This window comes from Phocoena phocoena, chromosome 4, assembly GCF_963924675.1.
Source record: "Phocoena phocoena chromosome 4, mPhoPho1.1, whole genome shotgun sequence".
Lineage (NCBI taxonomy): Eukaryota > Metazoa > Chordata > Mammalia > Artiodactyla > Phocoenidae > Phocoena > Phocoena phocoena.
Genome location: NC_089222.1, coordinates 132,385,169 through 132,457,257, shown reverse-complemented (window position 1 = coordinate 132,457,257; position 72,089 = coordinate 132,385,169). Strand labels below are relative to the sequence as shown.

Below are 72,089 nucleotides of genomic sequence, written 5' to 3'. Positions count from 1 at the left end.
GAACACTATCTAACAGCATACACAAAAATAAACTCCAAATGGATTAAAGATCTAAATGTAAGACCAGACAAAATAAAACTCCTAGAGGAAAACATAGGAAAAACACTCTTTAACATAAACCACAGCAAGATCTTTTTTGACCCACCTCCGAGAGTAATGGAAAAAAAACCAAAAAATAAACAAATGGCACCTAATTGAACTTCAAAGCTTTTGCACAGCAAAGGAAACCATAAACAAGACGAAAAGAAAACCCTAAGAATGGGAAAAAAATGTTTGCAAATGAAACAATAGACAAAGGATTAATCTCCAAAATATACAAACAGCTCATGGAGCTCAATATCAAAAAAAAAAAAGCAATTCAATTAAAAAAATGGGTGGAAGACTTAAATAGACATTTTACCAAAGAAGATATATAGATGGCCAAGAGGCACATGAAAACATGCTCAACATCACAAATTATTAGAGAAATGCAAATCAAAACTACAATGAGGTATCAGCTCATGCTGGTCAAAATGGCTATTATAAAAAATCTAGAAACAATAAATGATGAAAAGGGTGTGGTGAAAAGGGAACCCTCCTGCACTGTTGGTGGGAATGTAAATTGATACAATCAATATGGAGAACAGTATAGAGATTCCTTAAAAAACTAAAAATGGAACTACCATATGACCCAGCAATCCCACTACTGGGCATATACCATGAGAAAACCATAATTCAAAAAGAGTCATGTACCACAATGTTCATTGCAGCTCTATTTACAATAGCCAGGACATGGAACCCACCTAAATGTCTACTGACAGATGAATGGATAAAGAAGATGTGACACATATATACAATGGAATATTACTCAGCCATAAAAAGAAACGAGATTGAGTTATTTGTAGTAAGGTGGATGGATCTAGAGTAGGTCATACAGAGTGAAGTAAGTCAGAAAGAGAAAAACAAATACCGTATGCTAACACATATATCTGGAATCTTAAAAAAAAAAAAGGTACTGATGAACCTAATGGTGGGGCAGGAATAAAGATGTAGACATAGAGAATGGACTTAAGGACATGGGGTGGGGAGGGGGAAGCTAGGACGAAGTGAAAGTAGCATCAACATATATACACTATAGAATGTAAAATAGATAGCTAGTGGGAAGCAGCAGCATAGCACAGGGAGATTGCTTTAGGATGACCTAGAGAGGTGGGAGAGGGAGAGTGGGAGGGAGGCTCAAGAGGGAGGGGATATAGGGATATATGTATACATAGGGCTGATTCACTTTGTTGTACAACAGAAACTAACACAGTATTATGAAGCAATTATACTCCAATAAAGATCTATTTAAAAAAAGAATCTATTCATTCATCCATCCATTCATCCATCAATTCATTCAGCAAATATTTAAGTATCTACTATGTGTCAGACAACCTGTGAGACAATGGGGTAGAGGGATGGGTAATACAGGGTCTGTTCCCTGAAGTAGCTCATAGTTTCTCATGTGAGCCAAGAAACTAAGTAAATAGTCATAATAGGGTATTGTCATCTTAGGATGTCAGGATGATACAATGTGGACATGCTGAACTCCTTAAAGGAAGGAAATCTAAAAAAAAGAGGGGATATATGTATATGTATAACTGATTCACTTTGCTGTACAGCAGAAACTAACACAGCATTGTAAAGCAACTATACTCCTATAAAAATCAATAAAAAAGAAAGATGTCTTAATATAAACTGTGGTGGAAAGTAAGCAAAAGCTTTGTAACCAACATATACATTTTTCAGTAAAGGTACATAATATAAGAGCAAAGTAATCTTAATTTTAATGAGCATGCAGACCTCATCTTGCCTAAGGAAATATATTAATGATATTTTTTCCCATTCATTGTCTGTAGAATATAAAAGTGTTCTTGCTTTATATCCCCTTTATGAATGAATGTAAAAGGTCTTGTGTAGGTAGTTCTTAGAGGAACCTTATACTCTTGAAACCATGAGCTACTATAGCAACTACTATGGTGTTCTGAGCTGTGGCTATGCATGTGGATGTGACTATGGCTACAGTGGGTTTAGGTACAGCTGCTCTGAGTCATGCAACTTTGGAACATATTTGTCCTATGAATTCTACTTAACATCTTATAGTTTAGCTTATACCTTTGGACTCATCACTGAACCTATGATTTTACTTTTAAGTTATTTTATACCTTCTGATTTATGTTTAGTTTAAACAATGGTAAACTTATTCTCATCTACAACATGCAAAACTTCAGAATGTCAACTTCATCCACTAGATTGGACAAGCTCAATGGATAACTTCCATTATATTTAGAATTCAGCATTTTACTCTTATGTAACCTTCATATATTGAAGTAATTTTATATTAATAGCCAATGTAGAAAATTTTCGATCTTATTTTTCATCAAATATAATCTGATTTTGATATCAAGACAAGTTTCTTTCATTGATATTTACATCTGTGGTTTTGTGATTGGGTGAAAAATGTTTTCTCTTAATAGTAAATTTTATAAATGATGAGGATAGCCTAAACAAGAAATCTGTATCTGACTTTTTTTTTCTTTTGTGCCTAGTACTTAGGTACTTGGTCTTTACTATAAGTTGTTCAATTGTTGTTTATTGGAGACTTTAGAGCATATAATCACTCACTTCAGAATGTCAAATATGATTATTGATTGATTGGTAAATAGATGCAAGGAAGTTAATATAATAAACTCTAAGTTTATCAGTGAGAAAGATGGTTTAAAGAGAAAACTAAGGATTCCTTCCTCCCTTTATTCCTTCACCAAATACTGGGGACTTTCAAAATTCTTATTCTGTACTAATTTGAAGCAATGAAAGTAGAAAGAAAAGATCATGGCCCACCATGTCAGAGCAGATATTAGGTTAAGTGCTCCAAGTGCCTGAGCAGAAGCAGGTCCAAGAGGGAATTCAAGAGCCAGCACTTTCTAATTGCTAGGAACCAATCAGAACAACTGTTCCTGAATCTCATCAAACGGTATTAACTTCCCTTCCTTTGGGTAATTTCTTAATCTGAGTAATCTGATATAACAAAGCACCCCACATCTCAGTGATCTCATTCATCCTAACTATACTAAATACCATCTTCATACCCTTGAATTTGTTTTTTTCTTCCCAGCCCAGATCTCTCACTTGAAACCCAGACTCAGACTCATATGTCAAATTATCTATATAAATCTTGCATGTCTCATAGTCATCCGAATATGTCTAAAATTAATCTTCTCATCTTCCTCTGCCTCAGAAAAAATTTGATCTACTCACAACTTTTCCCATATCAATTAACGACATTCCCATATTTTCAGGGCAAATGCTTTTGAGTTCCTTGACTCTCTCTCTCCCTCTCAAAGCCTGCATCCAATCTATCAAAAACCTCTGTTGACTCTACTTTCAGTGCATACCAAGAATCTAACCATTTCTTGACACCTCTCCACTATAACCTGAGTCTTTTTTTAAGTCATACATAGTAGATGCTTTTAGTGTTCCGCCCTTATTTCCTTGGATCTCTTTGACAATTGCCATGCAAAAAGCTGCCTGGAATGCTTTCACCCCTCAACAGTCAACTCCTGTTTATTTGTTGGAGGCTGCTGAAATCTACTGGCTCCCTACTCACATGGAGAGCTAGACCTGCCTGGGAATTTATGCACTCTTCTTAACCCCTACAGGAAGCCTTGACTAATTACTGGTGATGAAAGAGATATAAATCATGCAGGATCATGCACTCCTTGATTCTAAATACTCAACTAGCTACTCATCTCATTCAGGGTAAAAGCCAGATTCCTCCAATGGCCTCTAAAACGCCTCCATTTTTTGACTCTCAACACCCTTCTCCCCTGTGGTATTTCTCTGAATTTTTCCCCTTCAGTGCCTTAGTGCTTGCTGTGCCTTCTAACTGGAGTGTTCTTTTCTCAAATATCAGCATAGTTTGCTTCCTCACCTTCTCCGACAGTTGTCTCAAAATTTCCTTCTCTGTGAGACTTCCCTGACTACTCTACTGAAAACTTCAACTTCCTTGCTGCACTCTCTAAGCCCCTTCTGTACAATTTTTTCCTATATAAAATTCATCATCGTCTGGTATATTTGTTCTCACCTAGAAGAATGTATGCTCCTTGAGGACAGGAACTTTTGTCTCCTGATTTCTTTTCCATAAAATGATCCCCCAAGCTTCAAGCAAGACCTTACAGTTTATGCACAATATATATTTGTTGAATGAATAAATGTGAGAAAGAATGAAGTTAAAGCTACCATAATTTACTAATTTTGTATTATTACATGTTGGAGGGCTGAGCTCAGTTCTCATTGGAATAATTTTGACATCTTCATCTAACTGCTACAACTCTTTGCTCTGTTCACATTTACATATCTGGGTGGCCCAGGACCCTGGTATGGTTTGTCTTTTAGTTGTGTGCTCTCAATCTATTTATTTATTTTTATTTTTATCTTTTGTGATATTTATTTATTTATTTATTTACTTATTATTATTTTTAAAACATCTTTATTGGAGTATAATTGCTTTAAAATGCTGTGTTAGCTTCTGCTTTATAACAAAATGAATCAGTTATACATATACATATATCCCCATATCTCTTCCCTCTTGCATCTCCCTCCCTCTCACCCTCCCTATCCCACCCCTCTAGGTGGTCACAAAGCACCGAGCTGATCTCCCTGTGCTATGCAGCTGCTTCCCACTAGCTATCTATTTTACATTTAGTAGTGTATGTATGTCCATGCCACTCTCTCACTTTGTCCCAGCTTACCCTTCCCCCTCCCTGTGTCCTCAAGTCCATTCTCTAGTAGGTCTGCATCTTTATTCCCATCTTGCCCCTAGGTTCTTCATGACCATTTTTTTTTTTTTTTTTTAGATTCCATATATATGTGTTAGCATACGGTATGTTTTTTTTCTCTTTCTGATTTACTTCACTCTGTATGATAGTCTCTAGGTCATCCACCTCACTACAAATAACTCAATTTTGTTTCTTTTTATGGCTGAGTAATATTCCATTGTATATATGTGTCACATCTTCTTTATCCATTCATCTATTGATGGACACTTAGGTTGATCCATGTCCTGGCCATTGTAAATAGAGCTGCAATGAACATTTTGGTACATGAGTCTTTTTGAATTATGGTTTACTCAGGGTATATGCCCAGTCATGGGATTGCTGAGTCGTATGGTAGCTCTATTTTTAGTTTCTGAAGGAACCTCCATACTGTTCTCCATAGTGGCTGTATCAATTTCATTCTCACCAACGGTGCAAGAGGGTTCCCTTTTCTCCACACCCTCTCCAGCATTTATAGTCTGTAGATTTTTTGATGATGGCCATTCTGACCAGTGTGAGATGATATCTCATTGTAGTTTTGATTTGCATTTTTCTAATGATTAATGATGTTTAGCATTCCTTCACATGTTTGTTGGCAATCTGTATATCTTCTTTGGAGAAATGTCTATTTAGGTCTTCTGCCCATTTTTAGATAGGGTTCTTTGGATATTAAGCTGCATGTGTTGTTTGCATGTTTTGGAGATTAATCCTTTGTCAGTTGCTTCATTTGTAAATATTTTATCCCATTCTGAAGGCTGTCTTTCCGTCTTGTTTATGGTTTCTTTTGCTGTGCAAAAGTTTTAAGTTTCATTAGGTCCCATTTGTTTATTTTTGTTTTTATTTCCATTTCTCTAGGAGTTGGGTCAAAAAGGTTCTTGCTGTGATTTATGTCATAGAATGTTCTGCCTATGTTTTCCTCTAAGAGTTTGATAGTGTCTGCCCTTACATTTACATCTTTAATCCATTTTGAGTTTATTTTTGTGTATGGTGTTGGGGAGTGTTCTAATTTCATTCATTTACATGTAGCTGTCCAGTTTTCCCAGCACCACTTATTGAAGAGGCTGTCTTTTCTCCATTGTATATTCTTGCCTCCTTTATCAAAGATAAGTTGACCATATGTGTGTAGGTTTATCTCTGGGCTTTCTATCCTGTTCCATTGATCTATATTTCTGTTGTTGTGTCAGTACCATACTGTCTTAATTACTGTAGCTTTGTAGTGTATTCTGAAGTCAGGAAGCCTGAATCGATCTATTTAATGAAATTTTTTTAAAGTATAGTTAACTTACAATATTATATTAGTTTCATGTGTACAACATAGTGCTTCAATAGTTTTACAGATTATACTCCATTTAAAGTTATTATAAAATATTGGCTGTATTTCCTGTGCTGTACAATGTATGGTTGTAGCTTATTTACTTTATACACAGTTGTTTTTATCTCTTAATCTCCTACCCCTATCTTGCCCCTACCCCATTCCCCTCCTCCCTGGTAACAAGTAGTTTGTTCTCTAAGCAAATATTCCATCTGAACTCATCATATGCCAGCTGCTTAAATAGCATCCTCACATGCTGTGCATACATCCAGCTGAGAGAATTATCTCAGAGAACATTACCATTACCTTGGTAAATGAACATCTTGTTCTCTTCTGTCAATTAAGACTTTTAGGTGAATACTTTCTATATGCACCAACCTTACTAATGATATGTATGTTTTGTATGTTTTAAGAGAAGCATTCCTGTACATTTTACACAATAGAGCCAACACTTAATGAGTGCTTATGCGGTCAGAACTACTGTACTAATTTCCTTACTCTTTCTTTTTGTTCTCATAACAATCCTGTAAGGTAGGTACTATTATTAACCCTTGTCCCATTTTTTAAATTTATGATATTTTACATAATTTAGATCATTGAAATCATATAGTGATTTTTTATACTCCTTTGGTTAATTAGCATTTTACTACTAGGGATTTCTTTTGGCATTAAAATGCCTTATAAATATTGTTTTTAATTATGACATAGTGGTCCATAACATTAATATACTTTTCCCTTATTGTAATTTTCCTCTATCTTACTATTTCTCTATTATTGAACATTTAAGTGGTTTCCCTTTTTTTTCTTATTATAAATACAACTGTGATAAAAGTCTTTGTGCATATGCTGTTATCATTGTTTTGTATCTTATCCTTAGGCTGAAATCTTATGATTATTACATGTACTGTACAGCTTTTGGAGTCTTTTGCTTGCTTTGTTTTCTAGGAATGATCCATGACTGGTTCTATGTTTTCTGGTAGCTTTCATAGAAATTAATCATATGATTTCTTATCTATAGGATAAAAGTAAATCTGCTTCTCAAATGATATTGTGTCTGGTCCTGAGTTCTGAGAAAACATACTGCCGTGAGAGTTCATAATATACAGTACAATGAAGTAAATGATATCTACACAATAAAGAGAATGTCATGTGAGAATGCAAAGTCCTTGAAGTCAGGTTTTATTTTTTCCCATAATTATAATAATAAACTTCAGAAAACTGGTTCTTACCAGAATTCTCAACAATGGCAGATGGCATAACTACAAAGAACACATCAGTAAGTTAATCCTATTGCGGTTGGAGAAAATGTCATAGTCCAGATATTTTAAGGCTGCTACTTTGAATTTATCCCAGGATATATGTTAGAGAGTTCTACATAAAAAATGAGCATAACACTGAAGGATCCTATATGAATTTTGTTTCTCTCACTAAGTTCAGACAACTATTTTATCCCACTGATTCTAGGTGCAATTTCTGGAAGAGTTCCAGAAATTCTATTTATGCTCTTGTTGAGTGGAAAGCCATGTGGTTCAACAGTTATCTATATTAACAGTAGAATTTTATGAAAGTCACTGTCACCTGTTATAGGTTTTTTTTCCCTTTATTTAAGAATATGAGGATTGCATTCATGATACTTCAATACTGTAGACTTTGGATCAATCTGTTTTTTGATCTTTTAGGAAAGATCTAAAGGAAAATCAAAATTGACAACTGCACCCATGTTGCCAATTCAATTTATATTTTACTTTTATATTACTGTTTATCTGAGAACCATCTCAGGCTGCCAGGATACTGACTTGGGAGAAATTGTCTTGGTTACAGTGTAAACATCATCTAAGTAATAGGATATAAGGAGAAATTTCAAACATTTAAAATAAAAGGTGAGGTAGTCCTGACGGATAGTTTATGGGGTTAAAAAATGGTAAAGAGAGACAAAATAAACTTCATCAATTAAATTAAGAAAGCAGTTACAAAGCTAAATACAATATTTTCCTACTAACACATCAAAGGAAAAACCTGTAATAATAAGAGCAGAAACAATCTGTAGTTACCAAGAAGATGAGGTAGTGGGCTGCCTCCCTGAGGCATGCACAAGGGCCATTGCAGTAATGGATCATACATGTCTTCATGCTCATCTTTCTAGGGCAGCCCAGAATATTGCTTAATAAGTTCATTAAAAATGGGCTAGGTCAATATGTTTCCAGAGTACAAGAGGTAAGGGGTCTATCCTCAGGTATATGTTAAAAAAAATAATTTCATTATGTAATTGATTCTTCTTAGCTCACAGAAGACAGAGAGAAGTATCTAGAATCTCCCAAAGAAAAAAAGTCAAATCACCAGAAATCTCCTAGGAAAACATTAATTGTCCTGATAAATTTATCTCTCTTCGAAATCTAGCTCTTCAGCTTATAGGCTCAGTTAGATGGTTTGGTGCAGTTACTATATTGAGAATAAAACCATTTCTCAGGGGCCAATGAACATTAACAAGTTCAGGTGGGTCATCTATAAAACCTATAGCCAACTCATTCCTATATGAAAAGAAATAATTGTTGCTGGAAATGTAATACTTAAGTGTGCTTGATTTGAGAATTCTCCTCATATTTAACCTACATGGAAATCTGAATTATAATCTGATCATTTTATTAATTTACAGAGACCAATTACTGTTACAGGGAAATGGAAATACCAAAAGCCCATTTTATCTCCACATCACCTCTATTTTATATGGGGAATGGAGTCATAATGAGAAGACAATTTATTAATTTACCCTGAGAAATCACTGTTAGAATGGCCAAAAGACTTAAACCCAGTATAATCAGCTTACTCTTTTCTTGTAAGGAATGGCAAGACTGAACATAATCAAAAAGTTGTTTCCTGGGTCAAGAATCATAACACAGGGAGTTACATAAACTGAATGTTTAATGACATAAAATTAAGATAACTTAATAAATTCATTATACAGTGTATTTAATCATCCTAATGTGACTAGAAGTACTTGAAGTCCCATATTAAGGTCACCTTTGCCTTGAAGAATACTTGTGTCCCTCAATGTAACTCTGACATACCAGAGAACCTCACTAAAGTTTTGATAGCCCGTATCAAATCATATCAAAGTAAATACTTTGACTCTGCTAGGTGAACTGTTTGCACTCTATGCCTAGGAAACTAGTCAAGACTTTCCTTTATTATTATAGTAAGACCCCAGTACGAAGCTTGTCAAAAAATGGGATAAATTTCCCTTCCAATAATCATGACTTTGGTTTTCAAATGGTTGATCTACTTACCCCTTTCTGTAAGTAATTACGTAACTCAAAAAAATGACTGCTACAATATGTAGGAGAATTACTATTTTCCTTTTTTTTCTATGGGTGAAGGGAAATTGGAAATAGTAAGATTAATGTTTTTACTAGTTAAAGAAATTCTTCAATATCTCAATAATTTAGAAATTTGACTGTCCCACACTAGGCCATAAGATGTGTGGCCTATGAAATCATCTAACTCAGCTTTTATTAACTTCATGTGCCTCGAGTTTGTTACTGGCTGTCTGTCCATACATCTCTTACAACTATATTTAAAATGCTGTGTTCATATACTTTTTTTTGTGACAATAATATTCACAATTTTCAGTGGTTTGGTACATTGAAGGATACATAACCTCCAGAACTTTATGACATTATCTAAGCTATTATTACTTTATTGTTCCAAACATAGTATTTATCAAATCGGTAATATTTCTAGCAAATTTGGAGTATACTGCCACTAGGTGGCAGTAGTGATCATCTGTTTTAAACACAAAAAAGGTAACTATATATTAAAGAAAAGATAGCCAGAACTATAAAAGGCAAAACAGAATGAAAACAAGTGCAGCAAAAGTCTTATGAAATAAAGTATAAATGAAAAGTATTACATAGTCCAAATGTATTACTACACATTGATAAGATTGCAATTGGTAATAAAGTTACAACAGCTATAGTCAACAGTGAGCCAAATAATAGAGCTTGAAATAATAGGAAGGGAAGTATTAGAAATAAGCAAATTTAAGAGAAACATAACTGGTGTTAGATAATTTATCATAAAATTATACATTTAGGCGAGATTATGTATAGGAAAATAATTGACATAGATGAAATGAAAAATACAACTGATGCTATAGAAAAATAGTAATGTTCTTAACTATAGGTTTTTAACATATTTGTTGAATATTTAGAAAAACAGTAAGCATATTCTATGTTTCAGAAAAAGCTCAATAATTTACAAAAATAATAAATTGTGCTTGTATTGTCAATTCATGATGCTAGAAAACTAGAGATTAACTTAACAAAAACCTTACTGAAATATGCACTTTAATTAAATAATGTGTTAAAAAAGTAAGAATAAAAAATTTAGAAAATGAGACCTGCATATGAAAATCTAAATTTGTATCTCAACATATAAAATGAAACATATGCAGAGCTTTAAATGTTTAGGATTTAGCAAGACATATTTGTGTACTTCAAAAGTTAGGGACTTCCCTGGTAGCGCAGTGGTTGGGAGTCTGCCTGCCGATGCAGGGGACGCGGGTTCGTGCTCTGGTCTGGGAGGATCCTACATGCCGCGGAGTGGCTGGGCCCATGAGCCATGGCCACTGAGCCTGAGCCTCTGGAGCCTGTGCTCCGCAACAGGAGAGGCCACAACAGTGAGAGGCCCACATATTGCCAAACAAAACAAAAAAAGTTAGGAAAAGACTAAAAAGGCAATTACAAAATATGTAAGAAGAAATAATAAAAATCAAAGCAAATGCTAAAAAATTAGAGTATAGAAGATTTGTAGGGGTAATAAATTGATCGGTAGTTTGGAAAAAATCAAGAAAATAGGAAAAAAACTCGTGATGTAAATGTTGTGTCTGTGTGTGTTTCTTGTGTAATGAAATTAAACATGAGCAAGAAGATATAACATAGCCACAGAAGGGTTTTTTTCCCTTCAAATAACAGTACAACAGCATTCAGGTTGCATTCTAAGAAATGGAAAATATCTGAATAACAGTCATGTTTTATTCCATAAATACTTCAAAAAGGAATGGACAATTTAATTTGATCAATAATTATGAAAGCAAGTAAAAATATTCCCAATAAATCTTTTCAAAGTATTTTTTTCCAGATGTTCAAAGATCAGATAGACCAACATGAAAATACATTTTGTAAAGTTAACATTATTTTTGTACTTAAAAAGTATACCATAAAAGGTGACCAAAATTCATTTATATGAATAATACTTTATATTTGTAAAATTCCTAAATAAAACACTAAGAAATAAGCATAATGATAAATTGGACTTTTTATTGTATTCTCATAAACTATTAATTCTAATGATGGTGCCATGTTGTTTTCTTTTCCATATTTTTATATCTACTGAAAAAGTTCTAATGTGGAAAACTATCTTCTTTATTCAGATAAATATTAAGATAATTTTGGAAAGTTCACCAAATATCACTCTGTGATATTGATTAGGAACCTATTATTTTTATTAATTAAACTGGAAAGATAGTGATCATTTCTGTATTTTATATTCTCTTACAATGGATGGCATAAATCTTCATTCATTCAAGTCTTCTATATCCTTCCATAAAGTTTTTCAGCAGTGTTATGCATATTTTATGAAAAATGCTTTTCTCTATTTGACATTGTTATTGAAATTGGAATAAGCTATCATCCAATTATACTTTCTAAAAGGCTCTGTTCATATGCATGAAAGTCTTTGAGTAATGTTTAGTTTATAACTTTCCACATAATTTTTACTCTCAAAAGTAGCTGATTTGATTTTCTTGTGTTTTCCAAATGTGTCCATATGATAAATTTTATAATGATATTGACATTCCACTATATCATCTCTCAGTTTATTTTCTTTTCCATGTGCATTGACATCCTCTACATAAAGATGATCAATAACAGTGGTAATTGTGGAAATCCTTGCCTTATTCCAATGTTCATTCACAATGTATAAACATGGTTTTAATACTGATAATGCAATTTAATAGTACATTAAACTGAAGCAATCTTCTTGGACAACAAAAAAATAAAGAAGGATTAGCTTTCTTTTAGCAATATGTTCATAGAGTTATTTAATAAAAAAAGATATATCTTTACCTTTTTCAATTATTATCACTATTGGAATTGTGTCAAGAAAAGGATCTAGATTTTTAATATCAGATGTTTTTAAAAATATCAATCCATAGAAAATTAATGTGTTTTGCCTCTAATAATTCTCTCATAAAGACCCTGATCCTTTCCATGGTAAATAGAGCCTTCCTGCCATATTTATACCATTAGTCTTTATACCATCATCATTCTTTATACCATCAGCAACAACTAGATAGAAATGGAAACATTTTATTAACAGAAATAGTACAGTAATTGGATATTGTATATGGCTATAAAGGAACAAACAAACCAAAAAAAAACCCCCCAAAAACTATTGGACTATTTTGCCAGGCAGGACTCAATGAGAATGTAGCATTATTTATTTTTATACTTTTACAATCCCTTGTCTAGAACTTAAAATATCATTGACTCTTCACATTGTATTGTTTATGTTTTATGTGATCTTCACAGTAAGGGATAAATACTTCTTAATGTATCTTTTCCTGAACATAGGATTTGACTAAGAGCTATTGAGGAAATCAGTTAAATCAGTATGTGATTAATTAACAAAGGAGAAGTGTATTTTAGATATCACTATACTAAAAATACCCCTCAATATACACACTTTATTCTATAGACATCAAATAATGCATGTGTTACACTAACTATAACACACAGAGGTGCTGTACACACACAAAAATTATATACATACTTACTTTTTACTGGAAAACATGTTGTTGATATCTCATGTTTAAGAAATGTTGATGCTCATAAAAATGAACTCCATATAACCACATAAAAACATACAAACCAGTAAGAATGACAGTGCTATAAATTAGCCTAAAAACATTATTTATAACCAAATGTCAAAATCAATCCCGTCAAAAAAATAAAACAAAGCAAAATCAATATTTATCTAAACATTTGGTTTCTCTGCCAAAACAAATGTCATGAAAATGTTGGTGATTAAATGATAGGATCTCATGGCGACCTGGAGTCTCTGTGCATCTGTGCTTCAAGTCTGCAGAGGGGTGATGTTCTTATTTCAAGGTAAGCTTAAATAATATGTGTGGCTTTCAAGCTACGCAAACTCATGATGCTTGGTTACAGAGATGAATTATGGCAATTTTTTTTTATTGCTAAAAGTACATGATATACCTTCAGGAATTTATGAGGCAGCAGTAAATGAATTCCAGCATTAATGGGTGTGGGCCTCCCCTCTAAATGAACACAATGTTAATGACATGGTCTTCATGCAAATTAGCTGATGAAATGCAGGGCATGGTGGCTTGTGGTTTGTCACACCTACTACAAGGGTGTATAAAAGGCCCCAAGGAAGCAGAGAAGTTCATATTCTGCAAGCAAAAGCTTTGCTCTCACCTACATCTTCAACTATTGACAAGATGAGCTATTACTACAGCAACTACTATGGCAGTCTGGGTTATGGCCTTGATGGCTTGGGCTATGGCTGTGGCTATGGCTGTGGCTTTGGTGGCTATGGATACGTCTGCTACCGCCCGTGTTACTATGGAAGATATTTCTCCTCTGACTTTTACTGAGAAACCTTGCATTCAACCTCACACGTGACTGAGAACTTTCAGCCAATTTTCCTCTTCTTGATTCTACCATCTGGACACTTCATTCCATTGGTGCCTCTCTCAGATGAAATTATCATGAGCCAATCCTAGGTCGCTTTGATAGATGTTCAGATTTCAACATACCAGGACTGACTTGATAAAAATCATCTGAACTTGCAATTCTAATTTGGGGCAGTGGAGTGGATTTATAGTTTGGGTAATAATTCTCCTTTTGGATACATACTTTGGCAGAACTCTCATTCCAAATTGTCCATGTGAGATCTGTGAAAATTTACTTTCATTAAACTTACTTTGGTTGGCCTTTTAAATGTGTCCTAGTTGTCTGTCCTTCATAAATGGGATTTCTATACATACGGGCATTGAGCATGAGTTTATGCGTGTGTCTGTCTGCAATCTGTGTATGCGTTCTTCATGAAAGCTCCGACAGTGGTGTCGTACCTGTAATTCTATGTAACCATGAGGGTAGAGAGACTGTTCAGCAATTCTTTTCACATTTTGTTAAAAGTATATCAACGAAGCAGCTGCAGCTGCTCTTAAACCGCCTCATATCTTCACTGTGGGATCGTTATGCAACATTATTGCATCCTTTGCCAGTGTTGTATTCTACGTCCTGCTGTCTTTTGCTGTTTCCAAGCAGGACCTAACTCTATTGTATTGTTGGAAGCTGTGTTCTTAATGGATTTCTTCTACTGAGGTTGTTTCTTTGGCTTCCCTTAAACAACAGTTGAAGGAGCTCAAACAACCTTCAGAATCACAGAGTAATTGGTTTGCTAAGTTGCCATTCTTGCTTTCAGGTACACAGGGCTGTAAGTTATATTTGGATACATGTCTCAGCAAGTCCTTGCATGGAGTGCCCAAAGGGACACTTGTCATACTGTAGAACTTTGCTCCTCAAAATGTCCTACCTTGATTAGGTTTACTCCCTTGATAATCAAACTAATTATACTTAGGTAATTCGGTTTGTGATTCTATTTAAAGGGCCAGAAGTCCCAGTGTATGGTGTGTGCGTGTGTTAATAATCATTTCTGTTTCTAGGCTTCCAGAACTGCTTGCATTGTCCTTGGCTGTTCTGTTTACCTATTCTTTGTATCTCCAGATGGTATCTTCACCTTTTATTCAACTTGCTTCACTGGTAATAAAACCCTGCAAAAACGGAGATTGTATGGAACTCTATTGCCTCTCTAAAGTACTTTTTTTTTTTCAGTTATCAGGAAGAAAGTTCTTTTAAGATGTCTTTGAATGAATGACAGCTTTCGAAAGACAACTGCATTCAAGCTATAACCACAAAATCGGTCAACCATTGACCTACTTGTATATTAATAAATGACAGTGACATCCTTAGCTTTGGAGTCTATAAACCAAACCAACCAAAGACAGAATACATGAAATCCAGAAAAAAGGGGGAGAAATCCTGAAAGATGTTATATTTAATTTCTTTCAAGAACACAGGATGATCATGAAAAACGAAGCAGTCTCTGCTTATGAAAAAGATATTGATAATGCATGCCTTCAGCTGTTGACTCATAAAATAGTAGGAACAGACACTAGTAACAAATTTTAGACATGAGATAGAGCATGTCACATGCAGTACAAGTTCAAGGGGCCAATACCAAAGTTTTTATGAACTGTACAAAATAATTATACATTAACCCACATTTCATAATATTATTAGATGAACTAGTGTTAGATATCTAAGGAAAAGGCTGCTAATTGTCAACAAGAGCTTTAACTTATTAATTTTTGCTGTGCTTGGTGATGCCACGCTGGCACTTCCCATGACAGATGTAATCATGCATTTATTCAACCATCCACACAAGAGTAATTATTATCACATTGTGCCCAATCTGTACTAAGTCTAAGTGGTAGAACGACATAAAAAAGTTTCCAGGGATATTGATGAACTCACTGGTCAGATGGAAATTCAGATAATAAATATATGATTGCAATTCTCTGTATTGACCTTTAAGAAAGATTTATGTATTGGGAGCAATTGGACTCCATAGGTGAGGCATTCAATCAAGTCTGTGTTGTCAGTGAAAGTTCCCCCCAAAAAGATAGTGCCCGAGCTTAGTATTAAAAAAATATACCAGAAGGGAGGATTTAGAATGTGTTGGGCATAGTGCCTGTGTTAGCCTGATTCTTTCAGCAGTTTGTTTCCCCATAATCAATAACTAGATGTAGTTTTCTCTAGTAGACATGTATTTATTCAACACTTTTAGGAGAGTTTCATTTAGAAACTAGAAATTGGAAGGTGGAGTTAGATGCCTGGGAAGCTCTTCCAACTTCATAGGTGATAACCATCATCAGAAATAACGGTAGCAGGGCTTCCCTGGTGGTGCAGTGGTTGGGAGTCCGCCTGCTGATGCAGGGGACACGGGTTCGTGCCCCGCTCTGGGAAGATCCCACGTGCCACAGAGCGGCTGGGCCCGTGAGCCATGGCCGCTGAGCCTGCACGTCAGGAGCCTGTGCTCCGCAACGGGAGAGGCCACAACAGTGAGAGGCCCGCGTACCGCAAAGAAACAAAACCAAAAAAAAAAAAAAAAACGGTTAAAAATAATGGTAGCTGTTATCTAGGAATTGTTGCAAGTGGGAATATGAAATCCAAGAGAGATAACTTAGACGAATCAGTGCCCTGGTTTGTAACCATTATAAGTCGAAAGAAGATTAAAGTTCTAGAAGCAATTGTATCAGAAAGGCGTTAGTTTGATGGTCATAGATTTTAGTCAGGAATATACTGCTTTAGGCTTTCATTGGATTCTCTTTAAGTGAAATATCACTTAAGGATATTCTTACTTAGTAAAGAATATTGTATTTTCCGGGCTTCCCTGGTGGCACAGTGGTTGAGAATCTGTCTGTCAATGCAGGGGACACGGGTTCGAGCCCTGGTCTGTGAAGATCCCACATGCCGTGGAGCAGCTAAGCCCGTGTGCCACAACTACTGAGCCTGCACGTCTGGAGCCTGTGCTCTGCAACAAGAGAGGCTGCGATAGTGAGAGGCCCGTGCACCGTGATGAAGAGTGGCCCCCACTTGCCACAACTAGAGAAAGCCCTCGCACAGAAACGAAGACCCAACACAGCAAAAACAAAATACATTAAAAAAAAGAATATTTTATTTTCAAAGCACTTTCCTATGTTTTCTTCAGTAATATTTACAACAGGTTTTTGATTTACACAGCCATTTTGATCCCAGTTTTCAAAATAAATTTTAACAAACTATCCAATGTCACATTAAATGACATAACCAGACCAAAAGCTAAATTGTTTAACTTTGGTTTACTGATCTGTACAGAGGAGAAAACTTTCTTTGGGTGAAGAACAATGTACTCATTTGAAGTTTGACAGATGGAATGTGGCATTAAAGCAGTACTGATTTTGTAGCTATGCTAAAAGTCAGAAACCAGGTCCTTAGAAGCTCAACCTCTAATACATTTACTTTTGAAATTAATAATAATAATATTCCAAATTTACCATGATATTATTTTCTCAATTCTTCTTGAACACCTTCTGAATTGTAACTGTGTGACAAAACTTAGATGATGAAGTTTAGGACTATTGTTATGACTTAATTTCGGGAATTTGAGTGTTAAAAACATTCAGGATAGAAAGGTTAAGATACTATATTAGTTTTCTATGGTTGCTTAACAATAACCATATATTTATCAAGTTAAAACAGCATCCATTTCTTTGCTCTCACTTCTGCGGATGGGAACTTGGTCAAGGTGTCCCTGGGCTCTCTGCACAGAGTATCCTAAAGCTGAAATAAGGTGATCAACTGGGCTGAGTTCTTGTCTGGAGGCTCTGGGGAAGAGTCTGTTCCCAAGCTCATACTGGTGTGGACAGAATCCAGTTCCTAGGTTTGTAGGATTGGGTCCCCATTTCTATACTGACTATCAGCTAAAGGGTACTCTGAATAAGTAGAGGTCACTTACATGCCTGGCCACATGGGCCCCTCCACCTTCAAGCCAGCAAAGCATGTCAAATCCTCATGCTCTGAGCCTATGACTTCTTATACTGCTACCAGCCAGAGCAAACTCTACTCTTACAGGGATCTTATGATTAGGTTAGGCCCAACCAGATTATCTCCCTTTCTTAACTGTGTCGTATGAAATAGCCTGATCACAGGAGTAAAACTCATTATATTCACAGTGCTGGGAGCAGTGCAGGGTGTGTACACCAGGAAAGGGGATGGTTTGGGGAGCCAGCTTAACATGCTGCCTATCCAAGAGACATGTTCTCATACTACCCTGAACAGCCACCTCCCACCCGATTCAGAGCAACCCCAAAACCCTGCTATGACCTCCTTAGCTATTTGTGTAAAATTATTTCTTAAATGGTGCTGCTAAGAGTGCTTTCAGTACCATCTGCCTGCCATGCTCTTCCCTCAGGTAGCCTTACATGGCTCATGGTCTCACCTTTCCAGTCTTCACTTAGAAGACACTTATTTAGAATGGGCCTTCCCTAACAATCTATCTACAACTTCAGTTCCCCCGTTAGTCATTGCCTATCTCCCACCTCTGCTTTATAATTTGTCCTTAGCAGTTACCACTATCACTCCGTAACATACTCTTTTGATTGATTGCCTGATTGCTGGGTCATTTGCCCTACTCCCCACTAGAATGTAAGCTTCTGGAATAGAGGGCTCTTGTCAGCTTTGTTTACTACTGTGAAATATCTTTTCCAGTGTCTAAAAAAAATATTGAGCACAAAGTAGCCATTCAGTAAATATTTGGCGAATGACTAAATTAAATCTGTATCTGTTGATGTTCTATCTCCCCCAGTAAACTGTTAGCCCCCTGGAGATGGGGGATTTGTTTTTCTTTTTACTACTTTGTTTCCAAGATAAGTAGGTAAATGTTCTCTATTATTTGTTGAAGGAATGACAATTAATTTGAATTTGGAGGAAGCAGAAAAAGAAGCTGGACTCAGGTATAAATCCAGGTTCCTGGCTTTGATAGCTGGCGAGTTTTGAAGTTGTGAGCCAACATAGAAACAGTAAGGAAGAGAGAAACAAAACAAAACCATTGACCACATGGTGTGTGAAAGGGAAGCTGATTGGTGTTTTTGTCTTTAAAAAATTTTTCACATATTGGATTTGAGGTAAGTTTCAAAGAGAGTAAGTGTGCAGATGAGAGAGAGAAGGTGGGGAGTTGCCAGTTACTGTCTGATGGTGACTGCTCTGTGAAATGAAGAGGTGGTAGGCAAGAGTGAGAGAATAGGAGAGTGAGAAGGTGTTCTAAAAGACAGACAGATCTTGGCATGACTGTAGGTATGGGGGAAGGTCCAATAAACAGGTTTATGGGCAGAGTTGAGTATTCAGTTGGGATGAGAGGAAACATATTTGTGATGTAGCTAATCTTCAGAGTTTTACGAGGTGATTTTTTTTTCAGCTATGCAGAGTAAATGCAAAGTAATTAATTTGCTAATATATTTCATTACTTATGTTTATTAATATAATTTTTTAACTTTAAATATAAGGTGTGCATGTATGTGATAAACGATATTTTTCAGCCAGTACTAAGACATGAAACTCCCTGTACTATTATTCTAGTCATAGACATAGAAGTTCCTAAAAATACTGTGGATTGTATGAAGGGAAAAAGGATAACCAAAGAGGTGACATTTGGAAAGTTATACTACTGGTATTCTTTGAAGCAGGGAGTAAGAAGGTGCATTATTCAGTGATGTATACTCAAGGTATAGTCTGTGTCTGAACCATACTGGGCACTCAGTAAATGTTTCTTGAGGGACAATTTACAATTTCATGAGATGCAACACAAACCCGAGGAGAGAAGTATGTTTTTAATATAAGTCCCACTGACATTTTGAAGAGAAAGATCAATAAAGAAATAGGAAAATAATGAAAACTATTAAAAATATCATATTAAAATAGAACACACAGATAAAAGAGAAAACACAGTTTTCAAGTGCAGAAGGATGAAGCAGCAGGAGAAGTTTCTGATTAACAGAAGCAAATCATTTTGTTTGTGTCAAATCACTTGAAAATATCAAGAGCTAACAATGAAAAAGCAAGATGGTCTTGATGTAGAGAGGTAGAACCACAAATCTGGAATCACACAGTGCTCTGTAGACATTTAGCTAAAGGACAATAACCCAGTCTTCCAACAAGTCAATATCCCATGATTATGTTCCAGACCATACCACAGGCAAGACAATTGCCCAGACCTCCAAAGAGAGCTCCTTGTTTATTTCATTTTCCATTCATTTTTTTCCCTGCAAAGTCCACTAGTTATATAATACTTGTATATCAATGCTTTAATATCTCATCCTATGCTAGAATGTAGCCTCCATGAAGTTCATGGACTAGTTTTCCTTTTTTACCCTGAGTAAATTAATGCCTGAGAAATAGTGATCATTAGGTAAATATTTGTTGAATGGATTAACCCCAAAGGGGTGGGCAGGCTGCCTTCAGCAGGCTAACGACTCCCTTAGATATTTCTAAATGCCAGTATTACATTAATCAGTACTCATGATGGGGTTTCTATAGAATTAAGAAAAGGTAAGCTATGAGTCGCGTGCTTTGTTTTATTAAGTCAACTAAAGTAGATTTAGAACAAAATATTTAAAACATTTATTTTTAATTTCTTTTTAAAAGCAATTATATTTTGCTTAAATAGTTTAAATGTTTCTTGTTTAAACGTTTAAGAGTTTTCTCTGAAGTTGTGCTCCTTCTGAATGTCAAGCACCTTTACCCTCACCTGACAATAGAGACAGTATCCTGTATGAACCACATAGTGAGCTCAAAAACACAGGTTCTTGAGCCAGAAAACTGGTTTTGAAGCTCCTCTCAGCCACTGATTAGCTGTGTGACCTTGTGCAGATAATTAAGCAAGATAGTAATAGTACTACAAAGGATTGTTTTGAGTTTGAGTTCAATACATGTAAAGAACTTCAGATAGTAGGGGACTTCCCTGGGAGTCCAGTGGTTAGGACTGGACATAGGAAGAATTCCTAGGTTGAATCGCATGAGAACCTCTGTTATTGAGGATAAAGCAAAATGACTGGTCTTATCGGGTTATGACCAGGACCAAAGACAATAGTTTTTTTTAAAAATTTACCTTAAATTTCATTGAAACTAAATTCTTCCAGCTAAAGTAGATTCAAATAGAGCAGTTCTTTACCACTAATAATTCCCTTCAATCTGTAGTTTGAAAGTTCCATCAATATAGAAATATAGAAACACCTAATCACACTGCACTCTTAATTACCTGGTAGGGGAAACCTGTGTAGTAAGTGTAAAGGAAGTTCAAAAATCATCAATACTCTTTTTGATATTCAATTATTTTGAGCTTTTTTTTTTTTTTAAGTGGGACAAGCTGAATATACTGGCTTCAGGTTACTTGCATCCATATCTAAGGATAGTGGGAATAAACAGGGGAATAAACAAAAATATAAGGCAGCTGTGCACTATGGGAAAATAAACTCGCTAACCTGCAGTGCGGAAATTTCAAGTTTACCTGATGAACTAAGGTTTTAGTCCTCAACTGTCACTAAAGATCATCGTTGTATAATTGTTTGTCTGAGATGCAGGTTTCTCACTTGTTTATAAAATAATAAAGGACACAAATAAACTGTACGTCAAGTTTCTCTGAATCCTGAAATTTTATGATCTTATCATAATATGGAATTTAGTATCTGGAATAAGAATATAGTTGGGGGTAGGGAACTAAGCTACTTATAGTGATGAGGAAGAACTCTTTTTATGCAATCTTCAATGGTATATACCAAGCATGCTTACTGTACCTGAAATGTGATGATTGAGAAATTCCTTTGCCTTCAGTTTGTGGCTCTTTTAAAAATTAAATGACATCACTGCACTACTAAATGGGGTTCTCAGCTGACTTTAAAAGCACTTTGTTTTAAGACATACATCATAGTTGACTGTCATTTTTCATAGGGCTAGTACTTTGGAGAAAATTATGGTTCAATTTATGTGAATTCTTCGGAGAAGAAAGATAACACCCATAATTTAGAAAAGAGTCAACAGCCATGGAACAGCAAAGGGAAGGGTATAATTAGAGGGTAAATGTAATCTCATGCGATGCAATTTGAAGAATGGAAGTTTATAGAAATTTGTTTATGGAGCTTGAAACTCAGACACGCAAACACGTTTGGGGATTATAAACACAATAGTGTCTTATTAGCAGTAAAATAATTTTCTAGGAATTCAAATAAAACAGAAAATAAAATGTGTCACATAACTTTTAAATAAGCAGTCACGAAACAAGTGGAAGGCATGGTTTGAAGTTAGGAAACAAGATAGTTGACATAGTTTTCAAATAATGTGTTCTATGGGGTGATATTTAGAGGTGTGGTTTTCCACACCCACCAGCATATATAAATGCTCTTGTGCAGTCACAGTCCCAAAGCTGGCCTACAATACCAAGTCAGACTCACCACTCCTGACACCATGAGCTACTACGGCAACTACTGCCAAGGCCTGGGCTACAGCTGTGGAGACTTTAGTGGCCTGGGCTATGGTTACAGCTGCAGATGTGGTAGCTTCCGCAGGTTGGGCTATGGCTGTGGTTATGGAGGCTATGGATATGGCTGCTACCATCCATATTACTATAGAAGATACTGGTGTTCTGGCTTCTACTGAATAATTATATGAAGATTTACAATTTGTGGACTTCGTCTTCTGTGAGACTCTGATTCATCTAGAAAACTTTATTCCATAACCTGCTTGCTTCATTTATCCTGTCTTGATAATGAAACTGTTATTTGGGCCACCTGGTTTCTGACATTAATGTGAAGACAAGTTGATGAACTAGATGTTGGTGTTTGATTAGTGATGCTCTCAGGGATCCTCCTTCTATATAGGATGGAGAGTCACTATACTCTAGCAAGTCTTTGCCTTTTAGCATCCAATGTCTAATAATAAACTTTTTCTGACATAGTAAATGTGTTTTAAACTTCAATTTTTTAATCACATTAAACTTGCTGTGATGTATTAATACAATCATCAACCATGGCAACGTTTTCTTCTTACGTTTTCTTCTTATAGCTAAGAAATTTACCAATATGTCTTATTTCATAATTATCTCTTCCTCCTTCTTCTTTTTCCTTTCTTCTTCCCCTTACCTCTTCCTTCTCCTTTTCCTCATTTTCTTCTCCTTTATTTTATCATTCTCCTCTTCCTCCTCACTATCAATATCTATCTTTTTCTTTGCTGGCCAAACACAAGAATTCTATGTCTAAAGGTTGAAGAGGCTCTGTGATGATAATCAAATTTTAGTGTATTTTTTAAAATTCATTATTCCTTGGAAATTATCTTGTTAATTTCAAAACAAAATGATAAGGAAAAACTTTAGCTTGCAGTAAATTATTTTAGAACACTTGAGAAAATAAACATGAAAGAATTATATCAAAATATTAACAATTGTTAAGTAGATAATATTTGCTGTAATATTTATTCTTTCTCCTTTTTGATATATTTAAAATATTTTATAAAATAAAAAATCTAAAATAGAAGCAAAAACCATTTATCTTGAACTCAAATGTATATTATTATAATAAATTAAATTTATGAAAACTGACCCAAGAGGAAAAAAACCCTGAATAGTTCTCTCATATAAAAATTAAATCTATGATTAAAACTCTTCCCAAAATACTAATTTAAGGCCAGAGGTATCTGAGGCAAGTTTGTCCTTTGGTGAGTGATGGAATTTACTGACTAAAAGTGAAAATGAATCATGAGGATTTTGAATGGGTTATTCTATCCAACAGTTGACTATTCTAGGAATGCTAAAAGTATAAATGCTTTTAGCATTCCTAGAATGCTGGATATGGTTTATCTAGATTGTTCACTGTAAATGAATCTGAAATTTATGGACCACAGTTCTGTTTAAGATTGGAAATTAGTAATGTAGCCAGATGAAGGCTATGTGAATGTCAAACTTTAGATGCTGACATATCTGAAACCTTCTCTTGCCTATTAGCTTTCCTCACTTGGAAATAAAAGTGTGTCTTTTGTGGAAAAGTGGATTCTGAAAACCATATCTGGTAGTTTAAGGTCTATCATATGTTGATGCAGAGAATACTGTTGCTCCACTTTTGAGTCCTTTGCTCTCCATTAGTAATGTTGATGTTGTGTCAGACTTGTGTACCATGAGAATATGACAAGTCAAACCTTTGTGGTTGCACACCTATTAATAAATCTAACAGAAGTGTGTAATTCTTCTTAATAGTAAATATTAAAACATACTAATAGAAGTTAAAGAAGGTCTAAATATAAGGAAAATATATCATGACTGGATCAGAAGAATCATTATCTGTCAAATTTGATTTATAGATTCAGTGCAATTATAATAAAAAATATCTGAACAGAATTATTTTTTACTACTTTTGTCTTTTAACCTTCTTACTAGCCTTATACGCAGTTGATCTACTACATTAACATTACAACCTTATGATACTGAATCATCCATTCAACAAACAGAGAATTAAAAAAATATTCTAGTCTACTTTTAAATCTTTCAGGAATTAAAACACTGAATATACATTTTGCAATTTTTGTTGAGTGTATTCTGAAATATTTTATATACTTTTTACTTTTGTTAATAGGTATTTCTCTATCATGATATCTTTTACTTCCTTGTGTATATGAAAACTATTCATTTTCTTTGACAATTTTATATTGTTATTGATGAATCACTTTAGTTTTTGAGTTAGTTTCATCATTGATTCGCAAGGGTTTTTTCCAGATATGCTACTGTGTTGCCTGCAAGTAGAGATAGTTTTACTTTTTAAAATCTTTTTCTAGTTCTTACTCATCTATCGATATTTTTTGCCCAACTGCATTTTCTAATATCTCCAGGACAAAGTTTAATACTAGTGCATAGGGTAGGCATCTTTGTCTTTCTCCTAAATTTTGTGGAAATGCCTCTAGGGTTTCACAGTTACCTAAAATGCTAACTTTGTCAATTTTATTATGTTAGAAAATTAACCATCAATTCTTATTTTCTTGAATGCTTTTATAAGGAATGAATGTTGAAAGTTGCCAAAAGTTATTAAGCATTTATGGAAATAGTAATATGATTTTTCTCCTTGAATCAATTAATGTGATGCATTATATTAATGAGTGTCCTTATATCGACATCACTTATATTCTCCAAGTAAATTCCATTTCCTCATGATGTATTGTTTTTATGATGGTATTAGATTCTGTTTGCTAATATTTTATGCAGAATTTATGCATATGTAGTCAGAAGTAATATTAGTCTGTAATTTTCTTTCATGTGTGCCATTTTCTTCATTGAATTTAGATAAATGTTAGATAAGTGATTCAAAAAACATATTTGGAGACTTCATTCATTTTCAATGCTCTTGAACAGTTTATGTTGCATAAGGATTATGTCTTAGAATTTTTGGTAAACCAGCCTTTGAAACTAATGGAACCTCCAGCTTTTTGTGTGTGGAGCAGTTCTTTCTTTTTCTTCTCAAAAATTAGTCTTTAATATTTCTATCTCTAATGGGCTCAATTCTAGTAAAACTTTTCCCCTAGAAAGTTATGTATCTTATTCAGGGTTTTCAATTTAAAAAAAAATTTTAAACATTAAATTAATTTTTCTTAGAGTACAGTTGATTTACAATGCTGTGTTAGTTTTGCAGTACAGCAAAGTGAATCAGTTATACATGTACATATATCCACTCTCTTTAGGATTCTTTTCCCATATAGGTCATTACAGAGTATTGAGAGGATTTTCAAATTTATTTGAGCAAAAGTCTACAAAGAAGATTTCCCCCTCTCTTTCGCTGTCTGTCTCTCTTTCTCTATGTAATTGTATATGTTTACTTACATTTATGTTATATTATATATATATATTAATTCAATTTATTTATATTTTTCTTCTTCCCTTTTAAAATTAATTTAGCTGGTAGTTTTCTATTTTTTGTTTCCAATGACCATAATTTTGTGTAATTAATTATTCTATTGTTTTTCTACAAATTTCTGTGCTTTATCTGATCAATAGCTGTTTTGATCTTTTTTATAACTTCCTTCTGCTTTCTTTTAGTTTACTTGTTTGTACTTTTATTGCATACTTGTGTTTTACTTATATATGTGCTTAAAACTAAATTCTTTTCTGCTATCTTTGTAATGTATACCCCATATTATAATATGTAGCATTTTCACTATCATTATCACCATTTAAAAATTCTGTGACTTTTTTGTATTTTTTTCACTCAAGATTTCATAGTTTTGTGTTGGTTTTAATTTCTGGGTTTTTATTGATTTATATTTATTAGTTTCTACTTGTATTACATTATTATTAGAGAATATCTTTATAATATTTCTTTCATGGAACTTTTTAATGCTTTCTTTGTGATATACATTTTTGTAATGTTTCATATGTGCTTGAGAATAACTTTTATTTTCTATTATCAAAATGTAAAGTTATATATAATTTTAAAGTCAGTCACTATTGTTTATATTATTTGGGTCCTCCATATTATTACTTATGCTTTTCCATTTTATCTGTCTTGTTCTGTCGTTGCTGTGTTGTTTGTGTCTCCATGCATCTCTAGTATATTTTGCTCTATAAAGGTGGTTGCCGTGTTGTTTTTCCATATACAATTGTAACCATTATTTCTTTATTTTAAAGTGTCTTTAACTTTATAAGATGGCTTCCATTGTTGTGTTTTATCATCTGGTTAGATTCTACTTTGATAACAGTTACAAACAACTGCTTTTTCATTCTCTTTTGATTGATATACATTTGCCTATACATTTTAAAAAGATAATTTTGTAGAACAGTTGTAGATTTGCAGAAAATGTTATGCAGATAGCACAGAGAGTTCCCATAAATCCCACACCCAATTTGCCCTATTATTAACATTTTACATTAGTATGGTGCACCTGTTACAACTAATAATAAATCTATATTGATACATAATTACCAACTAAAGTCCATACTTTATTCAGAGTTCTTTAGTTTTTATTTAATATATTTTTTTCTTTTCTAGGATACCATCTAGGGTACCTTATTGCATTTAGTCATTGCTCTTCTTGACAAGACATGTTCTCAGACTTTCCCTAGTCCAATCACCCTGACAATTTTCCAGCAGAACTGGTCAAGTGTTCTGTAGAAAGTCCTTCAAGTGGGATCCATTCAACGTTTTTCTCATGATTGGAGTGGAATTATGGTGTTTGCAAGGAATGTGGCAGAGATAAATTGCTATTTTCATTCCATCATATCAGGAATGCTATCAGCATAAGTTTTCACTGTTGATGTTGATTCTGAACTCTCTGAGACAGTGTTTGTCAAGTTTCTCCACTGTCAGAAACTTACTTAATAAAAGATTCATGTATATCTTTTCATCTTGATAACTCAATGCTTTTTATTGCTGGGTTCATTGTATGGATGTACTGTATTTGTTTACCCATTTACTTCTTGAAGGATATTGCTTCCAGTTGCTGGAAATTATGACAAATCTGCCATAAATATTCACATACAGGTTTCTGAATAGACAAAAATTTTCAAATCATTCGGGTATATATCAGACAGAAAAGTTGTTGGATTATAGGATATTTTGCTTTTTAAAAAACTGCCAAATTGCCTTACATGGTGACTATACCATTTTGCTTTCTCACCAACAGTGAATGAGTGTTCTTTTTGTTTTTCATTCTTGTGAGCAATTGGTATTGTCATTTTCTGGGATTTTATCCTTTTCAATAATTGCCTAGTAGTATCTCATTATTGAATTATTTTGATACTTCTATTATTAGACTTTCTTAATAACGGCTTTAAATGTTTCTCTCAAAAATAGTTGACTCTTTGTGAGTCCAAATAATATTTTAAGAGGTAAATTAAGCTAGTTAATATTTATTAAGTTGCTCTTAGGTTTAGTGTCAGCTCTGAAAAACTATTTTTTTGTTATAATTACTATTGTACTGTTATATTTACTCTGCTTCTTTATATATTTTATTTACTCAATATTTTAAAAATATCTTTAGCTATTTAGAAATGTTTTGATACTTTTTTAGTGGTTGTCAGTGATTAATTATGTATTTTTTATAAAAATGTCCTTAGCTCCTCATTTTCTTTTATTAAACTTTTGCTAATTTTTCAGTTTTGAATAATGAATGTCAACTAGTATCATTTACTTAATCAAATATCAAATAACTTTTTCTACCTTATTATTTTCCTGCTTTTCCTCAATGAAATCATTTGTTTTCATCTGAATCCAAACTTCTTTATGAATCTTGGAACTTGGTCTTCCTTCTGATATGATTTTATCTTTTTATAAATTTCTTTCCTGTTTTTCAACGCATTTTGTTTCTTCTTATCTCTTTTACATTTAATTTTTTTAATATTTAATTTAATATGAAGTATTTCATTAAAGTTTTCTTCTGCTTCTGGAGGGGCAAGCTATTAGTTGAATGCTTCGATAATCATTTTTGTTGTTTTTATTATATACTTTGTATACATGAACACCTCTTGCATCTCTGAATTTGTGAATGAGACTGTTAGAGATATTTGCTATTTGTTTTCTATGGATCTGTTCATTTACTAATTTATTCATTCAACTAACAATATATTGCCTACTCCATTCCATTCACAGAAGTATAAAATATGATTATAATAAGTGTTCTTGACCTGAAGGAGTAAATAATGTAATGGAAAAGGCAGTAAACAAATTGGTATACTAAAATCTGATGAAATGCAAAGACAGACTTTTATCCAGGGCATTTAGCAGCACTCTGAAGGATTTTCTAAATCAGGCAGAGGTAGTAGTAGCTTAGGATGTCCTTGGAGAAGGTGACATTTGACCTATCTTTTGAAGGGCGGGTTGGAATAAGATGGGTAAATAAGTATAAAAGAAGATTCCAGAATGAAGGAGCAGCTCCTGTAAAGTCTCAAAAGCATGCAGTGGGTTAATAATGTCTTTGTTATTTGTGTATGGAATAAAGGGAAATATATGGTAGATTGTTAGAGACCAGGATAGAGAAAAATGTTTGGTGATGAAAGACCTTGTTTGTGAATTTAGGAGTATATTCTTTTCCTTAATGACTTAGGTATAATGGCTGAAAAATGAAATGATCAGATTTGTGTTTCAGAATGTTCATTTAGACTCAGTATGGAGAACAGATCAGATGAGGGCCCTGCCTTGGGGAAGTGTGACTGGTGGGGAGGCTCTTACATTAATCCAGGAAAAAGTGGTGGAGGACTGAGTTAAGTGAAAACAATGAACAGACATGAATATTAATGAATTATCATTTACATGGTTGAGTTGCTGTGGTTCAATATGCACTGAGTAGGGAAGATATTTATAAAATATGAAAGAGAATTAATTCCAAGATCATATTCTGGTATGTGATTTGAATGACTAATACACAGGCAAGAGGCAGTTTTGTGAGAAAAAAAAATGAATTTACTACTAAACATGAAATTTGAATGCAATTCAAATGGGACATATCCAGTAAATAGTCAAATTGATGGAGCTGATATTTAGAGAAGCCTTTTGAAAGTAATTGGTATAAGCACAGTTATTAAACACAATATTTATTGAAATTCCATGGGAAAAGTATATACATTGAAAATGGAGGAAAAGGGACACTTTTAGAGTTAATAAAGGAATAAGAAATTGGGAAGAAGACTCATAAGAAATTGAGAGAGAAAGCTAATTGAACATTTGCCATAGAAAATAAGGGAAGAAAGCTTTAAAAGAAGAATGAATGGGTGAGGAGGGCAAATGTCAAGGAAGGTTCAAACAAACCAAATAACTGACAAAAAACAAAATAAAAAACCAAGAAGGTTTTTCTCAGTTTTGTTTTTGTGTTTTTTAATTTGACTATCTGGAAATCACTAATGACTTTGTGACTATGCCCTGACCACCATGGATAAAAGGTCTTGGGTTCTGGGAATGATCAGTAGCTAAGACAATGGAATAAGAGAAGCAATCTGAGGTTATGTAATTATAGGACCACTGGAAGCTATCAACTAGATTAGACAATTTTATCTAGAATACCAGGGCAGTATGGCCTCTGAAGGGGCTATAATCATTTCTCATCTTGGAAACATTCTGTTTTTAGGAATGCAAACTCATTAAAAAATAATTATTATTACTAAAATTCCTTTAACAAAAATTTGGACCCTTTGGTAAGTAAGAAAATAACAATTTAAAGTAATTTTAAGACTTTACATTATTCTGTTATGTGGAAATAATATCACCTGTCATTGTTTACCAATTGCACTGCTGAGGGTATAAAAACATTCAGGGAAGGTAGAGATGGTCATACTCAGGAAATTCCTCTTCAGCACCAAATCAGATCTCTAATACTTGACACCATGAGCTACTATGCCAACTATTGCAAAGGCCTGGGCTTCAGCTGTGGAGGATTTGGTGGCCTGGGCTATGGTCATGGCTGTGGATGCAGCAGCTTCTCCAGACTGGGCCATGGCTGTAGCCATGGAGGATACAGATATGGCTGCTACTGCCCATCATGCTATGGAGGATATAGTTTTTCTGGCTTATACTAAAAACTTGTAGATCCTCAGACTCTTTCTATTCCCATGCTGTTACTCATATCTTTCAGTGATGTGAACATTTTTCTCAAAGTTTAGAAAATATTAATAATTTTTTGGCTTCCTGCTCCAAAGGAACTAGTTTCTTCCTCTGGAAGAACCTGGAATCTTTCTATTGATTTTTATTTAGTCACTAACATCAGCTGTGACCAAGTGTAACCTGTATTTTAAATTTTTAAATGAACATATTTAACTGGCATAGGGAGCATGGCTGTATCAATTCATTTTAGTACATTTCTAACGGGTATATGGGATTTCAATCAGGATGTTACTCTCCTTTTCTTTGAATTGGTGTTTTGACTCAACAATGTTTGATTCAATAATGAATTTGATTCAACAAATGTTCACTTCATGTCTCCATGTCCTGAGCATTGTTTTGAGTCTTGAGGATATGGGAGAATAAGATGGACTAAACTCCTGTATACTTTCATGTGTCCCATCTTTCATTTGTTTCCAGGGTATTTTGTGTGTGATTTCATTTTTATAAAATCATCTGTACACTATTATTTCTATTACTTAAAGAATGATAACATTGCAAACTTTATTCCAATAGTCATCATTTTTACTCTCAGGTTTATTATGGCATGGTAAATCTATGGTGACCAAAGAAAACGTTTTTAAAATAGAACATTAAGCTGATACAAAATAATATTTATAGTAATATGAAAGGTACAAAGGGTGCATTAAAAACATTCCTGTACACAACAATGAATTTTCAAATTTCTAATGTTCTTTATATATAATCAGGTCAATTTTATCTTGAAAGAAATACATTTTATATATATACATATATATGTATACAAGTCTACTCTGCTTCCTTGAAAAGTTAACTGATTTAATTGGGTTTCCTGTTTCCCTACCTATAGAGTGAGGGTCTTACTTCTCAAAAGGTATTTTTTCTCAAAAGTAAGCATTAGGACTGTCTAAATTTAAAACTCCTGGAGTGCATTTACCAGTTTAGTTTCCTGGGGTATACTCTTAGATAATTTGTTTTAATAGATTTGTTTAGATCCTCAGACTTTCTATTAGTCAAAACTTTCTTGGCAAATCACTGTTTTAGATGGTATCCAAGATCTTTTCAATTTCTTATGCTATAGCAATGCTTGATATCACTTTCTACCCTCATCCTCTTCCCATGAACAACATTTTTGTGGTAGCTTTCAGATGCTTTGCATCTCAAAGAGCATGTTTTGTAAAAGCTAGTACAATGACTTGGTACACATGGAAGAAGATCTGGGGAGATCTGATATGACAATTACATTAAAAGACAAAATAATAAACTGAAGTTTCTCATCATGTTGCTCTGGGTAGTTCATGGAGTGTTTATTTCAAACAATTTCTTCATAAAGATGGAAATAAAACTGTTCAGTTTATATTATGTTTTCTTGTTTAAGTGCCTTTTTCTACAAGATGGTTATTTGATGAGCTTTTGGAGGCATTTGTCTGAAACTTAATTTTAACATTCACATGCTTATTGGGGAAACCGGGCTCCTGGTGAATTTGCAAATCACTTACTTTTTTTTTTTTTTTTTTGGTATGTGGGCCTCTCACTTCTGTGGCCTCTCCCGTTTTGGAGCACAGGCGCTCTGGACGCGCAGGCTCAGCGGCCATGGCTCACGGGCCCAGCCGCTCTGCGGGCATGTGGGATCTTCCCGGACCGGGGCACGAACCCGTGTCCCCTGCATCAGCAGGTGGACTCTCAAACACTGCGCCACCAGGGAAGCCCGCAAATCATTCACTTTTAATCTTTTTAGTAAAGTAAAATTGGAAATAAAACTGGCAAAATAATTTCTCATTATTCAACCAGACTTCATGTTACTGCTGATCATTTTCTTTCAAGTATAAAATTAAGGAAATCACCTTTAATAAAATAAACAAGCATTTTCTCTTGACCTTTAGATGCTGAAAAATGTATGCTGTCTCTTAACTTAATAGTTAAGTGTGTCAAATTGTTGTGAAATAAAATTGTACCTTTTTTATTAAGACAGTGAATTTAGATCTAAAAACAAGCTATTCCATGTTTATTCCCTGGATTGGAGAAATATGGAACATTTTTGTTAGTGCCTTTCATAGTAATTGTGGATTGGTGAGATGGACAATTAATATCTCTATTATAGTGCAGGCTTTGAGGTCAGGGTCTATATGAACCCCTTGTATTAATATACTACCCAACACAGAGAGGTGCTTAATTAATATTTGTTAAAAAATATATATATAATAAAATTTTGTGATCCAAATAATTTACTCAATAAGATCTCGAATGACAGAATTAAAGTACTAGCTGAAGAATGAGCAAGGCATTGACAATTGATTTCCAACATCCTGTTTAGAAACCAAATTGTATTTTTAACTGAATATTTTGATTCTTAAAAGTTGATTTTTGATATATTCCCTTCAGATAATTTGAATCAGGAGTGAAGTGATATAAATCAAACTAAAGCCTCTTTGTTTGTTTATATAACTTTAAGAAAACCTTAAGGCTAAGGCCTTTCATAAATGATTATGAAGTTGCAAAATTCTACTTCCAAAAGCAAAATATATTTATAAAAAGAAGAAAATAATATTTCTCAGCAAAAATCAGAGAGCTATTGTTAGGGTCAGAGGAAGATATGCATGTGAAAGTGTTTTCAAATTACTAATTTTTATAAATAAATTATTTTGCAAAAGCCTTTTTGGTGTAGCTTATTCAGAAAAATACATAAATGTTTAAAAAATTTTGTATTAAGTATATCTTTCAAATGAAATTCTGCTACCTTTAAAAATGAAAATTCTGATCTCTAGATTTCCTAGTAGGTCAAAGAGATTTGCTCTTTATCATATGTGTTTCACCTTGGGTTAATCCTGTGTCTGAGAGTTCCTGCAGGAAGTGATATAATTGGTGCCTTTTTAGGACATTTCACATTAGAAGATCAAAAGGTCAAAGATTTGAGGGCTTACTTACAGATGTCTTAGATAGATGAAGCTTTATAATGTTGACATGTCTACCATTTAAGGAAAAAAGGACATTCATTTCATTTGTGAAATAACTGATGCATAATTTAAATTTACATTTTGTAGTTTGAATGTAAAAATGTTTCCTGTTGACCCATCAGCAATAAAACTGTTGTTTGGTATTATCTTTCTAGTATTAATAATTAATATCTACTAAATAATTCAAATCCTGTCTCCTTGATGTTTTTATTATAAGATGAAATTTGGAGCTGTGGTCCAATAAGTAGACAACTATCAGAGGAAACCTAATTATCCTTAATGACACTGATTTTTTTCACTGATTTGTATTTCCTTTGACACAACATATCCAACAAGTCCCAGACAAATACTACATAAAGGTAAATGGACACACCATTCCATTTCCATTTTCCTAAAGTATCTAAACAAGTGTGTTGTGTTAGGATGATTTTTTTGTCATGTTTCCTTTGCTGATGATTTTGTAAACTGAAGATCAAGTGTTAAAAAAGAAATTGTGCAGAAGATGTTAAAAAAAAAATAAAGTAAGAAAAAACAAAAGAAATTGTGCTGAATTCTCATATGACCCCAACAAATCAAGTAAATTGAATGGACATTCAATGCAAAATTCACTGTCAGGCCTTTGGGAAAATACTATTAAGTGTATTGTCAAAAATAATACCACAATTTCTTTTATAAAAAGAGGAGAAACTTGATTATGGCCGAACTTTTAAGCAACTCAATTTTAGTAGGAAAAAAATAAATTGTTCAAACTCTTAATGGAGTAGAGTGAAGTGGAAAAGTGGTATACTTGGGGATTTTGAACAAGCATCACCAACATTCTTTCAATCTTAAAAACTGGAAAATTTGCTCTAGTTTCCTATGATATTGACTTCATCCAGTGAAGAGTGTACCCATTATTTTGAATAGAAATGAGATATGATACCTGGCTAGAGGTTTTTACAGGTATCAGTCATCTTATGTGTAGTCTTTGATGATACTACATTCATTGTCAGCATAGACACAAAGTATTTCATTGGAATCTGTGTCAACAGTCTTAAATTTAGAAGACAAAAGATTAATGAGATTTTATTCATGTCATTGAGCCATGGAATGAGAATTATGCAAGTCTGGTTTTGTTGTCACATCCTTTTCTGAGGTATATAAGAGTCTATGGGCAGATAATAAAATTCATACCTGAAAAACAACATTCATATTACATATCTATATAGATATATAGATATATATATGTATATATATCTCCAACCCTAGCAACTACTATGGTGGCCTGAGCTATGGCTGTGCCTGTGGTGGCTTTAGAGGCTTAGGGCTTAGGATATGGCCTTGGAGACTATGACTATTGTTCTAGTTAGGGAGGCTATAGATACAGCTGTTGCCACCCCTTGTGTTATGAAGGATATCAATTCTCTGGCTTCTATTGAAAAAGAAAAAAGATTGGTACTTTGGAACTTTAGAATCCTAATACAACCCTACTGTTTGTTCTTCTTTCAAGTCTTTCTCTTTCCATCAAAATTCAGATGCTGGTCTGACCACCTGAGGTAACTCAGAGTTCAGCAAGAAGGGAGAACACTGATTTGACAAAGATTTTCCTAGACTGTTTATAATATGTGACTGTGTTTTATTTTTCTTTCTCATAAGCCATAATAGGATAATGGTGAGAGAGATTATTGGTCTTCATTTACCTGAAGATTTATATGGAATTAGTTGAAAGATGATTGAACTAAAGGAAAACCAAAGACTGAAGGGAAGCCCTTTACAGGTGCTTTTGAGATTAAGCTGCTCTGAACCATAACATGAGCTCGATAAATATCTGTTGCATAAAAGAAATGATTAGTGAGAAAGGGGGAGATAATTAAAATGTCTGACCTACTATGTGTGAGATATTTTGCAAGGTGTTTTATATATTTTTTATTGTTTGATTTTCATAATACTTCAAAAAATAGGAAGTGAAGTATAAAAAGTTTCTTTTTAAAAGTATAAAAAATCTTCAAACAACTTTAAAAAGTAGCTAGAATATTGGGAAAAATACAGATCTGTGAGCAAAGAGACTTGGATTTATATCCTCTCTTTACTACTGACTAATTGTATGATATAAGGCAAGTTTCTTAACTTTTTTGATATATTTTTAATTATTCAAATCTGATGATCATTTTTATTCTAAAATTCTGTTTCAAAATAAACCTACCCTACACTACACACACATGCATGCAAGCAAATTAGTATATTATGGTGCATAAGACACAGTAGGTGATTGTATTAATTTCCTAGGACTGCTGTAAAAAGTACCAGTGCTTGGGTGTCTTAAAACAAGAGAAATTTATTTTTTCACAGTTTTGGAGGCTAGAAATCCAAAATCAAGGTGTCAGCAAGACCACACTCCCTCTGAAACCTGCAGGAGAATCATTTCTTGCCTCTTCCTAGTTTCTGGTGATGTGCTAGCAGCTGTTGGTGTCCCTTGTTTGCATCTGTATAGCTCCAGTCTCTCCCTGCATCATCACATGGTGCTCTCCCTCTGTGTTTCTACATCTTCTTCTATAAATGTCTGTCTCTGTGTCCAAATTTCCCCTTCTAATCGGGACAACAGTCATTACATAATAGCATTGAATTAGGGCCCACCCTAATGATCTTGACTTCATCTCAAGATGGTTAAGTCTGCAAAAGACCCAATTTTCAAATAAAGTCACTTCCACAGGTATGAAGGGACAGGTTACATCTTGAATATATCTTTGGGTGGGGGGCAAAGTTTAACCAAGAATAGTGATCAATATTCTGTTTAACATTATTTTATTTAGATCATGTAATTAATAGGTGATTGAATAGAAACAGATAATTCAACATAAGACTTTTGATTTCAGTCTTAAAATTCTTTCCACAATTCTAAGCATCTCTTCCTATAACTGAAAGACATTTAAGAAGAGAAAATGATGACTTTGATTTAGAATAGGGTGTGTTTAAACTGACAATTAGACAGCCATTTATAACTGCCCATTAGAGAGCTTGTGGTTTAATTTATAGCCTCTCATAAGTATGTACAGTGAAACAGCCTCATCAGCAAAAGCAGAGGTATTAGCCCAAGGCAGCTTATAATTGATTTCAGAGAACGGGTTTGTGATTTTTCACCAGTTGTTCAAATTAATGATGTAAATCAAGATCGTTCCCCAAATTTTCATTGCCAAAAAGTTTTCAGCTTTTTTAGATTATGTATGCTTTTCTCCACATCTTTCTTCACCTACCCTATGTAGACAATCTTATCAAACTAAATCCTTAGCTCCTAACATCATGAGCTACAATATAAATTACTAAGGAGTTCTGGGTTATGAGTGTAGAGATGGATGTGGCAGCTTCTGTAGACTGGTATATGGATGTGCCTCTGTGTATGGTGGCTATCATACAATTTGTTGTTTGTTCTCTGGCTTCTACAGAATTACTGTCATTATTATCTGATAACTGGTTACCAGAAGCAGACTTGACAGAGTAAACTGCAGACTACAAGGTCACCATTAGCCTGATAGATTCAAATTCTGGCCCACTGCTCCCTAACTCTGTGAACTTGAGCAAGTTAATCTCTATATGCTTTCATTTTCCCCTCTGCAAATTGTGTCCAGTGCCTGTCTCATATGGTTTTGACAGTTAACTAGAGGTGGCTCCTAATCATGGAATTGTGATGTTTAGTTGAGCTGTTTATTTTAAATAAAAATGTGATGTTTATAGGACTTAGCAATAAATGACCATTATGTTTCATTTCTTTAATAAGAAAGACACTTAGTTTAAAAAAATTGTAAGCAAACATGGCTTTTGCTTACATTCATTTATTTCAACAGATTATTTTCATTTTTTTTTTTTTTTTAAATTTTATTTATTTATTTTTGGCTGCGTTGGGTCTTCGTTTCTGTCCGAGGGCTTTCTCTAGTTGTGGCAAGCGGGGGCCACTCTTCATCGCGGTGCGCGGGCCTCTCACTATCACGGCCTCTCTTGTTGCGGAGCACAGGCTCCAGATGCGCAGGCTCAGTAGTTGTGGCTCACGGGCCCAGTTGCTCTGCGGCATGTGGGATCTTCCCAGACCGGGGCTCGAACCCGTGTCCCCTGCATTGTCAGGCAGGTTCTCAACCACTGCGCCACCAGGGAAGCCCTATTTTCATTTTTTTACTCCTGCCAAAATGAGCTACTAAGAGCAATTATGGTGGTCTCTTGGGCTATGGCTGTGGATATGAAAGCTTAGAGACCTGGACCATTCTTTTGCTGGCTACAGCTATAGCTCTGGGTGAATGTGACTATAACTGCTGCTGCCAACCTTGTAAGATAGAATTGTTAGGTTAACAGCTTCTATTGAAGGGCCACTATATAATAAATGTGATATTTTAAGTGAGTATCTAACTTCAGTTTGTATCCAAGAATCAGTCAAATGGCTCAACAGAAAATAGAGACAGGTGGTTTGAAAGTGTGAATGTGGATTTTCAAAGATTGTTTTTTTATTTTTTATAAATTTATTTATTTAATTTATTTATTTTTGGCTGCATTGGGTCTTTGATGCTGCTCATGGGCTTTCTCTAGTTGTGGTGAGTGGGGCTTACTCTTCATTGCAGTGTGCAGGCTTCTCATTGTGGTGGCTTCTCTTGTGGAGCACAGGCTCTAGGCATGTGGACTTCAGTAGTTGTGGCATGTGGGCTAAGTAGTTGTGGCTTTCGGGCTCTAGAGTGCAGGTTCAGTTGTTATGGAGCACGGGCTTAGTTGATCTGTGGCATGTGGGATCTTCCCAGACCAGAGATCCAACCTGTGTCCCCTGCATTGGCAGGTGGATTCTTAACCACTACACCACCAGGGAAGCCCCAGATTATTTATTTTGGAAGAAATATATTAGTGTCCTGTGAGTCCACTTCTGGAAGGGAAATAGGGTATTCTCTCTCCCTTACTTGAATGAGCAGGATATTAAAACCACTTATAATGCACTATATTATTTTTCTTCAGTTATGTGCACAATAGATAAAGGTCTGACACTTATCTGTGGACTAACTCTAATGGGTAAGAGATTTCTGATTTTAGTCTGGCTCCTCTGATAATGTGACTAAAGGAAAGGAGGCTACTTTTGCATCAAGCAATAATACTGGAAACCATCAGGAAAAGAATACATGTGTAATTTATAAAATCCAAGTAAGAACTCATTGATGGAACCAACGTGGAACCACTTTTTGCTGCAGCCAAGAGTACCATTTGGCATGCAATATTAGACTCTAATGTCATATTAATAGTGGTTTTATAAATACATACTGATTTATATACTTCTGCATAAGTTTTTCCTTTGAGGTACTAAATAGATATGTAGCTAGTGTGTTTGATTTTTTTCTGTAATCATAATTTTTCTACAATTTTGGAATGCTTTCAGCGATGAAGCTATGTTTTTCTAGTGAGGGTAAATTTGGTGTTTAAAAATATTTACAACTAACTTAGGTACACAAATATTCATAGCAGCTTTATTTTTGGTTGCCCAATGATGGAACAACCTAAATATCCTTCAAATGGTGAATAAACTGTGACACATACATGCAATGGAATTCTACTTACAGTAAAAAGAAAAGATTCAATAAATTGCACAAACCTCAAAGTCATAATTTTGGATGAGAAAAGCAAATCTTAAGAAATTGCATAGCATACGAGTCCTCTTATTTGAGATTCTCTAAATGTAAAAGCTATAGTGATAATAAACAGAGTAGTTGTTGACAAGGAATATGGTCAGGAAGATGATGTCACTATAAAGCTATAGTACAAGGGAGTTTTGAGAGTAATGGAGCTGTTCTGTATCTTTATTGTGGTTGTGGTTATACAAATATGTACATGTACAAAGACTCAGATCTACACACCAAAATAAAACAAAATACTTTTAATATATGATAATTTAATGAAAGTTAAATTAAAAATAATTAAATTTTTAGTCTCCTGATTTTAGTTTAGAGATGTAGAAGGTTAGAAAGTGAGAAACTATGAAAACCAAAGTTTTCTTGACCTATTAGAGACTAAAGTTGTAAGTCAAATGACCATCCTGAAATTTAGAGATAGGTGCCTTTGGAGAGAAACAAGCTCCAAGAATTTTCATCCCTTGGGAAGATACCACAGGATGCATTTAAGTCAGTAGAAGATTAAATCAGATGTTTTGACTAAGGTCAAGTGTGGGCTAGGTTGAGAGTATGAAGTTTGGGATGTCACATTCATAGGGGGTTCAAACAATGTTGCTTGTTTTTCTTTCAGGAATTTCATGATAATTACAGAGAACTATGGAGAATCCATAGAAAGGATTCTCCCTTCCTCCTCCTGCTCCCCCTCCCTATGGTGTTGCCTGGGGAAGGGGGAACAGCAGATGAATAAAAGGCTTAACCTGTAGGTAGAAGAACAAGGAGGTTTATACTCTGAGCACACTAGTGGAACATCATTGTAACCAGAAGAACATGAAGACATCGCCAAAATCTTACCCCCAAACTTTTTTTTTTAAATCACCCCTAGGTAAAAGAGAAAATCCTCAATCTTCAAGGGGAGGTACTTCAAACCCATAGCTAAAGGACATTTGTGGATAACCACTGCATGCAGGAGAAAAGAATGGAAACAATTAAAAAAAGAAGCTTCACATCTAAAGAAGGATAAAACTCTTCTGAAGGCCACACCCTTGAAACTCCAAAATCTGTCAGTAATTAAAACATCAGTCTCACTCTTTTTCATCACTCCCACAGCCACACTAACAAAACTTGAGTACAAATAACAGTGGAATACAGCTGAAAGAAATGAAAGAAACAGATACTCTAAAGACCAGCACACATGGAATACACAAGTCCAAATGTTGGCACAAATAGAAGGAATTTGAAGTCTCTGGTGCCATTATCAATAACAAATATTCACTCTGGTTACTAGAGCAACAAAAAATATGTTCAAACACAGGTCTAAACTGGCCTATATTAACACAAATCTACGCGTTAAAGGCCTTAAAGGAAACAAGTTTATCTCCAAGAATCCTACATTTACCACAGTATCTTCAATCCTGTGCAATATGTCCAGCTTTTGGTAAAAAGCTACTAGGCATACCAAAGGGAAAGAAAAATTACAATCTTGAAAGAGAAAGCAATCATCAGAACAAGACACAGTTATCACACAGGTGTGGAAATTATCAGAGAGGAAATATAAAGTAAGGATTAATATGTAAAAGGAAGTAATGGAAAAGGTGGACAAAATGCAAGATCAGAGAGGTACTTTCAGTATGGAAATAGAAAATATAAGAATCAAATGGAAATGCTAGAAATAAAAAATATACAACAGAAATGAAGACTACCTTTGACATACTTGTAAGCAGACTCAACACAGCTGAGGAAAGAATCAATGAGCTAGAAGAGAATGTAACCAAATCTAAAAATACTGAACTGCACATAGAAAAAAGGTAAAAAAGAAAAAAAAAGAATAGAGACTCTAAGACCTGTGGGGCAATATTAAATGGTGTAACACGCACATAACTGGAAACCCAGAAGAAGAGAGAATGAGGCAAAAGAAATATTTGATAAAATAATGGATGAGACATTTTCAAAGTTAGTCACAGACACTGAACCTCAGATCCAAGAAGCTTAAAGAATAGAATGCCAAGCAAAATAAATACTAAACCAAACTAAACCAAACAAAACCCCCAGTGTATCAAGGCATAGCATACTCAAACAAATGAAAAGTAGAGAGAGAAAGAGAGAGACAGAAAGAGAGACAAACTATACCTTAGAAGCACCCTGGGAGAGGGGTGGTTATTTACACAGCAATAGGATAAGAATTACAGCCTATTTCTCATCAGTAACCACACAAGCAAGAAAATTAATTGAAATATTTAAAATGTTGAAAGTAAAATAAAACTATCAACCCAGAAATGTATGTCTTTTTAAAGCAAAAATATACTTTAAAAATGAAGGAGAAATAAAGACGTTCTAAAAATCAGACAAACAAAAACAAAACTAAAATAACAACAACAAAAACTGAGGAAAGTCAAGAATTTTTCAAAGAAGATTTCCATGCAGAAGGAATATGAGTTAGGTGAGAAACTTGGAACCACACACACAAAAACTAACAGTGTAAAAATGTAACAAATAAAGGTAAAAAAGTATTTTAATTTTTTTTTCTTATTTTTATTTTCTATTAAAGATAACTGACTAAAGCAAAGATGATAACAATGCATTGTATATTTATAGCTTTTGTAAAAGTAAGATATATGACAATGACATGAAGATGGAAGGGAGGAATTGGGAGTATCTGTTGTAGGGACTTATACATTATATGTGAAGCAGTATATATTATTTGAATGTGGATTCAGATTACTGACACATGAATATTGTAAACTCTAGAAAGATTAATAAGTAGACTTTTCAAAAAGCACAAATTACAAATCAATAGATGAGATAAAACCTACTCAAAAATAATACTCAATAAAAACCAGAGAGAACAGAATAAGAGGAAACAAGTAACAAAGAAAAAAAAATGCAATCACCATAAAATAGGTAAAAAATTGGCAGATTGAGATCAAACTATATTAAAAGTTCTTTAAATAAGAATTGTCTAATCATACCAGTTTACAAACAAAGATTGTCACAGTAGATGAAAAAAGCAAGATCTTACCATGTACTGTGAACAAAAAGCCCAATTTAAATATGGAGACTTACATAAGTTAAAAATAAAGTTGTGGAGAAAGCACAGCAAATTTATAAGAGATGGAGAAGAACATTACATAATGAAGAATGGGTCACTTCAAAATTAGAAACAGACAAATGCATAATTTTAGCTGGAGGCTTCAACATTCCTGTCTCCATAATTGACAGATCACATAAGCAGAAAATCAGTAAGGATATAGAGATATTCACTACCAACCAACTTAACCTAATATTTATATAACACTATACCCAGTTTCTTTATGTGTGCATGGTATGTTCACCAACAAAAAAATGTGTTAGGCCATGAAACAAACCTTAAGACATTTAAAAGAATATAAATCATATAAAATATGTTCTCAAACCCTAAGAGAATCAAGCAGAAACCAAAACAAAGAAATAACTAGAAAATCAACAAATACATTTAAATTAAACAATACACTTCTAAATAACCCATGGGTTAGAGAGGAAGTCTCAAAGTAAATTAAACATATTTTGAAATAAACAAAAGTGGAAATACAATATACCAAAATTTTGGAAAACAGCTATTGTAATACTTAGAGGGCAGTTTTTACCATTAAATGAATATTTTAGAAATGAAGAAAGCTCTAAAATGAGAAATCAATGTTTTCACTTTAGGAAACTATAGAAAAATGGGAAATTTACCCCAAACAGGCAGAAGGAAGGAAGTGATAAAAATCTGAGCAGAAATCTGTGAAACTGAAAACAGAAATACAATAGAGAAAATCAATGAAACAAAAATCTGGTACACTGAAAACATAAAGTAAACTGATAAATATCTAGGCATGCTAAACAAGGGAGGAGAAAGAGGGAGAAGACACAAATACAAAAATGAGAAATGAAAGATGAGAAATCACTACTGATCTCACAGATATTAAAAGGGAAGGAGGACAGAGCACATTCCAACTCATTTTATAAGGCCAGCATTTCCCTGATGTCAAAACTGAAGAGAGAGTACAATACGAGAAAACTAAATAACAATTCACATAAAACTAGATGAAAAAATCCTCAACAAATATTAGCAATCCATCAGTCTATAAAAATAATAATATCCCGGGGCTTTCCTCCTGGCACTGTGGTTGAGAATCTGCCTGCTAATGCAGGGGACATGGGTTCGAGCCCTGGTCTGGGAGGATCCCACATGCCACGGAGCAACTAGGCTCGTGAGCCACAACTACTAAGCCTGTGTGTCTGGAGCCTGTGCTCCGCAACAAGAGAGGCCGCGATAGTGAGAGGCCTGCACACCATGATGAAGAGTGGCTCCCGCTTGCTACAACTAGAGAAAGCCCTCGTACAGAAACGAAGACCCAACACAACAAAAATAAATAAATAAATTACAAAATAATAATATCCCATGACAAATCCCAAGAATGCAAAGTTGGTTCAATATTTATAAGTTAATGAAAGCCATATTAGCAGGCAAAAGAAGGGGGGAAAACCCTCATGATCATTTTTATTGATACAGAAAATATTTTTACAAAATTCTGCATACATTAATAAAAAAGACTCAGTGAATTAGGAAGGAGACAGTTTCACCTTGAAAAATGTATCTATAAAAATCCTGATTAAAATCATACTTGATGGTGAAAGACTGAATGTTTTCTTCCTAAGATTAAGAACAAGGAAAAATGTCCAGTTTCAGTACCCATATTAGATATCAAACAGGAAGACTTAGTCAGTAAAATATGGCAGATGAAATAAAAGTCATATGTGTTAGAAAAAAGTAATAAAACTGTCCCTGTTCATATATTTCATAATTGTGTATGCTGAAAATCCTAAAGCATCTACAAAACAACTTCAGAATTAATAAGTTAGTGTAGAAAGATCACATAGATTTCAACGAGTGTAGAAAGATCATATAGATTGCAATGGTTAAACAAAAGCAAATAACTAAAGGAATCGTTATACTATAAATAAGTTATCCTATAAATAAATTAGATATTATATTTCCCCAGGTCTTTTTCATCAGTTGTGCAGTACATCCAATTAAAAATACACTAACATACAAAGAAGTGAATTTGTTAAAAAAAAAAACCCAAAAAACAAAAAATCTACCTAGCTCATAAACTACCTTAAACTAGGAATGAGGAAAATTTTTAGAGATGTGGCTTGAGCTTATACTTTAGTGGCTCTATGAAAGTGGATCCAATGTCTCACTTTTTTCTAATTGGCTAAATTTTGAAGGTGAGGTGAGGGCAATTGAAGTGTAGGGGACTCGCTACTTCACTTTCTACTATTTCCAATAGAGAAGAGCCTTGTGCCAGCATAGTACAACAGCAGCAAAAGTACAAAAAGAGCAGGATTATGTCCCAAGGTAAGAGTAAAGAATAACCCCAGATTCCCCAAGAACCTCAGAGTAATACAGGACTCTGTCCAAAAGCTCCTGGACCTCGAGGAAAACAACAAACACAAAAACAAACAAAAACAAATTTAATTTGAAGTTCATATTACCAACCAGCTGCCATGTCAATTACCCTGGTGGCCTTGGCTATAGCCTTAATGTCGTTGGAAACCTACGATGTAGCTGCGGTAATGACTCTGGCTATATTGATTATGGTAGATTCATCTAGTGCTGCTATGGTCCCTCTTTTTAGAGAATATATTTGCCCTCTGGAGTCCACTAAAAAATCTTTCAATCACTAAAATTTTAGAAACTTTCTATCACTCTAACTGGGGAACTTCTTTTTTTTTCTTTCTGTCTTCAAAGTCAGGCACATTTTTAACCTTATTAACTGCAAAGGCTACTAATGTCACACACCATTGTGGAAGGCCCTTTGAAGAAATCAGAGCAAAAAGACACTCCTCTCAGAAGAATGTCATCAAAGAAGCTGGATTTACTTTCAGAATGGCTACACTTTGGAACTGTTGCTACTTCATTGATCTCCATGTGACAGCTCTATGCCTGTTTCCCAATAAAGTTTCTTCATTGGCATTGCAATGTTGCTTTCATTTTTATTTGTTTCTTTTAAAGAATTTTGTATACATACAAGTATGGGGTTTTCTTTGCAAAACCTAAGTATAATTTTCTGAAACATACATTTATATGTTAATATTTATGTCTATAGATATGATTTTTTATTATTAATATTTCTCTAAAAATTATGCTCACAGAAAGGTTTAAAATGAACATTTATTCTATAATATCTTGCTCAGAATGATGCTCTCTATCTGATTTGACATCCAAGAGAATCGACAAACAAATATTCCTCATATCCTCTGAAATTTTGCCCTCTCATCCCACAACTATAAAGTTTAGTTTATCATTTTCCAGTCTTAGTATAATTATAGTATGACTATTAATCTTCATTGCTATATAGGAGAGGGGTCTTCCTTTGTGAAACATTTTCTCCTTGACTTACCTACATCTCCTAAAGGGAGACATCTTCTTTGTGTTCTGTGGTTTTGAGTGGTATTTGTCATTCTAGGAGTTGAAAGTAGTTTCACTTGTTGAACCCTGCCTAAGATACTCTTTCTATGCCACTACAATAAGTAGAGAGCTATTTTGCCTTTATTGAAACTTTTTCTTATTCATACATTTGGATTTAGATGCTGAATCAATTTTCTGCTTATTTTTTACCCCTGGTATTTACCTCTCGATATATCCTTGACAGATTTCTGATATGCTCTGGTCCCTATATTCAACTTTCAACTGCTTTTGTTTTCTATTTCCCACTTTAGGGATTTATGTAACTAACCTTATTTTTTAAACAATTCATTTCCCCATTACAACCATAAAATATGAACCGCATCAAATTTCTACTGTACATCATCCTTGTTCTCACTTCTACTTTTACCACAAGAGTATCCACTTACCTACATCCTTATATCCCTTGCCTTACTTTTCCAGTTGTATCAGTGTTTTGAAACTCCAACACTTGCTGAAATCCAACTCTTTGCCTACTCTGCTTGCTCATATTCAGAGGATTTGGGCTAGAGAAATACAGCCTTATTGAAGTGTCTTATGTTAAATTGATTATATTAAATCTTATTTAGGCATTCTGCCTTCCCCAGAAATTCTTCCCTATTTTCCTATTAAATTCACTCTCCCACTCTCTAAAATAATTATTTCATTCCTTATCTTTTTTCAAACTTCTGACACAACCTGCCTTACTCCTCATCCAATTATGACTTGTTTCAAATGTCACAAAAAATTAGGAACAACAGAGATTTAAACATCTATCTATCATCGTTGCATTTGTTTCTTATTTCTGCTGTAGCAGATTCTCACAAATTTGGTGGTTTAAAACAATGCAAATTATTATCTTGCAGTTTCTGTAGGTCAAAAGTGCAGGTACAGAGTAGCTCAGGTGTCTATCTGTATAGAGTCTTACAAGGCAGAAATGCATTCATTTCTGGAAATTCTGGGGATAAATTTGCTTCAAAACTCCTGGTTGTTGGCAGAATTCAGTTCCATGTGGTTATAGGGTTTAAATGCCCATTTCATTTCTCAGCCTCTAGAAGCTGCAGGTGTTCCTTAGCTCACAGATTCCATTCCTCCATTTGAAAAACTAGAAATGGCAGATCAAATCCTCTTCAGAAGTCTAATACTTGAGCTCCATTTCTGACCTGCCTCTTCTGCCTTTCTCTTTTGATATATCTCTCTGATTTCTCTGCCTTTCTCTCCTGCTTTTAAAAGTTCATGTGGCAGAGTAATATTCCATTGTATATATATACCACATCTTCTTTATCCATTCATCTGTTGATAGACATTTAAGTTGCTTCCATGTCCTGGCTATTGTAAATAGTGCTGCAATGAACATTGGTATTGCTCAGCCATAACAAAGAATGAAATAATGCCCTTTGTAGCAACATGGATGGACCTAGAGATTATCATCCTAAGTGAAGTAAGCCAGACAGAGAAAAACAAATATCATATGATATCATATATGTGGAATCTAAAAAAAAATGATAGAAATGAACTTATTTACAAAACAGAAACAGACTCGCAGACATCAAAAACAAACTTATGGTTACAGAAGGGGAAAGAGGGTTGGCGAGGGACAAATTAAGAAGTTGGAATTAACATATACACACTACTTTATATAAAATAGATAACCAACAAAGATCGACTGTATAGCACAGGGAACTGTACTCAATACTTTGTAATAACCTATGAGGGAAAAGAATCTGAATTACTCTGCTGTAACACCTGAAACTAGCACAATATTATAAATCAACTATACTTCAATTAAAAAAATACTGTCTCAGTGCTGAAAAAAATTTGTTTCCATAAAAAAAAAATAGTTCATGTGATTACATTGGGCTCACCCAGATAATCCAGCATAATATCCCTATTCTAAGGTCAGCTGATTAATAACTAATTATATCTGCAAAGGGAATTCCCTGGTGGTCCAGTAGTTAGGATTCCGCTTCCACTGCTGGGGCCAGGGTTTGACCCCTGGTCAGGGAACTAAGATCCTGCAAGCCACGGTGTGGCCATAAAAAAACAAAACATTATATCTGCAAAGTCCTTTCACAGCAGTACCTAGAATCATCTTCGATTAAATAACCAGGAGAGAGAAAACACTTATGGTATGTCTTTAGAATTCTGTCCTCCTCAATCATTTCTCAACATATAATCTACCTTCTACATACTACAGTGCATGGACAAGCTTAACCTGTCTAAAAGCTATTCTTCCACTTGCGCAGTGGATGCCAAGTCTCCTTTGCTGGATTCTTTTTCTGTTTCCAAACTTTACATGCTGTAAGTCCCCAGGGCTGAACTCTTAACTACTCTCTCCAATTATCCCATGCAGTATCATGCTGTAAACACCGTTTTAATAATTGTCTCTCCAGTTTATATCTTCTCTCCTAACCTCTTCCTTGTAGCTTGATGTTACATATCCTACTATCTATTCAACATTTTAAAGACATCTCATACATGCACATCATAACTCTTGATATTTTAACATTCTTCCCCCATCTAGGCTTCCCTTTAAATATAATATCACAGACATCCAACAAATTCTTAAGTCTCAAACCAAGAATGTTACCCTTTATTCCTTTTTTATTTCTACTCATCATCTAAATCCTACCCGCCAGCAAGCCCTTATAGAGTCTACTACTATCTCTTGCCTGAATTACTGCAATAACCTTGGACTCTTAGCTTCCACTCTTGAGCTCTTACAATTCATGCACCACACAGTAAGTAGCAAGATGTCAATCGAATCACCTTCTGCTCTTAATTAAACATCTTCGATAGCTTTCCATTACACCTAACATTCCATTAAAAATCATTATCAAGCCTCAGAATGCCCTGGATAATCTAACCCCTGCTTAACTTTCTGACTTTATCTCCCCACACCCTCTCTTTTATTAGCTGTAATCTAGCCACAATAGCTTTCTCACTGCTTCATTATGCAAAAATAATTCCCACCTTAGAACATTTAGATGGGAATTTCCTTCAGCCTAGCTTGTTCTTTGACTTATACACTTAACAAATGTATCGCCTTTACTTCATCCTTGTGTCCAAATATCTCTTCAAAGGGACTTTTCTTGATCATCTCATGTTAGTGGCATTTCCCCCTATGCTGCCACTCTGTATATAATTACTTTCTTTATACACATTATCTCTATTACATAATGCATTTTTTTGCCTTCTCCCTGGAATGTAATCCTAATGAGGACAGGCATTCTTTTTTTTAAGCTTTGTCTTTTAATATAGAACATTGGTATAAAGGGAGGTTTAAATAAATAATTATTGGAAAACTGATGGAATCCAGTTGGGATCCTGTCATGTCACTAAGTTGTTAATTCTCAACTCTTGTTACATTCTAGAATCTTCTGGGAGCTTTTAAAAATATTGATGCTTTGACCTTATTCCAATTCAATAAGAATTTCTGGATATGGGGTTGGCCACTCCCACTCATGAGAGAATATAAAAAGCACCGTGTAGACGGTGGAATTATCAGCTTCTATAAATCTACTATGATAGCCTGAGCCCTGTCTCTCTCTGTCTCTGCCCCTAACTATGGATTGATGGCCATCGTGGATATGGCTTCAGCTTCCACTGTTCCTCTTTTTTTGAAAGATATTTTTCCTTTCTATTCTGCTGAAAAACTTATATTAAGAAGATCAGATCTTTTATATCATTAGCACAATATTATTTATTCTACTGAGTTCTTCAATCTTTTTAATGTTATTTTCATTTTGGACTTATTTAATTTTAACTATTTTATTTGGAGCCCACGTTTGGCCACAAAAGGTAGAAACTCAACAAAAAAAAAAATACCTTGGAAATAGCTTCCATATAAAGGACTGATTTCTCTCATTATTATGGCTCACTAACATGGTACTAACTTCCTTATTTATGATAATAATCCTGATCATATTTCCTATAAGCTTATTTTGTTACCATTGCAAATTTGGTTTCTTGTCCATGCATTAAGATGAACATGTTTTATGTAAGTTTTGAAACATCTAAGCAACATATTTTCATATTGAGCAATTATTTTTCCTCCAGGATTAATTTTCTTAGGAAGAATTCTTTAGAAATTTTTCTCAGAGTAAGTTAGCTAAGACACTTGCTTGAAAGAGAGCTTGTGCTCCTCACACCCTTGACAGGTATTCTAATTTTAGGTATGTGGCTTGGAAAATGCCTTAAAACTTGAATGTAGTTACTTTGCTTGACTTTCACTACTGTAACTTAGATCTTCATAATTTCTCCTTCCTTTCCATAAATTACACAGAACTGCAGACTCTGGTACTAATGCTAAGAAAACATTGTTATATAATTTGTTATTTTGGCCACTTAAACTAACACAGATTTTTCACTGGTCTTATCACTTTATGAAGAGTCCTGCCCTCACTATCTTGTCATAATTTTTGTAATTTTGTTGGGAATAATTGTCATCAAGTAAGGTCAAATTCATTGCAGCTGTATACAACTAGAGAAAATCCATATAAATGTTGCTTTCCCCCTTAGCTTCTAATTATTGAAAAATCATTTATTTAATTAAATCATTAACAACTAAGTCTTTCAGAAAAAAAAATATTATCAACATAGAGATAAGAAAACAGAAATAGGGTAAGTATTTTCTAAAAGTCAGCTAACAATGGTACAGCAGTAGCAAGAATTAGAAAGAATATGCAATGAGGAATGTCAATTATGAAAAGCATTAAATAAAATAAATTGTAATAAAATTTAAACCAAGCTAAAAGTCATAAAGCAGCTAAATATTTTTGTTCATTTTTCTTGAGAAATTAATAAAAAACAACAGGGTAATGCTGGCTACTCTTTTCAAGATTGAATTGTAGACATCCCTCTGTAGATGGTGTCCTTTGAACTCAGAAGGTGCATCTTTTTTTTTTTTAACATCTTTATTGGAGTATAATTGCTTTACAATGGTGTGTTAGTTTCTGCTTTATAACAAAGTGAATCAGCTATACATATACATATATCCCCATATCTCCTCCCTCTTGTGTCTCCCTCCCACCCTCCCTATCCCACCCCTCTAGGTTGTCACAAAGCACCAAGCTGACCTCCCTGTGCTATGTGGCTCCTTCCCACTAGCTATCTATTTTACATTTGGTAGTGCATATTTGTTCATGCCACTCTCTCACTTCATCCCAGCTTATCCTTCCCCCTCCCCGTGTCCTCAAGTCAATTCTCTACGTCTGCATCTTTATTCCTGTCCTGCCCCTAGGTTCTTCAGAACCTTTTTTTTTTTTTTTTTTGATTCCATATATATATGTTAGCATACGGTATTTGTTTTTCTCTTTCTGAATTACTTCACTCTGTATGACAGGTCTTAGGTCAATCCATCTCACTGCAAATGACTCAATTTCATTTCTTTTTATGGCTGAGTAATATTCCATTGTATATTTGTGCCAAATCTTCTTTATTCATTCATCTGTCAATGGACACTTAGGTTGCTTCCATGTCCTGGCTATTGTAAATAGAGCTGCAGTGAACATTGTGGTACATGACTCTTTTTGAATTATGGTTTTCTCAGGGTATATGCCCAGTAGTGGGATTGCTGGATCACATAGTAATTCTATTTTTAGTTTTTTAAGGAGCCTCCATACTGTCCTCCACAGCTCATGCAGCTCAATATCAAAAAAACAAATAACCCAATCCAAAAATGGGCAGAAGACCTAAATAGATGTTTCTCCAAAGAGGATATCAGACTGCCAACAAACACATGAAAGGATGCTCAACATCACTAATCATTAGAGAAATGCAAACCAAAACTACCATGAGGTATCACCTCACAGCAGTCAGAATGGCCATCATCAAAAAATCTACAAACAGTAAATGCTGGAGTGGGTGTGGAGAAAAGAGAACCCACTAGCACTGTTGGTGGGAATGTAAATTGATACAGAAGGTGCATCTTCATCATCAAAACTGAGCTCTAGCCTCTGTGATCTACTGTGGTAAACAACTGTGGCAGACTAGACTATAATTGTTCTTGATGTATTGATGGCCTGGATTTAAAATGGGCAGTTTACTGATTTAGGCTATGGTCACTAACTACTTTCTTTCTATGGAGCAAATAGTTTCTTTACATTGCATTCAAAATTTGTTGATCTCTCAGTGTTTTGGACCTTTATTATTGTAGTCTATTTCTTCCTTTGCTTCTTCAGTGTCAGGCAAATCATGAATAGTCTTGACCTCTTTATTGCAATTGCTCTCCTGATAGCTTACCATGGACCACTAATGAAGCAATCACACTGCAGACTGCATTCTCAGGACATGTGAAACAGGAGACCCTATTTCTCTCATTTAGAATTGTACCCCCTAGAGAGAATTTCTTATATCATTGCCACATTAATAACGTTGTTCTAACTTTCTTATTCCATGGAGAAAATATCTGTGTGTGCTTCTATTAAAATTGTTTTATTGACACAGCAAAAGTGGATTAAATTTTATTTATTTCTCTAAACAGAGTTTTTTCAGTTAAGTTTTGCCAGTATTTTTACAGTAAACAATATGCTTCCTTTTGAATTATATTTCTTAGTAATGATTCCTTATAAAAGGCTTAAATAAAGCTTCCTTATAATATGTCCTTCCTTCTTAAAATGATACAATCTTGTCATAATTCAAATATTTCAGAACTAATTAAGTATAGATTTTCCCCAAAATGACAAAGGTATTGCCCTTTCATTTTACAGATAAGAACTCTCACATGTCTTCTTTTTCTTGTTGTTTCAGTTTGATTGTGCACCTTTAAGCATCTTTGAAGGTATCTAAGAAGGGAATCTTCCATGGTTCTGTTTTTATTCCTTTGACATAATTACTTTTGTGATCTGAGAGAGGAGTAAAACACACAGGGATTGTTACTCAATGCTTAGGGAACTTTGCTGCAAAGGTCAAAAACAGAGATGGAAATTATTATTCTCTTTGTGAAAATTAATATTTTTAAGAGAGTGAGAAATTCAAGTCCACACAATGTCTAATGGAGAGAACCAAGATTTGAACCAAAGGCCTGTGTGGCTCCATATACTGGGCTATCAACCAATGTGTTCCAACACCTTAAAACACATTCCAAGAAGTAAATAAAAAAACATAAATTTCTGGCTTAGAAGGAGAGCTCTGGCTCTTTCTAAAGGAAGAAGATAAAAGCCAAAGACTAGAAAAATTAGATGTGATGCAAGAAGAAGGTAGATTGCACCCAGTAGTCTAGGTAGGTTATGTTAAGCACAGTCACAGGCTTTGAAGACTTGATAGTAATTGTCTTTTATTAAAAGATTCCAGCTGTAAGACGCATAAATGAAGCAAATATGTAATTGAAATTATTCATGAGTAGCATTAAACCTTTTAAAATCAAAAGGCAAAGGTATAATTGGGCTGTTTTGCCCATTTATGAAAACAAATAGGAATGAGAAATATCTATGGAGGAGACACCACCCACATTGAAGGAGTATAAAAATTCAAGTACAGGTGGTAATATTCATTCTCAGGAACATTGTTTAGTTGTCATGAATTTACTCAGACCAGGTTTTCATTATCATATAACACTCATTGGAAGTAAAAAATTTAGACATTCCTAATTACATATACACTTGACATCTCCAGTATACACAGTTTTTTGTTGGTGGGCTGGAGCTCGCTCATACTAGCTCACAAGAGCCAATTTTGAGCATCTCTTTTCAAATTCATGTTTAGTGGTTTCACTTTGGTTGGTTGAAAGAGACCATGGTGAGAATACTGACACCACAGAAATCAGCAAAAGTTACAAATTAGGCTTTTTCCTCTTCTTTTTCAGGAAGGCTTTCTTTTTCCTTTTCTTTCTTTTTTCCCTTCCTTCCTCCCTACCTCTCTCTTCCTTTTTTCTTTCTTTCTTTCCCACTGGTGACATTAATTCTGAATTAGGTACAACACTGTGTTTTTAAAAATCTCCAGTATGTAAGAAGGAAAAAAAGAGTTTTATTTTTATGTGTGTGTTGTGCGTGTGTCCCAAAGTGGTTGTTGTTATATTTCTTAGTTGTATAAAAAGAAGGCAGTTTCTGCATCTTTCCCTGTCTTTAGAATAACTCAGTGCCCCTGTGTCTTTAGAAGTCAAAGTTGTTAGACTCCTGTAGTGTCTTCTCCTACAAAAGAGGAGAAAGCCTGAGAGTTCTCCGTGCTCTCTCTTCCTCGGTTATTTCAGCACTATAATTTATATGTTTACTTTTTGATATTTGATTCTTCATTTTCTTCACTTACAGACATGGATTTAGAATGAATCCTCTTGGTCTGGATGGCTGCTGGCATTTGTCACTCATTTAAACCTTGCTAGGAATTCTATTCTAATCCCTGTCCTTGACCTCCTGCAATCAATCCTGAGATTGGTTATTGACTCCTGCCTCAACTATCAGCTTTCTCATATTCCTATTATCACCTCTGAATTCCTCATACCTCTGTTATCACCTTTGAATACCCCTACTATCACAAGTACAAGCACTGATGGAAGCCTCATTCAACTGGATGAGCCATACAGGTCTTTGTGGTACTCAAGTGATTCTTACATGCACTCCTAACATTGGATTCAAAGATAACCAAAAAATGGGTATTAAAGCAACAGTTTTTAATAATCATTTTTGATAATTCCATGTGATTAGGAAAGCTAAGGTAGTTCCCTCTTGCTGTTTTCACCCAAAACTTAAGCTTTTCAATCAACACTGAAGCAAGTGTTTCACCACCAAATGGCTTTAATGAATGATACCTTAGTTCATATGTGCAATATATACTTAAATATTTCTGGATGAAACTATATAATGCTTGAGACTTACTTCAAAACAATACAGGAGTAGAGTGTGGTAAAGGGTTTAAAGGAGACACAATAAGCAATGAGATGTCAGTTGTTTAAGACAGAACATTTAGGTACCATATACTAGTCTACTTTTTACACATATTTTTTCCCTAGCAAAATAGTTACACTATACAGACACAAGCAACTCTCTTTTGTGTCATTTTATGTGTCTATAGGACATAAGGAACAGAGACAATTGAATTAAAATGAAAGAATGAAGTAATATTAAACATTATTATTTCATGTGGACCTTGGAAAAGGTTAGAATTTGAACTAGCAGCCTAAGGCACAATGGGTAAAAAGATCAACAGGTGCATTTCCTGGGGACAAGGAGTATACTGTAATAATGTAAAGTGAAGCTTGAGGTTCAATGTTAACTTATTAGAGTGAAAACAGCTTTTGGTAAACCTCAGACATTATGTAAAGGGATATTTTCCCTTCATATTGTGTGGATTTTTTGGAGGAAGGAGTAACAAGAACATGACTGTGTTTACAAAATAACTTTTAACCAGCAAAGCTGCTGTGCAGAGTTCAAGACATGTGGCAATCAGGTCCCACCTCATTCTTTCTAGTGAGGTTTGATGGTTGGAAGAAAAAAGAAGGTAGTTTTAAGGAGAAACAGTCCAAAATAATTAATCAGTCTGATCATAAAAGTGATGTGAAAGTAGCATGAATGTGCTGGGGCTCAGTGACTTTCCAGAAAGTTAGTATGACTGGTAATGAAAAGACTATTGGAAGATGAAACACATTTACATAGAAAGAAAATAAATTTCCTTTCAGATAATTTGGATTTTTATTGTACATTAGATTGTCAAATAAAAATATTTTAAGATGGTATTGTTAATGTTTCAATCTAGTTATTTTATATCTATTCATCTTAAACATTTCAGAGTATATTCAGAAAGCCTTTCAAACACTGTCTCATGAGCAGCTCAGAGCTTGTGAACTTGGGGGTAATAAAGACTTTCCAAAACTGGATTTGGGGCCAACATATTTACTTACCAGTTATTTAAAGCAGTCTTTTGATGCCTTCTATTATGAAATACTGTTAAACCCCAAACCTATTTTTCTAACTCTTTCAAATACTTTTTCCTCCAAGTGATTATGAACTGAGTAAATGTCAAATGCAATGGAGTTAAGTATATATATTAAATTATTTTTGAAGGTCTTAAACATTTTAAACAAAATTCAAGAGAAAGCATATGGTGTGTTGTTGTTTACCTATGATATATCATAATTTTATAATGGGTAAAATACATTATATTTGGACAGCAAAGATTATACAACTAGGTGACTTTTTCCTTTCTTTTTCTAATGTTATTCCCCCCTAATATCTGTTCTTGAATTTTTTTAGTATACTTTCTGTCCATTATGTCCTGGCATTCACTTCACTACAAACCTATTCCCATCCCTTTTTATCAAATCCAGGACAATGTTATAGCCACTGAACTGATCTCCTTGTCCCCAAGCTCTGCTCACATAATCTATTCTGAACACCAAAAAGTAATTCTGAAATATTACGTCTGTCATGTCATTGTCTTTGAATAAAAACAGGACATAACTAAATATAAAATTCTCAGCCTAATAATCAATGAAGTCCCCTCCTGATGGGATCCAGTGTCTTCACAACCTTCAATTACTGTTTTTGCAAACCTTCCGCTATATCCATACTGCTCCGCGCATGGAAGACACACCTTGCTTGGTCTCACTTCTGTTCACTGCATCAAGATGCTGTCTCCTCTTTTCTTCTCTTTCTGTTGAATAACTTCTGTCCCTCAAGAGCCTACCTCAAATCCACCTTTTTAGGAAATTATTTGCAGATCAATATAACCCACTCTAACCTTTTATTGTTTTTGTAATAAATCTCACTACCTCTTATTTTACTGTTGCTTAGTTGCTTTACATTATCCATATACACAAATATAAACGATGCATTTGCCACACCGGAACATACCCTCCCACACACAAACCACAAACACACACACACAACTATGACTTAAACTAAAAGGTACATTTCTAAGGCTAGGTATTAGATTCTTATATATCTCCAACGCATCATCTCTCTGGTCAAATGCATAACAAAATATTTTCATATAACAGGCATTCGCTAAGAATTTGTTTAAAGAAAATGATTTAAATCATCATCCCATTCCTTTGAAAAATAAAGTTTGAGGTATCCTATATGACATACCTGTTATTTTTTAATATAACATTTTAAGGTCTTAAAATAGTATTTCTAAAACAAATATATTAAATATATATATATATATATATACACATTATTTTATAAGATATTACATCACTTTAAGCCTCAGTCATACTAAATCATGGTCCATGCTTTCAAATTATTTATAATCAAACTGGAGGACGTGGCAAACATGGAGATCGATCTCTGAAATCTTTCTTCCAGAAAGGAGTCTCTACCCAGAGTACAACAAGATGTCAGTGTTGTCAGGGTCTACCTCAGCCCTTGAGCCAGAGTTGCACTATTCTTAGGGCAGCCAATAACTAGGCACAGCGTTTCTGCTTAACATAGGCCTCCTCTGAAAGCAATCTTTTCTGCAGAGTCCAGCTGGGCTGTCAGAGAATTTGTAGGATCTGTATTATGGTCTCACATCTCCCTTGCTCAGTCCTACTTATTCTCTTTACCTTTCTCTTTTCCTGCTCCTCCTCAATATTCCTAACTCCATCATAGTGTTTGATTCTCAAAGAACAGAAATGCTGACCATGGAGTAGGGTGAAAAATAAATTAATAGTGGAGAACAGTATGGAGGTTCCTTAAAAAACTGCAAACAGAACTACAATACGACCCAGCAATCTCACTACTGAGAATATGCCCTGAGAAAACCATAATTCAAAAAGAGTTATGCACCAAAATGTTCATTGCAGCTCTATTTACAATAACCCAGAGATGGAAACAACCTAAGTGTCCATCATCGGATGAATAGATAAGATGTGGCACATATGTACAATGGACTATTACTCAGCCATAAAAAGAAACGAAATTGAGCTATTTGTAATGAGGTGGATAGACCTAGAGTCTGTCATACAGAATGAAGTAAATCAGAAAGAGAAAGACAAATACCGTATGCTAACACATATATATGGAATTTAAGAAAAAAAATGTCATGAAGAACCTTGGGGTAAGACAGGAATAAAGACACAGACCTACTAGAGAATGGACTTAAGGATATGGGGAGGGGGAAGGGTAAGCTGTGGCAAAGTGCGAGAGAGGCATGGACATATATGCACTACCAAATGTAAGGTAGATAGCTACTGGGAAGCAGCCACAGCACAGGGAGATCAGGTCGGTGCTTTGTGACCACCTGGAGAGGTGGGAAAGAGAGGGTGGGAGGGAGGGAGATGTAAGAGGGAAGAGATGTGGGAACATATGTATATGTATATGTATAACTGATTCACTTTGTTACAAAGCAGAAACTAACACACCATTGTAAAGCAATTATACTCCAATAAAGATGTTAAAAATAAATAAATAAATAAATCCCTGGGAACAATAGGGTAAAAGGGGAAAAAAAATTAATAAAACATAAAAATAAAGAAATCAGGCCACTAGGTGGCAGAGTGGAAGGGGGAAGGACTACATAATAGTAGGCTAGTAGGATTGTGGACTAGAATGGGTGAAAATGGCATAAGAACAAGAGACAAATTTTTTTCTCCAAGAGAATAAGTATTCAATACATGTGAGAAAAAGTATATGACAAAGATGTCAACTGCCAGTTTCAAGAAACACTGGTATATCACATGTGGTCAGGAGAGATTTTCTTTGTAAGGGTACAGAAGAAAATTGTGCATTTTGTGTTAGGACATGTCACTCCTCATACAGAATTTGGTACTTTCAAGTATAAAGGTGATTAAAAGGTTGTGACACAGAATATCCAATAAGGAAGATAATTAAAAATTGTCCAATTTTTTCTAAATAAATGGCATCTTTTTATCTAATTGATGACAAACATGTTTTATTTTTCATAATTAAATTTAACAATTATGTGATTCAATTATTGAATAAGTAAAGAAAACAGGTTTTTGGAAAAGATAAAAAAAGTCTGAGGTAGAAAAAAGAAATAACATCTGGCAAATTTAAAAATTTCACAAAATGCCAAGAATTGTCTATCTCATAGAAGAAAGCTTGGAGATTCAATTTTAATGTAGAAATACCAAAAAAAAAAATCAGTTTTGATAATGAACATAATAAAAGCAAATATTAATTCTGAGTTATGAAAATTTATATTACATTCAAAGGAAAAATGTCTTCATGTATCTTTGGAACTATGTTTAATAAGAAAGGTATGACTTAATAGTACTATATTTCACCAAGGATAAATCTTCAAAGAGAAAGACACTTGTGTGTTGTGCTTTACCACATCCACACTGAGGGGGTATAAAAGTCTGGATGCATTTGGTGATATTCATTCTCAGGAAACTTACCTTCAATATCCAACCAAACCTTCAACCCCTGACACATTGAGCTACCATTACAGCAGCTACTATGGTGACATTGGCTATGGCCTTGGTGGTTTTCGTGGCCTGGGCTATGGCTATGGTTCTAGCCATGGCCTTGGAGGCTATGATGGTTATGGTGTGGCTACTTCTGTCCCTCTTTCTATGGATGATACTGGTCATCTGGATTCTTCTGAAAGACCTGATCATAATTTTGGGATTCAGAATGTTTGTCTAATTTTTATTATCTATTACTTTTCTTCAAAAACGTTATCACCCTGCACTTGGAACTTTTTGGATCAGCAGACACTCATGTTTCTGATGAATGATTTGAATGCTTTACCAAGATATAGTCAACTCTGCTGGAAAATGACCTATATTTTGCTCTTTTTCACTTCTGTGATATTTCTGGACTTACTTTTGAATAAATATTTTTTTGCTGAACATTAAATATCAAACTTTATTTCTTTCAACCATTTCAAAACACTAGATGTTTTCCAAAATTTTAGTAGTATTTTTGCATTGAAAAATATTTTCCCATGGAACATATTTACTTTGTATTCATGTTTCCTTAGAAATAACCCTTACTGTTCAACTAAGTATATAACTCATTTAGATTATTTATTTTGCTAAATTGATGTCTCTTTTTTAAAATATGGAATCCCATGGAACCAAATATATACAGACATTTCTAATACTTATGAAGATATGTCCCTCATTAACAATATGTAAATATATGAAGCTTGATGGGCCATCTATTCTCTCTTTCGTTTAATGAAAAGTCAGGAGACTTTCAGCACTGTATGAAGAGGCTCTTCTTGGTGCTATACTCACCCAATAGGTATTCCTATTTTTCTGAGCTCATCAAGAAAGTAGTGTCCTTGATTTGTAGCTCACTATTCCAACTGTTTCTGTCAGTTTCCTCCTTGTATAATTTTATTATTTTTAAATTTATTTTTTTAAAAAAATTATTGGGGTATAGTTGGTTTATGATTTAGTGTTAGTTTCAGGTGTACAGCAAAGTGAATCTGTTATACATATACATATATCTACTCTTTTTTAGATTCTTTTCCCATATAGGCCATTACAGAGTATTGAGTAGAGTTTCCTGTGCTGTTTACTAGGTCCTTATTAGTTATCTATTTTATATATAGTAGTGTGCCTCCTTGTATAATTTAAATGTAGGAAAACATGTGACTTGATAGCCTTCATTTACTCTATGAAAGAGAGAAAAACCTGAGAATTCACCATAGTTAGCATTCTTGGTTATCCCAGTATTATAGCATATACAAATCAATTTTTAAGATAAACTCTCTTTAAACTCACTTAAAACTTAAAAATTGACTCTAAATTAATGTTCCTACTCCTTTTTCCAACTCTAGTTTGGGATTGGATTTTGTTTTTCATTTATACCTTGATCAGAATTCTATTCCAGAGATGGGTCATTGACTTTTGTGTGGAGTCTTGTTTTCCTTGGATACTAGGCTTCACCTTTGAGTCCTACCTAAAGATATTCACTGATGTCATTTCCAATAAACTCGGTGAATCCCATGGACCTTCATGAGTCTCCAGTGAGTCCCATAGGTATTTCCAACACTGTGCTTAAGAGAAAAATCTTTCCAGTGTAAAGTTTGTTTTCATTTCTTTTAATGATCTTATGAAATTAGGAATGTTAAGAATGCTGAATCACACAGATTCTGAATAAAGGTTTAACTTTTCAATCAATCTCAAAATAAATCTAATTTGCAACCTTACTTGAAAAATCTATTTCAGTTCAAAAATAAGATTAAAAAAAATTATTGACAGTGCTTTTTAAAAGTCTCTATCATTTAGAGAGTCATATGACAATATTTATAGATAAAATGGTATGATTCCTGGGATTTGCTTAAAAATTTCACAGCTGGTAAGAAGGAAAAAGACAGAAGTACAGAGAAAATATGATTGGTCACAAGGTGATAATTTATGAAGATGAGTTGTATATAATGATTCCTTTTACCATATTATTCTTATATTTTACTTAACTGTTTATATAATAAAATTCATTAGAAAATATGACATTGTCACAGGCATGAAGAAGAGAACATAGTATCCATGAAATAATGGAGAGATTGTCATTTGAGGAGAAATATTGGCTTATTAAAAAGAATACAGCTTATAGGGAGCTTTAACTGACTGACAAAGATATTTGACTTCTTCATATTCTGTTGACTTTGAGCGAAAGATAGGAAAGAAAAACTAAATTTAGAAAATCACATTGTTATACAGACATATTGCTTCTCCAGTAAAAAAGAAAACAGAGACAGAGAGGAGAGAAAGATAGAAAATGAAAGAAAGAAAGGAAGAAAGAGAGGAAAATAAAGCAAGAGAGAAAGAAGGAAGGAAAGAAAGAAAGAAAGAAAGAGAGGAAGGAAGAAAGAAAGGAAGAAAAGAAAAAGAGGGAGGGAGGAAGAAAGAGAGAGATAGAAAGTCTGTAGTAATATGGCTCAGTTAGAGCAGTGTGTATGTATATGTGTATGTGAGTGTGTGTGTGTTTCAAATTCAAAACAATGAAACATTGTGAAACTATACAATGTAATATTTTTGTTTGGTAAAAACAAATTTTTTACAGGTATATTATTTTTGTTTAAATTCACCGATTACTTAATGGACAATAATTTATAAAATTTACAGATGTATTTTAATAAAACAATATTTGTCATGTGTGTTTTGTTTCTGGCCATTATAACTGTTTATTTTATGATTATTACTGAATATGATTTTGTTATATTGAGGAATGATCTGATGCTACTATCAAATATGCTAGTTATACCACTCAAATTTCAAAGGTAAGATGTCATATAGGAATATATTATTTGCTTTATGGTTTATAATTATTACTTTAATATTCATTTTGTTCACTAGCAAACATCTCAAAATTTCCCTTCATAATTTGAGAAGAGTATTGGTAATTGGAGTCATGGTAAAGTTCCAAAAATTGACTTGAGATGAAATATTTATTTATCTCTAAATAACTGAACTTTTAAAATTTTTTTTATTTTTATTTTTTTTGCGGTACGTGGGCCTCTCAGTGTTGTGGCCTCTCCCGTTGCGGAGCACAGGCTCCACACGTGCAGGCTCAGCGGCCATGGCTCACAGGCCCAGCCGCTCCACGGCATGTGGGATCTTCCCGGACCGGGGCACGAACCCGTGTCCCCTGCATCGGCAGGCGGACTCTCAACCACTACGCCACCAGGGAAGCCCTAAATAACTGAACTTTTAAAGTTGCCTTTCAGTGACTTCCACTATGAAATATAGATTGTTATCAAAAACATGTTTTTTTTTTTTATTATTGTTCTCAAATGCTTTTATCTCAAAAATTATGGGCTACTGAATAAATAAAATGCAGTGGACTTCTGCATATGTATTAAAACACACATGAAGTATTTCACTCATTTTATTAAAAAGCAAACATTGGTCATAATGCTTTTTACTCTTGACAGGAAATCCATTTTTATCATCTTATATTCATTTAAAAGTTAAAAATAAAATGATATAAAGAATACAAACTTGTAGCTTGGTAATGTTTCTACTTTTAGTCAGTGAAGCATATGAGTGCTACTCCTTTAACATTATGCATCTTATATCCATCCTTTCCCAGCCATCCCTGTTACAAAACCTTAATTCCAGCTCTTACCATACTATACTATAATTATTGATGTATTATCTAGCTCATCTCCTTACTTTCCACATCTCCCCACACCACCCAGCTTGCACCAAAAACCAAGTATTTTTAAATGTCACTTTTCTTATAGTACTTCCCTGGCCCCAAATTAGAAGATTACTCCATAAATGACAAACTTTTCAATCCCAAATCCCAAGCCTTTCTTTTCTTTTACTTAAACTTCTTCCAGCTTTACGGAGATATGATCAAAATAGAATGTATACATTTAAGGAATACAACATGATGATTTAATGCACATATATACTGTGAAATGATTACCACAATAGGATTAGTTTAACACTTCCATAACCTCATATAATTATCACTTTTGTGTGTGGCGAGACCATTTAAGATTTACCCTTATAGCAACTCTCAAGTATGTGACAATATTGTTAACTATACCCACGTTTTACATTAGATCCCCAGAACTTATTCATCTTATAAGTGGAGGCTTGTACCCTTTGAACAACATTTCCCCATTTTTTTCCAGCCCCCAGTCTCTGGTAACCACCATTCTATTCTGTTTCTCTGAATTCTGCTCTTTTAGATTCCACATATAAGTGAGATCATACAGTATTTATCTTTCTCTGTCCAGACCCTTCTTGCACTGTAATCTGTGTACCTCCCAAATTTAATTAGTCTGTATATAAACTCTGCTCCAGATACACTGACCTACACATGCACATCGAGGATATATGTGGTTAAGTCTTGCCTCAGAGCTTTAGCTAAAGTCATTGCCTCTTTCTAGTTTCTGTCTCTCTTTGATGTTCAATGAATCTTACACATCCTTCACATCCAGTGTGCCCCACCTTTTCCAGAATTCTTTGATGAATGAACCTAGCCCATGGAAATCTTAAGCTCTTTTAAGTTGCTTTAGAAATAGGAGTCGCTACCTTTCATTTTACATTTCTCTATACTCTCTCATGTGGCTCAATCTATTCCTCACCCTCAGCCCTGCCTCCAGGCTACAATACTCAGAAAATCATAGACACACAAGACACAGATATTTTTAGACCACAGCTAAAGGGCAGGCTTTCTAAGACCATGAGTGGCCATTTATATCTTTCTCTTTTATCATATACTTTGTACAAAGCAAAGTGAAATAACTTTAATATTCCAGGTATTCAATCAAACTTATCATTTGATTGAATGAATCTTCATTTCACCTGTACTCCTTTCTGTGTGTAACCTAAACTTTAAAGTCTTCCCTTCTTTAAATAATGAAATAACTGCTCTATTTTCCATTAAATAAAAATTTCGGACTTCTTGTTTTAGCTCTGACATGGCAAGAGCTTGGACATTGTCACTCTGGTCTTTACAACAAGATAAAGCTGCACAAACTAAAGATCAATGACTTTTCTAGAATCTAGCAGAAAACTGAGTTTTCAGGACAAACCACTCCTAAAATCTGGAGAAATGGGGGAATCTGTAGTCACAGCTGAGATTTGCTTACCAACAGAAGAAGCCTCTGGAGTCATAAACTGTTACAAATACTCAAACTCTCATTGTGACAAGTTACTAGGGGCTGAGTATGGATTCGTGCAAAAGTGAGAAACTCTAAGGGGCTTTTGTCTTAGAGGGGCCCACACTTTTATGGGCTTTATCTACAGGAACTCTACCAGGTTCACACCATGAAAATTTGAGAAAGATCCCTTCTTTGCTCTGGCAGTGGGAGAAGAAGAGCAAGCTTTGTGAAAGATACCCAGAGTCTTTCCCATAACTGGAAAGGTCTCAACTCAAGGGGAATGAGCAGAGCCTTGTCTCCGAGCCCTGGGAAAAGGGCATCCCTCTCACTCAACTCCCCTGTAGTTTTCCTGTCTCACAAAAGGGAGGGCTGAGAGATTAAGCTTTAGTTTAATTTCCTGCCTTCCAAATCTCATGCAAAATATTTCTTTCCACCCTAACTAACCTATAACTATATAGGAAGGTGATTTTCTGAAAACTCATCTCAATTTAGCTTAATTTTCAAAATACAATCTGACAAAAGATGTATGTTTCATCAAAAAGGCAGTGTTAGGAGCTGAATTATGTCTCCTAAAAAGAAATCGTAAAGTTCTAACCTGTGAATGTGAGCTTATTTGGAAAGAGGGTCTTCACAGATGTAATCAGGTTAAGATGAGTTTATACCAGATTAGGATGGGCCTCAGATCTAATTTCTGGTGTTCTTATAAGAAGACAGAGATTTAGACACACACACACACACACACACACACACACACATGAACACACACACATGCAAGATGGGATGAAGGCCCTGTGATGATTGAGGCAGAGATTGGAATGATGTAGCAGCAAGACAAGAGATGCTAAGAATTACCAGGGACCACCAGAGGCTAGGAAGAGGCAAAGAATAATTTTTCCTCAGAGCCTTCATAGGGAGTATGGCTCTGTAAATATCTTGATTTTAGACTTCCAGCTTTTAGAACTATGAGAACTTAAATTTCTCCTGTTTTGGGAAAAAAAATACCAATGAGTGGTTATTTTTTACAGCAGTCCTAGGAAACTAATACCAGAAGTATTATCTCAATTGTGACTTGAATATCCTTCTATGGAGTTTGTCTTTACAAATTAGAGTCACTGAAATGTAGTTTTTATTCTGAATAATTTGTCTTCCATTTTTGGATTAGTTTCAACCATTCATGGTTATTTAATACTTGGTACCCTGATTTATTGAAAGCTAAAGCAAAAAAGAGATAGAAAATATGATATTTAAAATAGATAAAAATTGAGTGTAAGAAAACATGAAGAAGATATTGTCTGGTAATGACAAAGATCTCAGGAAATACCAGAAATGATCTATCTATTGTGAAGGAGGCTGATATTTTAACTGTAGGAATATATGTAATTTAAGTTATGACAAAAGGAAAATAAAAATGTTTCAAAGGAAAAATAAAACATTTCATGCATCTTTGAAACTCCCTTTCATAAGAAAGTTATGACTTAATAGTACTGTTTTTCACCAAAGATGGATTTTCAAAGAGAATGACACTTGTGTGTTGTGGTTGACCACACCCACATGGAGGGAGTACAAAAGTCTGGGGGCAGCAGGTGATATTTACTCTCAAGAAAGTCATCTTCAACATCCAACCTAATCCCCGAGCCCTGTCACAATGAGCTACTACTATGGCAACTAGTATGGTGGCTTTGGTTATGGCCTTGGTGGTTTTGGTGGCCTGGGTTATGGCTATGGTTCCAGCTATAGTCGTGGAGGCTATGGTGGTTATGGCTGTGGCTACTTCCGTCCTTCTTTCTATGGAAGATACCGGTCATCTGGATTTTACTGAAAGCATTCTACATCTACAATGGTCTGTTTCCCCCATCCAGACTCCACCACACAGGCTATCTTCACTCCTGCTATGTTACTGACATGAAGCTTTCTCCTTCATCCCTCCTGTGATATTTCTGGAAGTATTTTCCAATAAAATTTGGTCCAACATTCAGGACCTTGTTTCATTATTTTTGCCTACCTAAATGTGCTATTTATTCATAAGTTTTGCATATTTGATTAATATATTTGGTTGAAACTTATTTTTTCCATATAATTATTTACTTCCTTAGAACTGATCTTATTAAATTTTAGCCTGTAACTTCTACATCTCATGTGATATCTTGCTCATATATTGTTCTTTTTTAGATTTGACATCCTATAAAAACAAAATATTTAGGCATAAACTAATTCTTATGAATATAATAACACTTCCTTTGTAAAGTTATTAGTTTAATATAATAACTACTTTATTCTCAGTATATCAGGGAAAGTATTTTTAAACCTATATGCTCTTTAGAAACTGTTATGTTTATGAGCTTGTAAGGAAGAGCTGTCTGTACCTCTTTGCTCGGTCTTTGTTCAATGTGCCCTCTACTAGGAGCCTCCTCAGAAAACAATGACAGGGATACATGTTGTTTGAATCGTTTCCCCCTCCCCATCCTCTGCTGGCAAACACATACACACTGCCCACTCCAGCCTCTGCTGGCAAACACATACACACTGCCCACTCCAGCAGCTTCAATCTTTTTTTTTTTTTAAGTATGCCTTGTTTTTTTTTTTTTTAATATATATTTATTTATTAATTTTTGGCTACGTTGGTTGGGTCTTCGTTGCTGCACGCGGGCTTTCTCCAGTTGCAGCAAGCGGAGCTACTCTTTGTTTCTGTGTGCAGGCTTCTCATTGCGGTGGCTTCTCTTATTGTGGAGCATGGGCTCTAAGCGCGTGGGCTTCAGTAGTTGTGGCACATGGGCTCAGTAGTTGTGGTTCGGGGGCTCTAGAGCACAGGCTCAGTAGTTGTGGCACATGGGCTTCGTTGCTCCGCAGCATGTGGGATCTTCCCAGACCAGGGCTCGAACCGGTGTTCCCTGCCTTGGCAGGCAGATTCTTAACTACTGTGCCACCAGGGAAGTCCCAGCAGCTTCAATTTTTATAAAAAATTGGAAAACCTGGGTTTTCTTTTTCTATGTTCAGACTTTCCTTATTATTTTAACATTTTAATATGTAACTTTTCAGGTTTTACCTTACTTTTTTCATAAGTTAAAAAAAAATTGAGGCTTGAATCAATGTTTCTATAATTTTTCCAACTCAGATTGAGTAGTATTTGTTCCTCATTTAAGTCTTGAGAGGGATTTTGTTGCAGGTTATTTTTTGGGGGGCTGTGGCTTCCTTCAAACCTGAGACTGTTATGGATTTTTATTTCATATTCTCATAATTAGGGTCTTAAGATCCCTAACTTTCATCTTTAAATTATACATGATGGGACTCCCAATATAACTCTCATTTAATTAGGTAAGTTGCAAAAGTTTTCATGGATCTCCAGTGATTCTTACTAATACTTCAGTAATGTGTTAATAAACTAATAGTTGTGCTGACTTTTTTGTGATTTAGTGAATGGAGAAATGATTTGGAGGATGAGTTTCATTGATTCAAGCTAGAAATCAGAAACTTCAATTCAGTTATTAGCAGTTACCTACATAGCACTAAATCCAACCTAACAGGACATTTTAAATAATGGGGCTTAAATTCCAGGAAATAAATAATAATTAAAAAAATCCCACACCCAATACTTTTTTTAAAGAAAGAATCTTTATATCTATCAGGTATATACTGAAATATTTATGGACCTAAAAAACAGGGCATCTCAAAATGATGCAACAGTGAAGGAAGCATGTGAGGCTATGTTTGAAATACAATTGACCCTGACTTGGTAATTCATTAAAATGAATGAATGATTGGTGGGAGTTTTTTATATTGTATTACTGTATTTCTGTATTTAATTTTTTTTCCATAACCATATTTTCAGAAACACTTAAATGTTTTATTTTGTGAGAAGGACTCTAGGACTTAAGGAATGTGGAGAGATGTATTGAATAGAACCTTACTTTGCGTACCCCCTGCCAAAATGGTGTTTTAAACAAATTAGAGAAGGGCAGAGTTGAAGAAGAGAACAGCATGTGCATTGTCATGGGGAGGGAGAAGAAAAATATGTTCCATAAGATAAAGAAGGAATTGGAGCTTTAGGGTCATTGTTGGATTATTAGAGTGAATATAGTATATGGACATCTTTAAATAATGAAAATGGTTTTCATTTCATACTGCCATAAATTAAAAAAAACAGTGTCACAGAAAAAAAATGTTTAAAAGAAAATAATTGAAATGCAGATAAAATACTGTAATCTTGGCACATGCCCAAGAAGTTCCAGCTCAAACACTGTGCCCATATATGGGGTCTGGACTAGAAATGAAAGCAGTTTGAGGAGATTTATTTCAAGAATGTCATGCAGAATACAGTAAACAGGAACTCAAATTCTAGAGAGACAAAGGGGATTCCTAAGGTGATAAAGACAGTTCCCTTAACGCTGATTATCAGATGAAAGAGCAGTAAGTATGGATTTGAACCGTGCAGAAGCTGCTGAAAAATGGCAGAAGAAGTGGTGGTAGTAGCCAAATTTGATTATGTGGCCCAACAAGAACAAGAGCTGGACATCAAGAAGAATGAGAGATTGTGGCTTCTGGATGATTCTAAGTCCTGGTGGCGAGTTCAAAATTCCACGGATAAAATGGGTTTTGTGCCTTCTAACTACGTGGAAAGGAAAAACAGTGCTCAGAAAGCATCGATTGTAAAAAACCTAAAGGATACGTTAGGCATTGGAAGAGTGAAAAGAAAACCTCGTGTGCCAGATTCTGCATCTCCTGCTGATGATAGCTTTTTTGACCCAGGGGAATGTCTGTATGACCTCAACGTGCCTGCTTATGTAAAATTTAATGACATGGCAGAGAGAGAGGATGAATTGTCATTGATAAAATGGACAAAGATGATCGTCATGGAGAAATGCAGTGATGGGTGGTGGTGGGGTAGCTATAATGGACATGTTGGATGGTTCCCTTCAAACTACGTGACTGAGGAAGGCGACAGTCCTTTGGGTGACCATGTGGGTTCTTTGTCAGAGAAATTAGCAGCAGTTGTCAGTAACCTAAATACTGGGCAAGTGTTACATCTGGTACAGGCTCTTTACCCATTCAGCTCGTCCAATGATGAAGAACTTAATTTTGAGAAAGGTGATGTAATGGATGTTATTGAAAAACTTGAAAATGACCCTGAGTGGTGGAAATGCAGGAAGATCAATGGAATGGTTGTTCTGGTGCTGAAAAACTATGTTACCATTAGGCAGAATAATCCATTAACCTCAGGTTTGGAACAAACCATCGCCTCCACAGTGTGATTACATTAGGCTTCCACTCACTGGAAAGTTTGCTGGCAATCCATGGTATTATGGGAAAGTCACCAGGCATCAAGCAGAAATGGCATTAAATGAAAGAGGGCATGAAGTTGATTTCCTCATTCATGATAGTGAATCTTTGCCAAATGATTTTTCTGTATCACTAAAAGCACAAGGGAAAAACAAGCATTTTAAAGTCCAACTAAAAGAGACAGTCTACTGCATTGGGCTGCATAAATTCAGCACCATGGAAGAACTTGTAGAACATTATAAAAAGGCACCAATTTTTACAAGTGAACAAGTAGAAAAATTATATCTGATCAAGCATTTATCATGATACTGCTGACCAGAAGTGACTTCTATACAGTTGTAATTCATCATGTAATTGAAGACTGAGAAAATATCAGTCCAATCACGCTTGATTGGAAATTGCTGTTTCTAACTCTATATGAAAATTGACTATAATACATAAGTATTTTTATTATAACTCAGTCCATACATATACACTACAGATGCCAAACATCTGCATAGAGCAATTCCTTATCCTTGGTCTTCTGTTTTATTGTTTTTTTTGCTCTTTTTCTCTTTGCTTCTAATATTAAGGTTTTATATTTTGAAAAAAATTATGCAGATTGAAAGTCTTTATATGGAAGAATTTCTTTATTGCCTTTCTTTTATTTCCTTGCAAGGGCACCACCTTAGTTACTTCTGCAATTGTTCTCTTCATATAAAATTATTATATCAATTATATCAATATATGGCATATGCTAAAATAAATTTCTTGGATAGTTGTTAAAAAAAAAGGAATGTCATGCATACTGATCATATGAATGATGATAAAGAAGAAGAATGTGAGTTGTGTTCACATTTTCAGGACTCGAGGCCGAATAAAGTTCCTGCTCATGATCTTATGAGCAGAGAAATAGACATATGTATGAGTAAAAGACAAGAAGATTTGACCTCAGAATATTTGCATCTACACTGCCACTTTGATTGCCAAATGAAGATACCTGTTGACAGAATATTATGGTTGATGTTTTCATCATGTAATTTCCACTTATAAATTATTTGTAATTATGAAGAAATGCCTCAAAATTTACTTTCTGCACAGCAGATAATTGCATCTTAAATACAGAGTAAAGGAATCAAAGTGACTTTCCAAAGTTGGTCTTGGCACCAAAATATTTATTTTTTTAGAGTTTTCTTTTTATTGTTATAATTAGGTTGCATTCATGTGTTCTCATTCTCAGGTATTTACAAATATATTTCCCCTCCAAATGGCTGTTGACTGACTAGAATTCCAAGGAAATGGATTTTGTCATAATTATTTGGTACTGAGAAATTTGGGGCCTGATACTGTTTATTTATTTAATTTTTAATAAAGTTAAAGGAGAATAGCACATTACATTTAAACAAGGAAAAATAATAACTATGCCTTGTAAGTTTCATATTTGTCTCTAAAATCTGCACAAATACTACTGATATTTAATAATATACCTTACGTTCATCCTTTCTAGTGCATTTTTCTTATTTCATACTATGACGGGATATTGTAAGAGCTTCTCAAGTGGTCCTCTTGCTTTCAAGAATTCACCATACAATCCACATTTCAGAGAAAATATATATTCCTAAAACATCACTTCTCTGAACTCATAGCCTGAAACAAAACTATAGAATATAATGTATGGCCCACCCTGCAGGTAAGTTAAAATGCTTCCCAACCATCAATTATTCTTTATTTAAACTCTGTGCTCCAACCACAATGCTTTGCTCATTGAGGACACACCTTGCTTACCTTTGTAGCTGATCATAAGCTAAAACCAGTTTCTGTGTTGGAAACTCCTCTTCTCACTTTGTAAAATTCTTATACACATCCTCTAGATGCAGCTCATTATACATTTCTACAGAATTCTTACTTGCAAGACATTGCAGCCACCATAATAGTTAATTCCTCTAAATTACCCTTGAAATCAGTGTAACTGTCCATCATTTTACTCCTCCATTATACTACTTTATGGTATTTATAAGAAAAAACACATATGTCTTCATTCACATACACCAAATAACACACACATACATACAACATAAAGAGACAAGCACACAAGCACACATACAATTGAGAATACAATTAAGTTGTGGTATTTAAAGTAAATGGAGTCATCATTTATATATTTATCATCTATCATCTCCCTTCCCAAAGGCTTATCATTGTTTCTTTCTCATAATATAATGTAAATATGAATATTTTATTGAGTATATTTGTTTTAATTGATTTTTTTTACAATTTGAAGTATATAAATATAAATATTTATATCCCTTCATATAAATACTTCTCTATTTACAAAAAACTCATACAATATGAATTTGCATTTCAGGAAAAAAGAAATTAAAAAAATCAGCAAATACGTATGTTGTTTCCTTTTACAGGTATTGTGTTAGGTGTCAGCTTCATGCCTTCGAAGTGCTTTTAGCCCAGTTCCAGTAACCAGTCAAAAAATGAAAAATTTTGTAAGAGGCAGTGTCAACTTAAAAGAGTAGATGTATGTTTGTAGGTGTTTTTGGACTAGAATTGTTGAAGAAAGCTATGAGGAGAAGGAGTTATTTTAGAGTGAGAAAGGATGTCTGATACAAAGCTTAGAGTGAGAAAGGCAACTGAAGTTTCAAGAAAAAATTGGAGAGAGCTCACCTAGGTAGAGTGGAGGTTTATTGTCACTTGTAGTGCCAAGAAACTGGAGGAAGTAGGCTTAGATTATTTTATGACAAGACTTGAATGTTATCTTTACACGTATGAAGGTGCTTAGAAGGTTATCATACAAATATGCAACAAGAAAGAAAAGCCACATACTTGTGCATATTTCCTTTCTAAAAATATGTGTTCTCAATCATTTATGGATTATTTAATAATTTTACCCTAGTTTATTTCATCATAAATAATAAGGAACA

At 34.3% G+C, this 72,089-nt stretch overlaps 2 protein-coding genes and 1 pseudogene across 2 annotated transcripts; all 3 read left to right on the top strand.

Moving 5' to 3' along the window:
* The first annotated feature begins 30,168 nt into the window (after nt 1-30,168).
* Nucleotides 30,169-34,793, top strand: LOC136122901 (keratin-associated protein 19-6-like). The gene is given in 2 exon segments (XM_065877009.1): nt 30,169-30,253; nt 34,702-34,793. Coding segments are annotated over 2 exon segments (177 nt in total).
* A 30,755-nt stretch (nt 34,794-65,548) lies between these two features.
* LOC136122925 (keratin-associated protein 19-9b-like) lies at nt 65,549-65,722 on the top strand. The gene is given in 1 exon segment (XM_065877034.1): nt 65,549-65,722. A coding segment is annotated over 1 exon segment (174 nt).
* Nucleotides 65,723-68,345: 2,623 nt separating this feature from the next.
* Nucleotides 68,346-69,483, top strand: LOC136122667 (SH2/SH3 adapter protein NCK1 pseudogene; annotated as a pseudogene).
* The last annotated feature ends 2,606 nt before the right edge of the window (nt 69,484-72,089 follow it).